Source organism: Haliotis asinina, chromosome 16 (assembly GCF_037392515.1).
Source record: "Haliotis asinina isolate JCU_RB_2024 chromosome 16, JCU_Hal_asi_v2, whole genome shotgun sequence".
Classification (NCBI taxonomy): Eukaryota; Metazoa; Mollusca; class Gastropoda; order Lepetellida; family Haliotidae; genus Haliotis; species Haliotis asinina.
The window spans coordinates 10,559,798-10,631,886 of NC_090295.1; the positions used below are offsets into that span (position 1 = coordinate 10,559,798).

Genomic DNA, 72,089 nt, shown 5'->3' on the forward strand with positions numbered 1-72,089 from the left:
CCACGTGGGTCTGGTTTGTGTTTAAGACGCAAAAAGCAAGTCGTTAATCGGATCACATTCAAAGAGGAGATTCCTGATCAGGATTATTTTGGTAAATGTCAAAAAGAACCCAATTTCTTCCACCTGCTAACTTTAAACGAGTGCGGCGTAAGCGGCCCCGACCTCCCAGAATAATTATATTGGAATGGATGGTCTAAAAAGTGGACACGGTTTTCAGAACATGCAGTTAAAATCAATCACCTATTACCTTTTCTGGAAAAGAAAGTCAACGTAATTTGAGAAAGACTGGCAGAAACAGTGGATATCTGTATAATTTCCTGTAAAATCTATGAAAATATACATATCTATCGCCTATCATAAAGAATATAGGAATTAACACTGTGTTAATTAACTCATAATTAAACTACAACCATATGACAGGAAACGTTTTGTCGGCGCATTCTTGTTATAAATAAATGAGGCATACTCATACAGTAATGGGATTCATTAATACATACGAGTAGTTATATTCATGTATGTACAACGACCTAAAAAATGGTCCTGTGGAAAAACGTATTTGAGCTATTAATAACACTGAAAAACACGTTCGTTGAAGCTGTTGCCAGTCCGGTGGAATACAGGTCACCTGGTGTTGATTAAATGAAATATTGTTACTGGTTTATTGATATTTTTAGTCTATTTCAAGCAATTATTCAACCATGCTCGTTGTATTGACAAGCCAGTTGGATGGTGTTTTTTAAATAATTGCTACAACTGTGGTCATTAGTTTGAGTTTATAATTCAGTTTGTTTACCTTCCCAAATAAACAATGTCAACCAAACTTTGCAATAAAGGGCGACTCAGAGACAAGGCTTCAGGTAGTCGATTTACATGATTATATCCGAAAAGCAATGGTTTCGTTTAAAATCTACACAATCACACTGACGAATGGCGCATTTTCTTTTTCCACAAATTCAGCAACATTTCCACAAAGCATAGGTGTATATCCTATTCGGATATACCACTGACTGACTGAGCTGAGAATCTGAAGCACTGTCAATATGAACGCAAGCAAACAAACAAAAACAATTACATTCTGAGCACAATAACCATATTATTCTAGCCACACGTTGATATTCAACATATTTTGCATTGCAGGTCATATTCCGTTTACACTAACATGAACATATTGTTACGATCTGTAAACAGATCCATCTGAAATCTCGACCAGGACGAGCAACCGGAAGAGAAGACAGTCAGTGACATTACACATCGGGACCATGTCTTAGTCCTCATGACATAGTTCATACAGACGAGCCGTAAAGGTTCAATGTACGTTTTCCGTGCATGAAAGTTCAGACTAGATACTAGAGTTATCGTGTATAGAATATGGTTGTCAGACCTAAGTCCGATTCGTTACCCTGAAAGTTCATCAATAAACACAAAATAGTCTGAGAGCGGTAGCTCCTGCTCAAGAGTACATCAAAGCAAAAACGAAAAAAGATTCGCTGATACACGTACACCTCGTTAACGTCAATTCTGTAGGGACAATAGGAATCTTCCGTCATCATCACGCCTCATCACGACACCCATAACTAATTTATCATATGAAAGGTTGTCGTTTTGACAGCCCTCGCGCGTGTACGTAGGTTCGGCTTTACACGTCCACATGGACTTTTCAACCCAGCCAAGCTGGGTCGCACTTTCACACAGTCACACTTGCACGCTAACTCGGCTTCACTTATACACTGTTTTTGGTTCAGGAAAGGTCAAGGAACCACTCATCCGCATGGGATGTTCCGGAGAAGGTCTTGACTTTCCCGAACTCCCTTTGAATATTGTTGATAAGTAGGGGTGTGTGTCCCCCGTATCTGTCTTCTCCATACCCTGTCTGAGAGTAAAGGCGGAGGACTTCAGGGTACTCGTGTTCCTCCAAGAAGTCAAAGAGGACCGACGTATGCACTAAATGGTTGTACGATACCTGCAGATACAAAATTCAATAGTTAGTGAATATTTCTAGTAAGGCTGCAAAAGGTTAGTTAGAGTGTCATTTAAACTCACCAATGTCCCACCTATATAGAGTATACATTAAACGACCGAGTCTGGACCAGACACTCCAGTGGGCGATATCATGAGCAACAATCTACCAAGTGAGCGAGCATGAGCACCGATACCGTTAGTCGCCTCTTACAAGCTGGAGGCCAATTTTAACCTTCAAAGTTTACAAGATAATTGTATCTCAGACATTAGCTTGATTCATGAATCCCGTGTATAATTATTCGGAAACATGATTTTTGTTTTTCAAATTTCCCGAGTTGGGGTAGCCCAGTGGTTGTCATGTCAAGACACGGGCACTGACCAATTAATATGCGTGAAATCCATCTCTGGTGTCCCCCACCGTGATATTGCACAAATACTGATGTATTGCTAAAACACGGCTAAACACTTACTCACTCCCGACCCCGGACTCCAACTGTCGACGGATACTATGGACCGTCATTTTTGTCAGTTTTAATTTCCTTCTGTTACTTGATTCCTATTCCATGACTGTTATAAAAATACTCACCAAAATTACTTTTTGAAGATTAACATTTGGCTTTATCCTAATTCTCCACGTGACCGGGTGATAATTGACTAGAGCCAGAACAGCTGGCTTGGATGAATTTCGGCTAACTTCCACTGTTGTCGAAAGGGAACGATGATTGCCGAAGATACTCAATACATGAAGATCGGCTCTTTCCGTGTTGACATCTGACTGACAGCTGAACACCTTTTGTTGTGTGCCTTTCAAAACAGCAACTGCTTTCGACTTCCCGTTCTTCCGAATATTGCAAGTATCGACAGCCGCTGAAAACGGATAATTGCTCGTTAATAACTGAATGAAAATCAGGAAGTCATATTGTGGGTGTTTACCGTTGTCATGAAATATTCAATATCTCACGCTTCAGTGGAACAGGTTGTAAGAAAGGCTCTTCAAATCTGCCATCGTCGTGAATAGACCAATTTGCAGTGATTGCTGTGATTATGATTGTGAATATGGTTGCATTATGCATCCTGTTTCAAATCATTTCCCATCTACATTATAATTACAACAATCAAAATCGGAACGCTGAATAAAGAAATCTACAAATAGCTTTTTTGTGGTTAACACAGAGTATAGTGGTAGACATAGAGGCAAGATCAGTTTGGGTAACCGTTTTCTAAACGTACGTGCAGTCAGTTTACAGTTTCAGTCTACTAAGCCATGTTTTGAGATGTTAATATAATCAGTATTGCTAAATATTGAGTAAAGGAATTGTTTTAACGCTGTCTTGAGCTGTGTCTAAGTAGGGAGGGAGGGAGGGCTCTCAGAAGCTCTGCACAGACTTGTTTGAGTGGCAAATTAAAACTGAACTGGAGAGTCAGATAAACATGAACTTTATGGGTGACCAAGTTCTTTATTCAGATGATGCTACGTTTTAATACAGATTCTTGTATCGTATCGCTTTTGTACCCGCTTGACAACGACACAGGAATCTGTATCGAAAACTTCTCTCAGAAAAAGAAGATGTTCATCCGTAAATGTTTACCAGGGGCCCCTTTCACGAAGCAGCCTTTACTAAGGTTATTTAGCCTTAACTTCCTTGCTTTAACATTGTCCTATGGTTACCTTGGAGACTTGCGATCACCTTAGTGCTTTGTGAAAGGAGGCCTTGATCACAACGGGAATTGTCCCATGCTGACTGGTTTCCGGGACAGCTACGCACCAACAACATCATCCATGTACGCAAACTTACGACCTGTCGCAACTCAACAGTTTATGACAGGTTTACGAATGTTGCAACTATACAGTTTGTTACTGGTTTACGAATGTCGCAACTAAAGAGTTTATTATAGGTTTACGAATGTCTCAACTCAACAGTTTATCGTAGGATTACGAATATCGCAGCTTCACGAAAGTTTTGTGGACTGACACCTAGTTGTCTAATCCTTCAGACGGAAACTAAGTGTTGTTGTCATTGTTGCCCGGCTACTCTAATATGTGATGTCTACCCAAACGCGTCTGACAAAACAAATGTTAACAAGTTAGTTGTGACAACAGACACAGATTCTATTTCTATTGTCGCAACGTTCACACATATAAACATAAGACATACTTATGGATGATTGAAGAAAAGTCTCTCTGGTGAAGACTCCTCAACAGACTTTGACCGATATAGCAACAATGTCCTTCACATAATACAGAATAGTCTTTGATCGGTGATAACTCCTGCTAAGTACGAACATTCATTGGTAGGTGATAATTCCTGCCAGACACTGAACATCTATTGGTAGATGATAATTCCTGCTAGACACTGAACATTCATTGGTGGGTGATAATTCCTGCTAGACACTGAACATTCATTGGTAGGTGATAATTCCTGCCAGACACTGAACATCTATTGGTAGATGATAATTCCTGCTAGACACTGAACATCTATTGGTAGATGATAATTCCTGCTAGACACTGAACATTCATTGGTAGGTGATAATTCCTGCTAGACACTGAACATTCATTGGTGGACGATAATTCCTGATGCATACTGAACATCCAAGATGAATGATAACCGGGTTTACTTACGGAGACAGGTGAGCGAGTCGTAGTTGTCGGCGTTACAGATGCAGTATCCGTCGTGGCAGGAGGCGCGAAACCGGAATGCCGAGTAAGCCCAGCATTTCTTAACGCACCGGGTACGGCTCTTGACTATATAAGCAGGAATATTGGCTGAAATTAAAGAGGGCATATGTTACTGAGGGATTCATATGACGTCGTTTCCATCGGCACATAAGTGCCTACACGAATTCCTTCGTTTTATTAGATTTAGGGATTCAATATTTGTTCTTCACATGAAAGACGTATGACAATTTGGCAACGCCAGTAACAATTGTACAAAATACAAGAATTGTTCAACACAATGCAGTCGTTTAAAGCTATACTTTTTCTACGAAGGAAACATGACATTTACGAATCACAGTAAGAATTTATCGAGTTATCAATGTACATAACTCTCATTTTCTAAGATAAATCTATCATACCTAGCATCCTACAGACATGTAATTAACATCTAAAAGCGTTATAAACAGAACATACCTCGGTTCATTTCTACGGGATCCTTACATTGTAATATTTGTGAGGCATAAAGAAAGTGTCTATAATATCAAGAAATTAATTAACGAGTTGTACAGTTACATTAAGAATTTGATAAACGTCATTTTATATTTCAGTATTTAACCCTGCCTGAGACCTATCGATATATATCACAACACCACTCATAATGGTGGTTTAGATGTGAAAGATTTTAAGTTCTAAATTCCAGCCTTGTCTATGTAGCGATGTTGATGTCGGATAGTGTATATTTTGTGGCCTAGTGGTTAAGGCGTTCGCTGGTCATGTCGAGGACCTGGGTTCGATTCCGCACATGTGTGAAGTCCATTTCTGGCGGCGCCCGCCGTGATATTGCTGGAACATTGTTAAAAGCAGGCGAAACACTAAACTCCCTCACTCACTGTACATCACTTGACGAGCAGTATAAGTGATAATAGTTTTACGCCGCTTTTAGCAATATTCCAGCAATATCGCGACGGGAATCAAACTCCGGTCTTTGGCGTGACGAGCGGATGCTTTATCCACTATGCTATCCACCGTATCATCATCACTTTAAGACGTCTGGATCAGCCTCGATTATGTACAGGGCACCTTGCCATTGCTTGAATAGGGCTTACCGTGGCGATAAGCAACAGACAATTCCGTCTGAAATATGGATTTTTACTGAAAGCGGCAATTTCTGTTTTACTTACCTACGACATAGGAAGGAGGTTTCGCTGCATGACTAGAATGATCCTGCGAGGAGTTGAGGCGAGTAATCACGGTCTGGAGTTTAGATGTCTCCCAAGTTAGCTTTGGCTGTGAAGGGGTCTGAAAGTGACCAGAAAAAGCAACAACATAATCATGTGAGCAGATATGTTTGGTCGCATTAAAATAGATTTAAACAGAGCCTTGATGTTATAATTCATCCTGTTTACATGTATTGTAAACTGCTTTATAGGTGATTTAAACATGTCAAGTTGGTTTAAATGACGTGTTTACATCGTACGTCTTAGTCGTGGTCAGACCTGATTATTCAACAAATAATACTAGTTGTTTTACACGCATGCACGGAAGTGATGGCTTCTTTTCCAGATTCTCCTACACAATGAAGTTCAAATCCAGTAAAGACGCGGATTCACACTCATAAGTTCACTCCATATTGGGCGGGCTGCGCAAAGCAACCTTAGCGCTACGACAGTCTTAAGTCTATCTTAAAGTATGGGCCCTACGACCACCTTAGCCCTTAGGTGAAAAACGTCTTCCGGGAGTAAAAATATGGGCGTCTCTTCACACCTGTGTAGGTACGTCGTCTTCTCTCCGCTGGAAGCCGAAGACGAGAGACACAGAGAGCAACGTTGCGCATATGGCGAAGACTGCGAGAGCAATGATGACGTTACGGAGACGACGTCGGGCACGTTCGAGTGCCATGTATTCCAACATGTGGTTTTCGGAAGCTGGGAGAAGCTTTCTTATGTGAGAAGGGAACGATACTGCGGAGATGGCGTACACGCCGTACTCGTCATCGTCGTCAGCAAACTGAAAGATAAAAACAAAACTGATGATGGCATCGATATCAAACAAAATATGAACTTACCGAAAGGGAATATAGAGCAATATTTCTTTGAGGCATTTACTACACTGTTTTGATGTTTTGGGGTTGGTGAGTTTGGGGTCAGAAGGTTATGTGATTCCAATCCCAGATTATTACAACTTTGTGCACAAAGCTCTCCCGGACATTTTTGAAGTTTTCGAGAAGATGCGAACCGTCTACATTTTTCACAAATTGTTTCACGTGCGCTAATTAACATGTAACATGTTATAATAGCTTCGGGATAGATTTATCTCAATTTGAATGCTTTCTCGCATATTATCATAATAACCAATAGGAGCCATGCTCATTTCCGTTTCTCTGAGATAGTTGCAACCATTTTTCGTGTCCCTCATCAATGCTTATGTCTACAAGGTGAGACCATTTGTACACTTTCCTGGCTTTCGTGATTCTAATTATCTATAATGATTTGTGGTCGGTCGTGTTTTTATTCCGCACTAAACTAGTATGTCTTAATTTAATGACAGATAACAGAGGCGAACCGCTAAGTGAATGTTGGGCTACGTTACAGGGATCTAATGACGGACCAACAGGATTGTCTATATATATAACTCGGATACAGCCAAATGATTGATTAAAATAGCTTTAGTTTGTATCATTTGCTTGTTATCCCGTCTGAAATCGATGTTTGAACAGACACAATTTGTTACCCTTAAAATATATCAGAGGACACTGAGGAGCATAGGCATCCTTCTACAGTGAGTGAGTTTAGTTTTACGCCGCACTCAGCAACATTCCAGCTATATTGCGGCAGTCTGTAAATAATCGAGTCTGAACCAGACAATCCAGTGATCAACAACATGAGCATCGATCTGCGCAATTGGGAACTGATGACGTGCCAACCAAGTCAGCGAGCCTGACCACCCGATCCCGTTAGTCGCCTTTTATGGCAAGTATGGGTTGCTGAAGGCCTATTCTACCCGGACCTTCATAAGTCCATCCTTTTCACACAATTTCAGCTCTTCAACAGACCACTTCACAAGAAGTTAAAGGACGCGAATCTGTCAATAACCCTCGCATACTTAGTATGACATGGGAAGGGAATGGTGCTGTAGTGTTAACTCTTCTCGCCGAAGACCTGGGTTCGATTCTCCACGTGTGTATAATGTGTGAAGCCCATTTCTGGTGTCCACCGTCGCTGGAATATTGCTAAAGGCGAGATAAAACCAAACTCACTCACTATGAACTGTAACGCATGATAACTTTACATAAAAGGTACCGTTACTTGAGCTTGTAAGCGTTCAAGGACTATTTCTGTATTAAATAGTATAAGATGAAATATTTCGGATTAAGGTTGAAATTTGCATTTATTAAATTGTTATCACGCCAGTTTCACAGACCTGTTAAAAAGTCTGTGTCATTCATACTGCTTACTGTTGGGTCTAGGTGTACCAAAAGAAGGTGTATATAACAGACATAAGGAACTTCATCGTACAGTGAAAAAGAGCACCGTCTTTGATCAAGTTAGAACAAAATCATTTTGGCTGTTTGTATCTTATGCGTTTAATATCCTATTTTCCTCGTGTTATTCTACACATCGTTTTGTTCACAACCTCCATAATATGTTCAGAAGCAGCTTTGCTCTTTGATGGCGTGTACTCTTCTACAAGGCGATGAAGTCAAGCAGTAACTATAAAGTACTGCACACACCCTTGGTTCCAAATCAGTTGCTATGATTTGGGAAAGCGGTTGTTCCGGTCTACAGACCCAAATCGCTACGTCTTACATTCTGACATCGCGTCAGTTTCAAATTGAAACGTTACATCGCTTTTGCACAGTAGTCCGACACGTGTCTCGCTAATACTCGACATGGAAACTTTTAATTATGCCAATCAATTAAAACTCCTTAATAATACACCAATCTGTCTGCGAATGTTAAAAGGGCATTATTACGACGGTGATCGCATGCCAATGAGCCACTCTGACGATAACAGCTCTTGCGCGAATAACACGCACGTGTCTGTTCTCGTCAACGTTTTCAGCAATGATGACGCTATTGTCTTTCCGTTTGGCTGAGCGAAATAATTGTCGGAGACAAGTGTTTAGTTTCCAAAAGAACAGTGATAGCATGATACCTTTCGTTAAGTTGTGAGCAACGTAAGCGAGCGTCATTACGTGACATGACGCAATACTGAATGGACGCTTGGTAGAACAGCTGGACAGAGCAGGAAGACAAGGCAGGACATGCGGCTGTTTCTAACCCATTCTAGAACCGTGTACATTTCATCTGACGCTGTAAGCACGCAATATGTTGCGAATAATCAATATTACTGACAAAAACCTTGGTTTGGTTACAGACTAATTACACAAGTATAATTGTGTCATCCATCATTTCCTTCCGGATGAATTCAACACATTTTACTTGCTGAGTGTGTCTAAGTAATCGTTTGAATATTACCTAATGTCCATTGCCAGTCTGATGTGTTCTCAATTTAGAGGCACCAGTATAGAGTACTGACGTCAGCACTGGCCTTTAATACTTTTCAACCACTGAAAGCAATACATGTGCTCTGCTCAAGTTAAAATGCAATTGATATTTATTTTTGTAAAATAAGATATAATGTGTGGTTTTAGAAAGCAAATTGGACACCGTGGCAACATTTAGATATTTGTTTTTATTGTATGGTTGACAAATTGAAAATACAGATTTAAACAGGCATACTGGCTTTGTCGACCAGGGCGCTGTGTATACGGAGTTACGTGACGTGGACGAGTCTGGAGACGATGATCATGGAATCCAAGCGACGCCGAGATTGTAATTTTTTTTATGCGTTGTGGTTTTCACAGAAATGATAAGGATGCATCCCTTTTCCTTCCGAATCACTCTGACACAACGTTACCGTTAGTATGTCCAAAGTAGCATTTAGCCAGACTCTCTAAATGCCGTGTTGGTTTAGGAAATATCAGATTACAGAAATATGTTTGTCGGTCTTATGAAAGAGTGAGTGAGTGAGTGAGTGAGTGAGTTTAGCTGTACGCCGCTTTTGGTACTATTCAAGCAATATCACAACGGGGGACACCAGAAATGGGCTTCACACATTGTACCCATATGGGAAATCGAACCCGGTCTCCAACGTAATGAGAAAAGGCTTCAACCACTAGGCCACTCCACCAACTCCCTTGTAAAATGAATTTCCTTGCTGAAATGTTTTCCATTTACTTTACCATCCAAATGCTTGGATCGTTGATCTTTCAATCCAATTTTTATGCGTGTTATCTACGTGGGGGAAATTCACGATTCTGAAAACCATACGTTGCTGATATGCTAGCTGTGATATAATAAATACCCCGTGGCTCCATCTCGACTTGATGATAATTAATCTACACACGAAACCACAAAGGTATCATTAACAATGAATTAACATGGAAACCTACATGACGTGAATGAACTAGTTTGTATCAACTTACATTTTTACCGGATCTAATCATGCAAGCAAAAGCATCTATTTTGGCATGAAAATAGAAGAAAATGAGAACAATACTGTTTCATTTCAAACTAATGCAGTTAATCACGTCATCTATAAGGCATGAAAGCCCATATTGTAACACGATGTACCTGCATGATATGTACCGATAAGAAACAGTAACGACATTAGTGACAGAGCGAGTTTAGTTTTACGCCACTTTTTGCAAAGTTCCAGCGATTTCACCGCAATGAACGCAGAAAATAAGCCTTACACGCTGTACTCATATCGGGAATCGAAGCCGTTTCTTCGGTGTGGAGCCAACGCAGTAACAGTTGGGCTACCCTATCGCCCCCAAAATCTCTAATTCACTAAGGGGAGAGGTTTGATAGGTATACTATCCTCAGCTGTGTTTGTGTATTTGTTTGCTTTATCTGAGAGTTTCTAAGGCTTCGAGCCCTTTGAAGGGGTATCCGGTAGAACGATATGTGGTAGAGTGTAGGTAAACCTCCTAGTGATCTCACAGATGGGGTCTGTTTTTATACTCCACGGGGAGAGGGAGATAATAACCTTCAATGTTTTAATAGATACCGGTTTTGTGGATGTATAGCACAATATTAATATGGTTATTACTCTATCCTATTACGTCAGAAACAACGTTCATGGTACACGGGTTTCCATTGTACACCTATCTTAAAAACAATCGTTACTCTATCATTCTTCATCTACTTAAAGCATGACGCATAAAGGGATATGTACAAAGAGTTCTGAATCTCTTTTCAAACCTGTGGGAATTAAAAAAAATATTTCTCATTAACATCTACAACAAATCCATAAATTCACATAAAAACACAAACGAACAAAAGTCAACAAATCGCGAAAATCTGGAACAAAATCAATTAGCTATGAGGGCTTTTATGAAAAACCGAAACAATCAAATAATATTTCTAAGAATGTCACCAACCTGACGTATTGGTTATCAATAAAAAAGACCTACCAGATGTGTGGTCTGGTTGGTGTGTTTCGTTGCCATGGCCTACGAGGTGAAAACGATGTCGTTGCACAAATATCACGCTGTGAGTTGTCACAGAACAATTTCTCGGAATCTGTAGGCACCTTTTTTCACACAAGTCAATGGCGCAAGAGTGTCTAAGGTATAGAAATATTCATCGCCATTACATACCATAGATATAATGGCTTGGTGAATAGGACAGGACAACGTTCAGTTGCTCTTAAGTATTTACGCGTTCCTCTTGTGTTTGCTTTTAAAGCATCAGATGCAAGCTGTTTGGTTGAATCACGTCGATCGTTTAGTCAAGACCTTCCACGGTTGTTAATTTAACAGAAGATGGACGCGCTGCTATCTTTCGTCTTTAAACATTCAGATTTCAAGGGAAGACTCTTTTCTAAGAGACACTTTCTTGATTAAATCTCCAAAACACTTGATCTCAGTATGGCAGGTGTATGGCGTACACTGTTTCATCAGGCATGATCAAAGCTATCGTTGCATTATCCACAACACCGTGAATAAACACGTCGACAATTGCTGAAGGATGAAGGAATACTCATGATAGAACGAGTAAGGATGTAGCTTCAGCGACTGGGTGTATGAAAGACGTTTCTAGTAACACAATCGTTGAATAACCACAAACCAATTTTTTGGCTTCAGTCGTGTGTCCTGTGCTATAAATGCCCATGCGGACTTTGATGAGGGTGGCAGTTTCCTTTACAATGGTCCGCTCAAGGTGATAAGGATTCACTATTAAAAGGCGGTAATCCCGTAATGACGGCGATCACAAATTCACTTTTTCTGTTCCATTGGTAAATATCCATTGAAATAAACCCGAGTCGACATTCCTTAATGGATAATGCCAACAAGATGCCGAGGTTTCATGTATTTTAGGTACATACGTGTAGTCTAGCCTGGAGTTTGTGGATCCAGTCTCACTCACATGTTCAGAAGGTGGTTGCTATAGCAGCAGAGTGTTCTTTACAACCTATTTACGAGTGTAAATCCGTAAAGAGCAGCTTGTAGTGGTCTGATAATCTTCATTACATTTCCATTATGGCGACCACAAAACAAATACATTGTGAAAAACACGCATATATTCTGACATTTCTCCAAGCACAGGTCCATTAAAGATCAGACATTCTCGGCGTCCAAAAGCACTGCAAATGACAAGGTCACTCTCGAAGGAATACTTGTATACGATGAAGACCACCTTTGTGGTAAAAGGTTGGCTTGTCTCTGCTGTGAGTCGTTGCGTGCAACACCCTTGAAATAAAACCAGTTTTACCCTGGGGTTAAGGGATAATAGACCCAATTATCTTGCTCTCTTGTCCATATATCGATCCGTCATATCAAAAAGGAAATTAGGAAATTCGCAAGAACACAGCACATGAAACAAGAAACACACTGGTTATGTAGATTCGGAGATCTAAGGATGGACAAAGCAGTTGACGAATTACCGATGCAGTCAGCCAATGCAGAATGCACAGAGAACCCAGTCCGTGGGAGGCCCAGTCGCGGTCTGAGGACAGAACGAGCAATTGAAATAAGACCCAGCGAAACCCCTGGAAAATTGGATTGGGAGGATTTAGGAGGACAATGGTTGAATGTAAATCTAAAACGATGGGACCGAAAATATCCAAAAGTACAGTCCTGCCAAACGCAACACGGGGATCCAATTTGTCTTTTAACAAAATGAGGGGGTGAATCCCAATTCGGCGTGGCAGTATATTGATTGTGGAGAATGTCTCCTGGTCATTAAATCTCCTATCTGGTTGCTCGGCCACGTCTAGCGGGAGCCTAAAACCGCTGAATAAAAATATAGTCAGTGCTTGTCTAAACAATGCACCCTCAGACAGTGAATAATTTAGAAAAGGTTCGTGGTCATGCTTACAAATGTTAGAAACTGCACTACTAGCATGTAAGTCAGGAAATAAAACATTTTATTTCCTATTCCCGGAAAACATATTTCGGTGTTTTGTTCTACATATCTTACACACTAACAGTGAGAGGATCGACTCATCATCCAAACTTCCGGTGGGGTAGCCAAGTGGTTAAAGCAAAATGCTCGTAAGGCTGAAGACGTTCGCCGCTCCGCATGGGCGCAGTACGTGAATCATATTTCTGGTGTCTACTGCAGTGATATTGCGGCGTAAAAACTTGGTATCGTTTCTTTTGCAAGTTAGTTTATTTGAAATAAATATAGCGCCATTGGGGTCAAACAATAAACACATACACGCATCAGTTACTGGGTTGGTTCTGTATTCATGGACAGATCATATTGACACTGTAATCTGATAATTTCAGATCGTTTCAAGTGTTGTTCGAGTAGATCTGAACCCCGGTGACTTATATCTTTGGTTTCAGTTACCATTGGATCGGATTAACGTCTCAACACAGCAACCGTAGGACATGATTCCAGAAGTAAAGCATACAGATCAATTCTTTCAGGTCGCCATACTTAGAATAGTCAGCTCCAAGAGATATCACTCGCACGGACAAAAATATTGGTGTGACAGCTGAGCCAGGGCTTCAGATCGAAGTAAATGTTTTATGCCGCAGTCATATTATTCTATTCCAGTGCATTCCATTGGTTAACAGCAAAAATCAGCGCAGAAATGACCTTCATACATTGTACCCTTGTAGGGAATCGAACCCGGGTCTTCAGCGTGAAGAGCGAACACTTTCACTCCTAGACCACCCCATGCCCCTTACACAGAGACAGACACACAGACATACACGCGTCTGGGCGCACTTCCCAGGTTAGAAATTGAACGTGTTGAGCATCTCCGCCACTATTCTGACATGCGCAAACGGAATTTCCACAACATTAAAACTCCTGACTCCCGACTCCCGACCTCCGAGGAGGTTTAGTCCAATACAATAGGGGTGAGGTGGAAGTGTATGGATGGGGGATTATAGAAACGGAGTTATATAATACCGCGAAACAAGTGGGAGTCGAGCTTTTGTTCCCACTCCTATGTTCGTCCGCTCTGACGGTTTGAGGGTGATTATGGAAGCCGGAAGGGTATCACCTTTTGTGTTTATATGCGATGGTGTCTGAGACCTCTCTTTATGAGCGATTATGTCTGAGACCACACACGGAGATGCCATCAAGGGTCTTTCTTCTCCCCGCATTCTCCTAATCTCACAGGTCTGTCAGAGTGAGTGCATGTTGTTTTATGACTCAGGACCCATCCACATCCTAGATGAGACGAACTGTGATTGGTTGAAAGAATCAGAACCAAACCACATCAAATGTGGATCAGATAAACCGGTGATTGGTTGAAAGAATCAGAACCAAACCACATCAAATGTGGATCAGATAAACCGGTGATTGGTTGAAAGAATCAGAACCAAACCAAATCAAATGTGGATCAGATAAACCGGTGATTGGTTGAAGGAATCAGAACCAAACCGCATCAAATGTGGATCAGATAAACCGGTGATTGGTTGAAAGAATCAGAACCAAACCAAATCAAATGTGGATCAGATAAACCGGTGATTGGTTGAAAGAATCAGAACCAAACCACATCAATTGTGGATCAGATAAACCGGTGATTGGTTGAAAGAATCAGAACCAAACCGCATCAAATGTGGATCAGATAAACCGGTGATTGGTTGAAAGAATCAGAACCAAACCACATCAAATGTGGATCAGATAAACCGGTGATTGGTTGAAAGAATCAGAACCAAACCACATCAAATGTGGATCAGATAAACCGGTGATTGGTTGAAAGAATCAGAACCAAACCACATCAAATGTGGATCAGATAAACCGGTGATTGGTTGAAAGAATCAGAACCAAACCACATCAAATGTGGATCAGATAAACCGGTGATTGGTTGAAAGAATCAGAACCAAACCACATCAAATGTGGATCAGATAAACCGGTGATTGGTTGAAAGAATCAGAACCAAACCACATCAAATGTGGATCAGATAAACCGGTGATTGGTTGAAAGAATCAGAACCAAACCACATCAAATGTGGATCAGATAAACCGGTGATTGGTTGAAAGAATCAGAACCAAACCACATCAAATGTGGATCAGATAAACCGGTGATTGGTTGAAAGAATCAGAACCAAACCACATCAATTGTGGATCAGATAAACCGGTGACTGGATGAGAGAATCAGAACCAAACCACATCAAATGTGGATCAGAAAAAACAGGTGATTTGATGAATGAATCTGAACCAAACCACACCGAATGTGGATCAGATAAACCGGTGATTGGATGATCAGATAACATGAAATCGACCAAACAATCCAACCTCCAACTCTACCCCATTGAAATGTAAACTGGATATTGGTCTAAAATTGCTGGTGGTAATTTGTCCACCGTCTGTACAACACTTATGCCGTTCATGCTGTTGAGGCAAATGGGTGGTTGAAGCAATATTCCAGGGACATCGAACCTGGAGCACACAAACCAGTGGCTGAAAGCATGACCAACACCACGCCATACAGTCTGAAAAGAAAACCACAAAGCAATAGATGACGTCGCACTGTGTATCTCACAGCAGTGAGCTATTTCATATATGATAGTTACACAAATATGTTGAACACGTTGGTAAAGATGAGATGTACCTGAATTCAATGATGAGCTTTAATAGTATATCGAGATACAAACGTTAGGTCGGTGCATTTAATCATTGCAGGCTAATTTTCAATTCTGTATAATTATCTACATGACAGAATACGATCCGTCCAACATGCACAGTCAGACGGTGTCACTGATTAAGTTGTGGTTCGCGGTCTGCCTTATGCTGATTGCGGGGGAATTGTATCCCTTTGATTGGGTTCCAGGTCCGTGTTTGTCCAAACAGTCGATTAAAGATGATGAAGCGGCTGTTGACTTGTCATGTTGACCAGGTGGTTGAGGGCCATCGAGTCACCGCGGTTCCTGGCCAAGAGTCGATCATTTACAGACTGCCGTGATACTGGTGACGTCTTCAAGAACATTCCTCTCTTTATCTGCACGTAGTTTATCTGGTGTGAGGGAGCTGAGTCTGAAGGTGATTGTAGAAGTGTTACGTCTTCAAGAACATTCCTCTCTTTATCTGCACGTAGTTTATCTGGAGTGAGGGAGCTGAGTCTGAAGGTGATTGTAGAAGTGTTACAGTTAGGCAAGATTAATGGATGTCCATTATTGTGAATAACACGGCGTGTCGGAGTGTATACTAGCTCCATCAAGCCCGAAGGACCAAGCACGCACACGCATTGTGATATTCACAATAAAGCATTCCTTAGATGTTTATAATTTCGGTAGCGTTCACAATCACGGGTATAGGTGCTGATAGATCCGGAATCAAAATCGGGACCAGGCGGACTTGGACCTTTCCACCATAGGGTTCTGCCCAAGGAACCTTTGAGTGCTCCGTGAGTTCAGTTTCACGCCGCAATATTCCAGCAATGTGACAGCGGTCACCAGAAACGGGCTTAACATATTGTAGAAATGTGAGGAATCGAACCACTAGACTATCCCACCACCCCACGGCGCTTGGACCACTGGAACATCCATTTTTTCAGTTTAAGTGCAGGGAGTGTGAGTAAATGAAACATATGTTATAAGATTATCGTTCCAGCGGTTTCCATAAATCTTGGGTGTCACATCCCTGTTCAACATTCATAGTAAGTAATGGTAGAACAGAGGGATGGTATTTCAAATACCGTCGAATACGCTATGCTTGCAGCATGTTTTAGTGTGAAATATGGGACAAAACCTTGTTTCCCGGTCAGAGATCCATGTTAATGTTTGTTAGAGTGGGTTTGGTACTGCACGCCGCAGGATTCTGTTACCACATGCCCCGACGTGAATCACTGGTCACGCAATGAACCAGAGAGTTTACTGGTTCAGGCTCGCTGATTCATACAGACAAATCGCAACCGAGATGACAAAACAGCATTGATTTACTAACTTATGCTGGGCAATGCGTTGATATCAGCAGATGTTTACAAAAGCGACACGTGCCTCCAGGAATAATTTATATGTTAATGGCACGCATACATGAATACACAATGCCATGGTACAAGACGTGTAATCCCAAACATATAATATATGTTGATAGGACGTCCGGCAGTGATGGACCGACTTAAGCTGACAAAGAAAGTATCTCACGATGTTACTTCTGGCTGTAATAATAACATCGCGATATGTCTGTAAGTGTAAATTTAAATGAATATATAAGAATCAGCTATACGACAACCAAGCTGATGACGCTAATAGACTATGTATACCGAAACCTATGAATTTCTCTTTAAAACGCAGTTGCCACGTCAGCTTTAAATCACTCATCAGGCGCGTATACGTGACAAGCCAGTTTCGTCCTTTTAGCAAAAGCTTTGTTTGGATAGTATTGAGGGCTTGTCCTACCATTTCAGCAAAAAACACGTGCTTCTTCTTATAACGGTAGCTACACTCCTGCTCGATAATAATAGCAATAAATGTAAAATGATATATATTCCCTTGCTAAATCATTGGTACAGGGTTAACACAACAACCACTATATAACATACCCGTCGAGAAGCCGCAATCAGTTTCCAGTAGATTGTTCTCTGTGCCATCATGGCGTCCTGGTCCCTTCCCAGCTGTGCACAGATCCCTAATTGATCCCAACCCCTATAAACTGACCCCTTCACCTCTGTGGTCGTCACAGGTGGACGGTTCCAGGGCTGGGTTGTTTGGTCAAGCGAGATGGTATATGTGGAGGGAGACAAGTGAGGCTATTACATAGATACAGCCATGACCCGGGGCCAGTTTCCAGCCTAGACGCAGACCAACTGGAAACATCAGCCTGTTTGTCCACGACAGCTTCTTTCAACACCCCTTAGATGCAATTTGTACAGATTTGGAAATAATGAACGTGATATACTGTTCGAGGTGTATTTTGTCTGAACCCTTTGAAGATCAGTTTTATGGCTTGCCGATAAGGCGATAGCATAAACGGAATTATTCAGGCACGGGAATGTTTGTAATATGGCTTGTTCCTCTACAATGTGTAACCAGAGAAAATGGCTGTGTGGCCGTGAAATCACAATATTGAAATGAAGAGACCTGGTATTTTCATTTAGAGATTGACCATGAACTGTAAAGGCCCATCCCGTAGCAACATTGCTTTGTATAGTAAATGCGTATTAAGACGAGATCCTCCATACAAAGCAACTGTATTTTTTGTCTCCAACGAATGTCCCTGTGGACATGCTAGGGGTAACGGATCAGGTCAGACTCGCATGGTTACAATGTGGGAGTGACCGTGACAGGCGTTTGTTACAACAGAGATCATATAATTATATGGTCTCTGGTTACAGTGATGTAACCGCTAAGCAAGAGCCCAAACACTTTCAGCATCCACAGGAAATATCTGCTAAAAGCATTCATTTATCAGTTGAACAATTCCGACGAAACAGTGAACATGTGTCTGTTTGTATATTAAACGTCACAATCATCAGCAATCAGCAATATTACAGCTGTTGAAAGATGGTCTGTAAACAATAGCGTCTGGACCAGACAAGTCGGTGATTGACATCATGATGTTCAATGACAAAACATCTGTTTATGAAGGAGTTATCAACCGGTGATGAAAGCAGGTGTTCGCGAAAAGGTGAGTGTCTCCTGAGCACAAGTGGCACCCGTCATAACGCCTTCACTCTGCTCATGACCGTACTCAAAATTTTCAAGCACCGTGTTCCTTGTCATCGCCACGTGCACGATATCTCATGGAAGAGATGTACCCGTTGACAGGATGCTCGAATCACGCCAGTGTTACCCGTATCAGATACATCACATACACTTTTCTTTAGAAGACACTTTATACTTCCTTATGCTTGACTACCATCTTATATCTTGAGGTATAGCTGACTGTTGAGCAACACAACATTTAATCGCTGTAAGTAGTGGCCCTCTAGGGAGCTCCACAGCAAAGAAGTGGCATCAACCCTCAAAGTAGGGGCGGTGGTGTAGTGGAGAAAACATTCTCACTCTCTGTAGTTACGCACCAATCCAGAATAGACTAGCATAATAAATCCGGCGTGAGTAGGACGGGTACAAGCACTAACATACCCACTCAACCACATACATTCACGTCGCTATTTAAGTACTCTAACCTTGTACATCTCGTTGTTCCCTTCACTTCACACGTAAGTGGGCGCAAGTTCTATGTGGGTGCCCCCATAAACCATGATGCATACACTGCTTATATCGTCATCAAATCATTATGACTTACTATTTGGCAACGGTGCTGGTGAAATTTCAAAGGTACACAAACGTCTCAGAAAATATAATTATAAATTAAGGTGATAGGAACAAAGAAGAACGTGCACATTTAAACTTAAAATATATCCCTTTTAAGAACCCTGCATTAAAATGTAATTTGTACCTTGGGCACTCTGCGCTAAAATATCACACATGCTTTGGTCACTGTGCACTAAAATATAACACATGGTTTGGGCACTCTGCACTAAAATATAACACATGGTTTGGGATCTCTGCACTGAAATATAACCTATGCTTTGGGAACTCTACACTAAAATGTCACACACGGGTTTGGAACTCTTCACTAAAATATGTCACGTGGCTTGGTAGCTCTGCACTAAAATAAAGCACGTGGTTTGGTAGCTCTGCACTAAGATATAGCACGTGGTTTGGGATCGCTGCACCAAAACTACATCAAACATAAGATCAAAACGTAGTCGATGTAAAAATACGATGTGCTGATTCAGCAAGTATCAGGTCATGCGCCTTTTAATCATACTTCTCTAAAAGTACTCTACGCATTCTAATTTTGGATCACTCCTGAGAAATATAATGGATATAGACCTATAGAACGAGCTCGCTCGGTTTTCCCTGATTGCTGTGTATCAGGTTTGCCGCCATTTGACACGGATATAGCTGAAAAGGACACAATCGGTACAGATGCTTTTATCGCATAACGGCGTATAGTTTGCACGAGATCACAAGGAGTAGTTTTCCAAAAATGTAATTGTTTCCATTGTTATGAATGTTTCTTTCTTATGTTGATTTTCAGATGTAACTTGCCATAAAATATCATGAAGTAAACCGTACCACGTTGCAATCAAAACTTGCCTCTAGAATTGCATTCAGTGAAAGGTTTCCTGTTATTTCTGCGACTGAAGAGGATGACGTTCCTCCGACCACCCCCGTCAATACATTTTCTGAGGGGGTGTGGTTGGTGGAGTAGCTAGCTTGGTGATTAAGCGTTCGATAGCTATGCCAAAGACCCGTCTCCCTTCCCCACACTGGTTCAATGCTTAATGCCAATTTCTTGTGTCCCCGACGAGAGCATTGCTGGAATATTGCTGAAAGCGGTGTAAAACCAAACTCACTTTGTTACTCGCTACAGGATGTCATAAGAGATGGTAATTTGTACTTCAACCGTCCAGGCCATCACTGGCAACTTGGGTTTTATATTCCCCTTGGGGATGGGAAAGAAATTTGATTGCACGCTGATCCATTAATATATGTAATACCACAGCGCTTCAAGCACTTCGCATCTAGTTCACTGCACATCAACATTATCACATTACAGACCGAAATCAACTCCACCACAGTATATATGTAACGCATATTAGTACATTTTGTATTGATCTCACTCTACACGTTGTCGTTAACACGATCACCATCACCAGCACCACCAGCAGCAGCCCCCTGCACCACCATCTTTCTAAACTGTGTCCAAATTATCATTCTCAACATTATCACTACCACCACCACCAACACATCATCATCATCATCATCATCATCATCATCATCATCATCATCATCATCACCATCACCATCATCATCATCATCATCATCACCATCATCATCATCATCGCCATCATCATCACCATCATCATCACCACCAACACATCATCATCATCATCATTATCACCATGATGATGATCATCATCATCATCACCATCATCATCATCATCACCATCATCATCACCATCATCATCACCACCAACACATCATCATCATCATCATCATCACCACCACCACCACCATCATCATCATCATCATCATCATCATCATCCCCAGAAGCTTTCAACACCACCATCAATCTCAACCTCCTCCTCGGGGCTGTGGGATAGCATAGTGGCTAAAGCGTGGGCTTGTCACGCGAAAAGCCCGGGTTTGATTCCCCATATGGGTACAATGTGTGAAACCCATTTCCAGTGTACCCCGTCGTGATATTGCTGGAATATTGTGAAAAACATGAGTGAATCATTCACTCAACTTTCTTCCCTCATTTTATCCTTTTCATCATCACCATCACAACCATGATTTCAAAAGGAAATTTGAAAACTGAAATTTGCCTTAATTTGGACAACATGAACGATCTTATACAACGCGTACGGTCATAACAGCGTTGAACAACTCATTACATGAACTATATACAGGACAATACTATTCGACAGAAAAATTCTCAACCTGTTAGTGGGTTTCCAACTAACCCATTAGCGCATACAAACACTCAACCAAGTTGTTGGTCGTGCTTCCAAGGGACCTTAAGGACTTACTCAAACATAACCCTAGAGCCAAGGCTTAAAACCGCATCGAAGTTAAACAAAGACCCACAAGGGAATGCATGAATGAAAGTTTGTCATTTCTCTACATGTTTGTTTTTCTCTTACAGTAAAACTGTCACCACGCCGACAACGGTGCTGACGTCTCAATGCCAAGGTGACATTATATCCGTGATCCACGTCTGCAAACTCAGCACGGCTCCAGCCATGACGTGAACAGGTCCTTCTGTTTACAAGACGTCATGTGAGGTGTGATCCTGAGGTCCACCATTCGCATGCTAATTGCAGAGCTAGCGTTATATTTGTTTTAAGAAAGTCTGCATTTAGCCGTAATGACTTGGACTATGTCCTGAATGAACGGTTACCATGGAGGAAAGAACGCTACACGGAACAGGACATGCACTGATGTATTTTTATACATGAACAATTTCAGATACTCTGTTGAAACAAAGCGTTAAACTTCAGTTGACACTTAACATTTCCATATAAACATACTTATTTGGGTTTATTTGTATAGCTTAAGGTAAGAAGGTGAAAAGAACAGTCAACGAAAACGGAAAGATATCGTGCCTTTCTTGACTATTTGGAATAGTTTTCAAAACAAGAAATATTTGTTCAGAAATTCGAAGGGTTGTGAGCTGAGGTGTGTTAAGGGCAGTTGTGAGGAGCGAGTGTCACAATGTGTTAAACACACGTATCATACGATTAAAAACCATACAGCTTTATGGATAACACCTTCTTGTTTATTGTACAGACTCACCCGTTGGAGATTCTTACAACGCTAAAGGTGTCGATTCGTATAGAGTTGTCAAGCTAACGGTGAAGATTCTTACACTGTTGTCAAGCTAACGGTGTCGATTCTTGCACTGTTGTCAGGATAACGGTGACGATTCTTGCACTGTTGTCAGAATAACGGTGGAGATTCTTACACTTGTCAAGCTAACGGTGAAGATTCTTACACTGTTGTCAAGCTAACGGTGACGATTCTTGCACTGTTGTCAGGATAACGGTGACGATTCTTGCACTGTTGTCAGAATAACGGTGGAGATTCTTACACTGTTGTCAAGCTAACGGTGAAGATTCTTACACTGTTGTCAAGCTAACGGTGACGATTCTTGCACTGTTGTCAGAATAACGGTGGAGATTCTTACACTGTTGTCAAGCTAACGGTGAAGATTCTTACACTGTTGTCAAGCTAACGGTGACGATTCTTGCACTGTTGTCAAGCTAACGGTGACGATTCTTGCACTGTTGTCAGAATAACGGTGAAGATTCTTACACTGTTGTCAAGCTAACGGTGACGATTCTTGCACTGTTGTCAGGATAACGGTGACGATTCTTGCACTGTTGTCAGGATAACGGTGGAGATTCTTACACTGTTGTCAAGTTAAACGGTTACCTTGAAAACGGTGAAAGTATCTACACCGAAACGTCGCTTTGTGCAATCAACAAGTTGTTATCCATAAAGTTGTATGATTTATTACTGACTCACTAACTTCTAGAATGATCATCAAGCAAAGTCATGTGATGATATAGCAATCTTTATAAACTACTCTGGTGGCAAAGTCAAAACACACCATATATCCTATTATTTATATATATAAGAATCACAATCAAAACCTGGCACTAATGTCGCAGAGAGTATACAATTTCGCTTGACGTAGTGTTAAATATACAGTTGTACAGGTACGTTTATATGGGTTCGCCTTGCACCTGTTCATATTAAATCCGTTAGCGTTAAACTATACCGCATATAGACTTACAGTTTCCCCATTTCCGCCACATTGTTGGAATATTTCAGCAAAAGCCACTGCACATGAGTATTATCTTGGCATGGGTACTGACATTAACCAAGCGCTTGGTTGTTAGATTTCTTATCTCCATACCTGGGCTTCCACGAATACCGAAGTAAATAATTAATGGCCAAACCGCTTATCTCAACGACACATTCCATAAATCTTGAAATTTGTTGTTAAGAAAAATGCCGGGTATTCAGACACATAAATAAGTAAAAAGAATCAATGTGAAAAATAGTTATCTATATTCTATATGTATTAAGAGCCATACAGCAATGAGACTTACCGGGTTTTGTGAAAAGGAAATATACCTCGTGTAAATATACCTCAGTTAAATTGTAAACCCTATTGCGAAACTTTCAATGTCAAACGGTATTTTCGTGCATGTACGAAAATGTTCTGAAGAGAACACGTGCAGCGCAGTGGTTAAATTGTTAACTTTGCACGCCGAATACCCAAGTCGTATTCAAGCATGGCTTCACAGCTGAAATCCCAATTTTGGTGTCTCAAACGTTCCGGAATATTGTTGAAAGACTCCTTGACCCCAACTCAACTGCCCCGTTTTCCTCTAAAACATACATTCATTGAATAAGAAATTATTCTACAACCGTAAATTGTTTGGAAAATGTCACAGTGTGCAATGCTGAGTGAGTGAGTGAGTGAGTTTAGTATTGCGCCGCCTTCAGCAATAATCCAGCAATATCATGGCGGGACACCAGACATGGGATTCACACAATGTGCCTATGTGAGGAGGAATCGAGTCCATATCTTCGGCGTGAAAAGTGAACGCCTTATCATTAAGCTACCCTGTCTCCGCTCTAGCGCTGAAGACAGCGCGAGGACGTAAGCCCTGGGGAAAACATACAGACAGACGAGACTATTAGGAACAGGCCTTTATACTGCTGAATGACACATAGGACCATAGGATAACAATCCAAGATATAAAAGAAATATAAAGGAAACCTTTACTTTGAGCAGACTGAGTGCAGAGACTGCATGGTGCCGATTTACGTCAGCTAACGTTGATCCCATGGTTATCTACCGATGACAAATATAAATATAAATGAATTATCAATTATTTCGCCCAAACTACTGTTTTCACAAATTCACAGTCCTCCTCATCACTTCGCAGTGGCGGTGGGGTAGCCTAGTGGTTGAAGCGTTCGCTCGTCACGCCGAAGGCCTCGGTTCGATTTTCCACATGGGTACAATATGTGATACTCATTTCTGGTGTCTCCGCCGCGATATTACTGGAATAATGTTCAAGGCCGCGTAAAATTCAATCCTCTCACTCATCACTACATATGTTCATATCTTTGATCAGTCTCATTCCCTACTCTCAAAGTGTTGTCACATTTAACACTCACATAAAGAGGCGACGAGTCGACAAATGGCTGTTTGTTGCAGACCTCGTTATATGGTACGTGCGCTCTTTATAACAGAAATTGCAAAGCAAGTGTCTGTTGCTTTGCGCCACAGCCAGGAATTTTCTGTGTTCCCTATGGCTTGTCCGATGATGATGTTCTGACCAGGCAAACTAGGCGTTCATTTTTGAGTAGCCTCGCGACTGAGATGAAACTAGACACAGACGTTCTTGATATATTCATGTACATACATGCATACACACACACACACACACACACACACACACACACACACACACACACACACACACACACACACACACACACACACATATATATATATATATATATATATATATATATATATATATACACACATACAAACACACACATATACATACATTTTGAATTCCATGTCTTTTTTAAAAAAGTGTTGACGAGAATGTTTCGGTTTTGTGAAATGGATAATTGAAAGAGGCAATTACAAAACGAGATTCTATATATCACGGTATCAAAAACGTGTTTCACATATCGAATATCAAATGCTATCTCCATATATTTGTGGTATTTGGCATTTGTCTCATTGCTTCACTCCAGAAGAAAAATGCAGTAAGGAAACAGGTTACACCTTATGCGAATGTTAGATAAAAAGTATTTTCAAAGCCATATTTTCATATAATAATACTACACATGTACCCGACCATGACTAATAAACGCTTCTACATATTTCAACACACTTAAATGTACTCAACCATGTCATGTTCTTGAGTGCATCCCGCGACAAAAACTACAAACCCATTTCAATAGCATTTGGTGGAAGTATTTCAAAGTAAGTATGTACATTTATAGGCGGAGATGACATGATCATATTTGTCATGAAGAGAAAACGTATATCAAAAGGTCTGGAGGAGGCGTGTGCAGTTTAGCGCCTAGCATCTTTGAAGATCAAGTTCCTTCAAACAAGATTCATCTACAAGTCGAACTGATGGTGTTTTTTATCGACAGCGTTTATTGACCTGAAGATGAAACATAATGAAACATAGTCATTAGAGTAAATGTAGTATATGTTTGAAATTGCCTATCAACTCCCAGAAGAGATTCAGTATTATGAACTATTTTAAGGCAGAATAGATTCTACCCTTTATCATGTATGATTATATACGTGTAGAGCATCAGTAAACATTATATGAGGAGCAGGCTGTTGATCATATACGAGCTTGTCGTCCCTAAGCATGCCATCATAATGAAATCACACTTCACTCTTGAAGCTTCACAACAATAATGTACGATTTAACACCTGCCAGCTATTACTGCTGGGGTGACTACATTAGACTACACTGAAACAGAATGTGTTTCTTATCAAAGGATCACATTTAATGTATTCATAATAACATTATAACCAGACTGATTGTAAAATCCCCACATTAGAAACGACCTAATGAGTTCAGTTTTTTGTTGGGAACAGTTGCCTATAATTCTGTAACGGAATGAATGTGCTGTTAATAAATTAAATATTCATGGGGTTTTCGCCTTCACCCGTCACCCGTGTGATCTAGATTTACCCCAAGGGAACATGCCACAGATAACAATCGACACCCTTCAAGAAAAAAACACAATGTGAGACACGAATCAAATGAGCACCTACAAAGCTACGCTTAAAAACACAGATGTGAGGTCATCTTTCCATTACACATGAGGTCATATTATTTTCATCACTCACAAATAAAGTTAAAATATTGCATTTGAGAAAATACAATCCCAACATAATAAATGTTATATGAAATGTGATAATCTTGCCTGCTAAGTAGAAAGTTTCAAATGCCAAACGTTGGCTAATATGTTTCGTGCTATCCATGTACTATCGTTAGCCACTGTTCTAAACACGCTGAAGAGTCATCTCACACACATCTCAACCACGTTTGTTGAAGACTGCGCGTATTGACAATTACACGTAATTTGTTTGGGTTTTTTTTAGTGAAATCGGTCAATATTAATTCAACATATCTTACCTTTAATGGCAGGTATGACTTTCGTTTGTTGTTCTGCTTTGTTATTGACAATGTCATCGTTGTTAAACGTTTCCAAAATATCTTGCAATCAGTTTCTTTGATGATTTATCTAATAGGTAATTGATAAATCACACCCCAGGAGTCAATTATTATCCAACGCACATATTTTCAAAGATGAAAATCAATACGTTTCACTGTAATATGTCCGGAGTGTTAATAAACATCCAGTTCAAGTTCTCCACACACGGTATATTTAAGCCAGCAAACAAAGCAGTGTCAAAAATCTCGAATCCTTCGAGAGAGAAAGACGAACACTCTTCCCTGGCATGAACGAAGCCGAAGTGGCGATTCGGTGAGATCGTGGCCTGTAAAAACATTTGCTGTCTCTAGCCGATGTCGTCTGCTGTCAACAAGCAGTCCACCAGGTGGCACTCGAACAGACGACTTGTATCGTCTGCTGAAACAGCTGGCACGCGCGCTTGCACCTGTTGTGGGTTTTCAGACCGAGGCAACAAGAGACAGGCGAATGGATGGGCGAGGTTGGACTTGCAAAGTGGTTACAGGTTAGTGAACAAGAGTTAGAAATAGAACATAGGGAATTCGATGAAAGGGATTTAACCAGCGCGGTAGTCTTCTGCGCGAGGCAATCATTCATAATACTACCACATTAAAGAGCTATAACTTGTGTGGAGTAGAGAGTCTTTCATGACCGTCAAATAATCGCTGAGGTGTGACCAAGAATGAGTGAAGATTAAGTGTATATTTTAAAGTATTTTTGCTGAGGGCATTGATTCACCAAACACCACGACTTATGTACAAAGTCGACTTATGTAAAGTCAAAGACGGAATACCATGAGAAGGGGCGATCCGAGATTTGAACCTACGATGAGGTTCCGTGGTGTCAGAGGGAGCTAACTCTACACTGCCTACTGGTTCTTCTCAAAACACCACCACCACGCGGGGTGTTATTTGGCACATTGCACTGATGTGGGTAATCGGACGCGGGTCTTATATGGCCGTTTATTCAAACTGAATATCATTATTGTACGCTTGCCTAGTTTCCGAGAATACCACTCAAGATTCAGTTGCTGTTTTTGAGTAACCAGAGAACATTGGAAATAATCACAAAATATTCATGACTCCTTCACACTGTTGATTTTTTCCCCCATTTCAAGAATGTCTTGCCCCATTAAGTCCATTGTCAGTTAATCCCGGTTTTTCCAACATCATCATTGTTCCATTGTTTTTCGGAATCGGACATGGCGTGCAGCCACTATTGTCGATCTTTTCCTCTACATACATGCAAAAGAATGGGATAGAATGCATAAAGTCGTATATACGGGTTGGAAATTTTAACTGAAATGTACAACGGCTAACGGGAACGGGTGGTGAGGCTCGCTGACTTGGTTGACCTACACATGTCATCGCATCCTTGATGTACAGATCGATGCTCATGCTGTTGATCAGAACTCTTACTCGATTATTTACAGATCGCCGCCATATAGCGGGATTTTTGCTGAGTGCGACGTTAAACAACCTAATAACGAACTCACAAAATGTATATGAGATCAAAGGATAAAGCTCTCATGGGATACACTACACAAAAAGAGTATTCCACTGCAATTGGTTTTGGGAATGTTTTCATTGACATACGGTATTTCCTGTTCGTGACGGTTAAACAAAACGTTTCAGTGTAACATCCCTCAAGCCATCAAATCACATAAATTATATTAGCAATAATAATGCTCTTGTTGAACCAGTTCGTCTACAGAACTAATATAATTTGTTTCTAATTTGTTTTGATGTTCTCTGATAATGGTTAAACCCCTGTTAGTTGCATGGGTAATACTAGTAATAATTAGGAAAAAAATAATATATCACGACAAACTGCTTTACACCCGATGAACTCTAATGAAATGTTTGAAAATATTTTATTACAGGAACCGCAGTGTCGCCAGGATGAATAGACCCAAATTGCTTTATTTGAAAAGAATCAAGATTTTATGTTTGGAAAATGTTATTGTTTTGCTGTGTAATACGTGCTTGTGAAAACGTACAAAGGCAGATCGGATGGAAAGTAAGACTCGATGTGCTTGTTAAAGGACAGGGAGGACAGTGGTAAGACTCGATGTGCTTGTTAAAGGACAGGGTGGACAGTGGTAAGGCTCGATGTGCTTGTCAAAGGACCGGGTGGAGAGTGGTAAGACACGATGTGCTTGTTAATGGACCGGGTGGAGAGTGGTAAGACACGATGTGTTTGTTAAAGGACCGGATGGACAGTGGTAAGACTCGATGTGCTTGTTAAAGGACCGGATGGACAGTGGTAAGACACGATGTGCTTGTTATTGGACCGGGTGGAGAGTGGTAAGACACGATGTGTTTGTTAAAGGACCGGATGGACAGTGGTAAGACTCGATGTGCTTGTTAAAAGACCGGATGGACAGTGGTAAGACTCGATGTGCTTGTTAATGGACCGGATGGACAGTGGTAAGACACGATGTGTTTGTTAAAGGACCGGATGGACAGTGGTCAGACTCGATGTGCTTGTTAAAGGACCGGATGGACAGTGGTCAGACTCGATGTGCTTGTTAAAGGACCGGGTGGACAGTGGTAAGACTCGATGTGCTTGTTAAAAGACCGGATGGACAGTGGTGAGACTCGATGTACTTGTTAAAAGACCGGATGGACAGTGGTCAGACTCGCTGTGCTTGTTAAAAGACCGGGTGGAGAGTGGTCAGACTCGATGTGCTTGTTAAAGGACCGGATGGACAGTGGTAAGACTCGATGTGCTTGTTAAAGGACCGGATGGACAGTGGTAAGACTCGATGTGCTTGTTAATGGACCGGATGGACAGTGGTAAGACACGATGTGCTTGTTAAAAGACCGGATGGACAGTGGTGAGACTCGATGTGCTTGTTAAAAGACCGGATGGACAGTGGTCAGACTCGATGTGCTTGTTAAAGGACCGGGTGGACAGTGGTAAGACTCGATGTGCTTGTTAAAAGACCGGATGGACAGTGGTGAGACTCGATGTGCTTGTTAAAAGACCGGATGGACAGTGGTCAGACTCGATGTGCTTGTTAAAAGACCGGGTGGACAGTGGTCAGACTCGCTGTGCTTGTTAAAAGACCGGGTGGACAGTGGTCAGACTCGATGTGCTTGTTAAAGGACCGGATGGACAGTGGTAAGACTCGATGTGCTTGTTAAAGGACCGGGTGGACAGTGGTAAGACTCGATGTGCTTGTTAAAAGACCGGATGTACAGTGGTGAGACTCGATGTGCTTGTTAAAAGACCGGATGGACAGTGGTCAGACTCGCTGTGCTTGTTAAAAGACCGGGTGGAGAGTGGTCAGACTCGATGTGCTTGTTAAAGGACCGGATGGACAGTGGTAAGACTCGATGTGCTTGTTAAAGGACCGGATGGACAGTGGTAAGACTCGATGTGCTTGTTAAAAGACCGGATGGACAGTGGTCAGACTCGCTGTGCTTGTTAAAAGACCGGGTGGACAGTGGTCAGACTCGTTGTGCTTGTTGAAGGGTACAAAGACGTACGGTTAGCAGTCTGCGTCCAGCACGCACCTGTCTCACCCTGTCTATGCCCATTTCAGTCGACTCCTGACTTCTTCCAAGGGACTGTGGTACAACATTCACGCAGCCGATGCTAAAATACCCAAAGCCACAAAACAGACTTCCCCGACAATGAATTACTTTCTGTTTGAAGACACGAGATCAATGGTGTCTAATAATATTCAACGTCATGTCAGAAGAAGGTTATATTTGACTGAAGACTTATATTCTGAAACAGTAGTGCTGCTTCTCTTTGTTCCTCGAATGTAAAACTGTCAACATCAGCCAACACTGACTAGATTGGGAGTCGAACGCCCCAAGTTGTAGCCGTCACGTTTTCTCGAATTCTGGATGTGTCGAATTAATTTAGTTCCCTTTCACAAATGCGAGTCTCATTTTGCGCCGCTTTCCAGAAATAGTAATTTTTTAACGAATGCCGTGTCAGGGGATAATAGCACACGAGGAAGCTAATGACAACTGGCGCTAATGCTGAAATGCGCATCCGCGTGAGTGTATATTCAGTCTAGAAATCTCGCTTTTCGAAACGTGTTGCGAACGTATTTACACGTATTTCACGTCATGAAGCATAACCAAAGCGAAACATACGCATTTCTATACACAGATTGCTGCTGATTGCAGCGTGCCAGGCACACATCCAGACGTTTGATCGTTAACGTCAGCAATGTATTATTTGACGTTTGAAGAACAGTTTGACCTCAGTGACTGCTTGGGTCTTGTGGAGAAAACAACTGCACAACTGTTGAAGCATTCGTATTCGATATATGGATTTCTAAAATAGATTTTTCTTCAGCTTAGATATCAAGTCAACTCCAGACGTATTCATTAGCGCCACCTGTCTCGGTTTAATTACAAGTATTTGTTTGGATGTCTGTGATCCTGGCGTTCAAACTGCAAGACACACACGCATAAAAAACAACACACCAACAGTCTGTGTTCCTGGAGGAAAACTTTAATAAAGAGTCGAAATCAAGATTAGAATGATCGAGCAAGTTAAAAAAAAACTTCAATGAAGAATAGGTCTAGACTGCTTCTGGAATTATTTTCTATTTGTCCTTTTCGTATCCATGTACATCAGATGATGATGGTTACCACAACGATGACGACGACGACGACGATGACGATGAAATTGTCAGTGGTTCTATTAACAAACTAAAAATCACATCAGTTTGCTGGTCACACATAATACAAAACTTGGCGTAGTATATTAACACAGAAATTAAAAGAAGCCAGTCACTTTTTATCTTGAACTATATTATCACAAAATGTCAGGGTACAGTTCATACTGTTCTCTCTAGTCATGTATAAACCAGGAACAACAAAGTATGGCTATATAAGTCTAATATCCGTTCGCTATAAGCGAGTTCGTTACGTACGTAGTATACTTTGTCCTTACTGGTTAGAGTTTTTCGTGGTAGCCTAGTGGTATATATGGGGACCACTCTGACAGTTTAATCTTGCAAATGGTATGTTCCCCTTACGAAAGCTACTGCATCAGATAGCTTTACAACTACAAGACATTATTTCCACATTGATAATGATCAATGACGATGGTCGGGGCAACCTGACTTTCTGAAACACATAATTCCCAGCCTATATCTTACCTCAAACATCTTGCTTAAAAATTCCCTTTGTTAAACTTAGACGTAAAGTTGAGTCCTAGAAAAGAGCACACTTCGAATGCTTTGAAAGAGCCGTTTCATGTATCCACCACGTAATCCGATATCCATGTCTATGTACGTTTGACACCTGCAGTCTTTTGTTCTCTGAAAAGAGCAAGGATTTGATTTTCAGGGTTGTGTTGGGTCTGAGATCAAAGTTGATTTAATAGTAAGGAGTTCCCAATCAAAACGTTCGTAGCGCCATGACATCAATGAGCCTGAGATAAACTATAGATGAACTAGAGAGTCGTTACGGGTCGTTCTGTTACGAACGCTTCAGTGTATGAAACTTGACAACATACAAGGATCTGCAAAGAGGTGAGTTTAGTTTTACGGCGGCGGTCTGTCAATAGGCAATCCAGTGGTCAACAGCATGACCATCGATCTTCGTAGTTGGGAACCGATGACATGTACCAACCAAGTCAGCGAGCCTGACAACCCGATCCCGTTAATCGTCTCTTACGACAAGCAGAGTCTCCTTTTAAGGCAAGCATGGGTTGCTGAAGGCCTATCCTACCCCGGGGCCTTCACGGGTCTGCAAAGAGGTGAGATGAAATAGGGTTTAATGTGGGGCTCATATGACAACATACATGCGTGTGCATGTGTGCAGACTTCAGCTGATTTAATAGTGCCAGTTCACAGTGCTACGAAGCCGCAGTTAACCATGGACACCCTACTTAGACACGTTATAGTAACTCCGAGCCGACCAGACCTTCTTGTACCCATTAATGCCGAGTGGCAGACCAACAAGTGCCCTCTTTTGATATGACGCGGCCGGGAATTGAACCTGCGCCTTTCCGCTATTCGGACTATTGCTCTCACCACTACACCACAGGGCGGTTGCAACTGCAAAGAATTGTCGCAATAATCGCACATCAAGTACGTCGTTCCATACATTGGGCCTTCCTCATCCGTCAGCTTGTAAGAAACGGCATCCAATACTACTGCGTGTCTGGTGTTCCATACATTGGGCCTTCCTCATCCGTCAGCTTGTAAGAAACGGCATCCAATACTACTGCGTGTCTGGTGTTCCATACATTGGGCCTTCCTCATCCGTCAGCTTGTAAGAAACGGCATCCAATACTACTGCGTGTCTGGTGTTCCATACATTGGGCCTTCCACATCCGTCAGCTTGTAAGAGACGGCATCCAATACTACTGCGTGTCTGGTGTGACATAAGCAGATTAAGATCAATAATAGTGTGTGTCACATGACATTTTGCATCATTCAGTCTAACACACTAGCTATTTCTGAACCAAGACCCATCAAGGACAATAGTGACGTTTCGCCATGAGAAATTGCAGACAGTGATTTGGCGCATTCCAGCTATAGACAATATTTCCTGCACAAATTGCTTTATTCATATCGTTTGCAAAACCTACTAAATTATATATCACTGTTCACCTTTTTTAATATAGAACCTCGATTATACGTTCAGTTTCCCGTAGACCGAGACAAAACGGATATCAAATCCAGAAAGGTATCCGCCTTAGAGATACATCAAGCTATTGACTTTTCAACTGTAACATCAAGGATGAAAAAGAAGAAATGGGGTATCCGGGTAAAAATATGAGTGCTTAGCAACCCATGCTTGTCGTTGGATATCACCTCTGGGATTGAGAGGCTGACTGCATGTCATGATATTCCAAATTCGCGAATCGGTGCTCACGTTGTCAATCACAGGATTATTTGGTCCATGCATAATTACTTAAAGACCACCGCCATGTTTTTTCTAATATTTCATAGCGCGGCACTAAACAACAAATAAATAAATTGCCCGATCCTAATAAACGATGTATTGTGCTATTCGACAGATACATGCAGTCACCACCGAGTACGCCCGTCACAAACAATTACTGCTTTGGTAACACGAAATGGGATGAAACATTCTTAAAACAGTTTTTCTTCCAGTTAATAGCTTACAGCTCGAGAAACGTACTCCATGTCATCTAACACATCAGCAAGTATGTTACACTTCTTGTTTCAGTGTATTCCATTAAAGATCATGACATATATAAATATAAGTCAAGGCTTTTCACAAACTTAACAAAAAGTTCCCATACTCGTCAGTATATTTTAATTTAAATGTCTTTAAGGCCTGTAACGCATAAATACTAAATGCCGTCGGATATTCCTAATGTGCTGACTGTGATGCCGTTCTCGCCCTACTCTGTATTGACCCGTGATATTTCCATTACGCTGTCGTACTGCTGACGTAGGTCTTCTCAACGTCAAAGATGATGTGGTTACAAGCAGAATCTTCCTCTCAGGTCGCTGTATCTCGCTACATCTCCCTTCAGAATGTAGGGCTGTGACGACTATTATCTATTCCTGTAAGGATGAGACAATTATCCTGTCAGGGCGTTATTATGTTCATGTCGGAATTGTTGACGTCAGGAAACCAACTAGCGCTATCGAGATGAATCATGTACTGTGCACCGCACACGACATTGTTTTCAATGGCAGTGTGGAAAGTTGTGTGAGTGAGCTAAGTTTTACTAGCTATGCAATATTCCAGCCATATGGCGGCGGTTTGTAACTAACCGAGTCTGGTCCAGACAATCCAGTGATCAGCAACACGAGCATAGATCTGCGCAATTGGGAACCGATGACATGTGTCAACCAAGTCAGCGAGCCTGACCACCCGATCCCATATGCATAACATAAATACCTCTATCATTTTCATAACACTAATTTGATACAGACAACGATAAAACATCAGAATTGAAACATTAGCAGCCTCAGCAACGCCCGACAGCCTCATCAGCAGGAGAAATGTCATCAACGGCAGCACAACAACGTGACCGACGTCAGTTCCATCCAACAACATGAACAGCAGTTTCTATAAACAGAATAAGTCTCGAACCAGAAGCACAAAGGGATACAGTTTCTTCCGTTCCCCCTCTCTTCCTTACTCTAACAGAGATAACACTAAGTGGTTCAACCCTATATATTGTACTTAATTTTGGAACTTCTAGTTGTTTTTGTGAGTTCCCTAGTAAGTGTTGTGTTAATGGTAGTGGTTTTGCTAATAATTCTAGTATATCTCAATTAATAACTAAAATTATTATTTGAGATGGGGGACAGGAGGAACTCTTACCCAACTGAAATGATAATTACTCTGTACTAATAAGTAATTAAGCAGTTGCACATGCAGATTCCTGTGGAGAAGCCCTGTAAGTAAGGAACAACACCATCTGCATCAACATAAGCAACATCATCATCATCAAGCTCTAAATATATGTAGCATTCATTAACGTTCCGAGTCTCGTGCTGGGATTCGAACCACGGATCTTCTGATCCGAAGTCGGGCGCCTTGTCGACGTGACCAAAGAGGTACAGGATGTCATCTTTGGGATGACTCCACGCAAATGCAAACAATGCCCGAATAAACCCAGTCACAATTGTCCACCAATACAAGCAAAACAGCGGTGAAAATTCATATAAATGGATAACAAAACTCAGCCACGGCTCCAGCTGTTCCCCAAAGGGTAAGCAAGATTTTCCAGTAACTCTTCAAATCTCAAAAGCACACTAAACGTTAAAAAGCAACAAGAACTGACCACAAACAAAAGCGATCCAACCTGTAATTACAATTTATGACCCGTAACGAGTTCAACCAGTATTATCATTTACTGTGAACAAAACAAAAACATTGTGAACCTAAATGTTTAAAGTCACCCAAATGGTTATTGCATTTTAAATTACTCTGCAACCAAATCGCATTTTATCAGACACTTGAACCTTGCCCTCAGTTAAGCTCACATGACACGCTATGTGGTCGAACTCGTATCAAGTTTTTAGAATATACACAGCATTTCAAGATTGTAATCGCTTACACATGTGTGTTAGTACCTACTAAATCAAACGCAGGGGAAGTAAAGAAATAGTATTAATCAGCGGCCTTTGTGTGAAATCTGGTGAAACCAGCGTCTCTAGCTAATTAACGTTGCACTTTGTTAACTTTTTGACCTTGTCCGATGAATACAAACACCAAAACCTGATTGAAAGATAGACTTTTTTCGTTTGAAACAGTGGTTGTACATTTCAACAATGAGGACATGGGAAAGAATGTTAACCCGTTTCGTATTCGCACTCATGTGACCTAGTTTGATCGACGAAAACATCATGTGTATTTAACCGTTGATTTCCGCACCACAAAGACATCTTGTAGATAATTATAGAAAAGTATCTTTGCATTGACACATTTTGCATACATATAAGCATAAATAAGAACCCAGTTTTGACACTCCAAGGTTATACTGTTCACAAATGTAAACTTGTCTAGTGAACAAACCTCAAAGACGTCTTTTTTCTGTGTGTATTTAACATTTGCGGATTTATCGCTTCAGCGACTGCTGGCAGGCCAAGTTGTCCTGATGTGAGGTTGCAGTTTTCAACAAAAGTCTAGAGAAAGTAAGATTTTTGGAGTGAGTGAGTTTAGTTTTACGCCGCACTCAGCAATATTCCAGCTATATGGCGGCGGTCTGTAAACAATCGAGTCTGGACCAGACAATCCAGTGATCAGCAACATGAGCATCGATCTGCGCAATTGGGAACCGATGACATGTGCCAACCAAGTCAGCGAGCCTGACCACCCGATCCCGTTAGTCGCCTCTTACGACAAGCTGAGTCGCCTTCTATGGCAAGCATGGGTTGCTGAAGGCCTATTCTACCCCGGGTAGACCTTCACGGGGCAAGATTTTTGGAAGCACGTGATAATCGTGTATACAAGTCACGAGCTGTGTGAGACCGCATTGAACAGTTAACTTATTCGTGCACGGAGTGAGATCAAATCTCGCGCTAGGAAGGCACGTGCTCTTCCGAAATGTTCATGCCTAAGATGATCCTGAAAACTCGCCATATACATATTGTAATTTTTGTCATATTTTCAAATTTCAGTTTGTTAGAATTATTTTACAGCGGTATAGTCTGTATTTATAGTGAAATTTATCTGTATGTTTTCAAGGCAAACAGACTACAGTCTGAATATTATAGGCAAGATATACAGTATTATGAATGGTATGTTAAGTTTAAGCGTTCATCGTGACGTCAGTGATTCCACTTAGACTTAGAGATTAAACCTGACGGATGCCGCAAGAAGGTCGGTGAGTGAGTCAGTGAGAGAGTTTGGTTTTACGCCACTTGTAGCAACACTCCAGCAAAATCACGGCGAGGTGCAACACAAATGAACTTCACACACTGCAGCCTACACATGAGGGAAATCGAACCCGGACCTTCGGTGTGACAAGCGTAAGCTTTAACTTCTAGGCTACCCCACCGCCCTCACTAAAGCCTAACTAGATATAGTTCAAGGGGCATTTTCTAAGTCACAGTATATAGAGCGCGACAATGCGGCAACGCGACATTTCATGAAAGTATCGCGTTGTAACGTGTCGCGTTTTAGTCACTTTTTGGGCTTATTTCACGCATCTTTGGGTGTCTCTCCTTTAAGGGTTAGAAAATTATTATTTAAAACAAACGCTACACGCGACATCGCGACCATGCGACCAATGGGCGAAATGTAGCGTTGTCGCATTGTCGTGCTTTGGCTATTTTTGCCTCATTTCTCTAGCTTTTGAGAGGACGACAACGCGAGAATGTCCTTCGCCGATTCCATAAAAATGGGCTTCACACATTGTACCCAACCATTGAATCAGGATCTTCGGCGTGACGTTCGAACGCTTGATCCACTATGCCGAAACATATCTTTACTCGATATAGAATCCGGCCACCCCAACCAGTACCCTACCACACTCTGCTCCCCAAACCAACACCCCACCTTGTTACAAATGGTCGCTCTCTCATGTATCGATTCAATGAATAAAATACATCGACCATAGAAACCCTGCTGATATAATGACACCCTTCAATGCACTACACTGCCTGTGGGAGACACTAACGAAAATAAGGAACATTTTCCCGCCCGTAAGCCATATTGACACAGACACATCATGTCTTCTTGAATTAATAGTTATAAATCTAATGGTATGCTCCAGGCGAATTAGCGAATGGGGGGGGGGGGGGGGGACGTGTTGTACTTCCTTGGATGTAAGAATAAATCCATTAGGGAAATGTTATTGATCTTCTATGAAACCCAAGAGAATTTCAACGATGCTTAAGGAAAGCATGAAAAATACGTCGGTCTAGAAGAAATAGAATTATATGCTCCCCCAAAACCATTATCTGATTATTTGGAATTAGGCCGCAAACCCTTCTTAGCGGTAACTTAGTTTGTGGAGAAACTGGATTTTCAGTCTCAAGATTTCATGGAGTTAGCTTGTGTTAAGGTATTTTTATACTGTGTCTATTACGCAGGGTTTCAAGTGTACTTAAGACGTGCGCTATATCACACCACACTTCTCTAAATATAAAATGATGCATTTCAGTCAATGGTAGTATCATCCCTCAGGGAAGCTACGATATAATTTATTGCAAAAAATACGTATTCAGATTCCAGTATTAAAGGTCACATGCAACGTAAAACCCCACTTTGCAGATTCTGATACCTTTCGGTCTTTTTTGTCATCAAATATACCAATTCAACCTATAAAGTTGAAAAAAAAAACGCGATGAAAGAAGCCTGCGAAATCGGAGTTCAAACAATTCACTAATTTTCATCCAGCGCTGGGTGAAAAAGTGGTTTCAACAGCTATGTTGCGCTGCGCTCATAACGCACTAAAATCTACTCGTTACATATAAATGACAATATGCAATGCACATCTTCAATTACTGACCATTTGCGATTTTTAAACACTTATCTGAATTATCAGCCATAAACAAAGAGACAGCTAAGCGTATCGGCAAATGAACTACTGGCCAATGACAAGGCGTCGTTACACATGAGTGCACAACCACCGGCCCTGACTAGGTTCGGTATCGCGGCTGCTTCTTTTCGAGGTAGGTAAACCCAAGTATAAAATATTGCACTTTTGATTTGCGATTATACGTTTATAATTTTGTTTATTTGTTTTTGCACAATCACCAATGTATTTTATATATCATGAACAAAGTAATAACTGTGGTTTAATTATGTTTGATTTTTTTGTTACATGTGACCTTTACAATAAAAGTTAATTAACAAATTAATACAACGACTCTCGCGCACTCCACCGACTGAAAATTATTTCAAGCAAACCACGTGGACTTACGTCTATTGGAGCGTTTTGTTCCCATATCCTTCGCAACTTTTGATTGAAACCACTTCGACAAACACCACGTGCGACAACTTTCGATGTACGGAGCAGTTGTTTACATTCCATACAGACAGACACACAGTAAGACTTGAGGCGTTTATGGACTGACGTAGTGATTGAGGATTATCTTACAAAACAAAAGTCACAAACATATGGGAAAAGCATCACTGATGTACAGAGTTGCAACGTAGTTCTTTCTTCAAAAGATTACATGGACGGATCCGAGGGCGGGGACAGGTTGTTAAATGACTACTACTACTACTACTACTACTACTACTACTACTACTACTACTACTACTACTACTACTACTACTACTACTACTACTGTTACTGCTACTACTGCTACTGCTACTGCTACTGCTGCTACTACTACTACTACTACTACTACTGCGATGACGACGACGACTATTAATTATTTTGATGCTACTTTGTCTATTGTTTAACGCTGCAGTCAACAATTCCTGTTTCATGGGGCCAGTCTGAAAGCTATCGAGCCATACAATCCAGTGATTGACGTAGTGAGCATTGATGTAGGCAGCTGGGAAACGATGACATGCTTTAGCCAAGTCAGCGAACATGAACTTCCTACCTAGATAGTCGCTTCTTACGTATAAGGTAATGTCCGAGTAACTCTTAATTCATGAAAAAATAATGGAGCTGATACCATGAGGATGAGGACATTACCCTACTTAATCTTAATTTACATTCGAAGTATCGGTAAAGTCACATGTAAGGCAAAGAGTACGAGATATCCAGGTCTTGCTACTGAAACTGGTACCCACTGCTCCAAGTCTCAAAAATAATGGTTTGAGCTGACAATGGAACGACGTCACAAATGTAATTTAAGACAAACGTGGATTGCAGCTTCTTTACTTGGGGCCCGTTTAGCACAGCGATCTTAGCACTTAGACTGTCGTAAGTCTGTGTTATAGTATCAGACTTACAATCACATTAGCGCTATCATCGCTCTGAGAAAAGGGGCCGTGGGCCTAAATTTTCGAAGCCCTCGTAGCGCTAGTTGTAATTGCCATACATTAACATTAAGTTACGACTACCTTAGCGCTGAGAGAGCTTTGAAAATCTAGGCCCAGGATTACTACGGATCGCAAGCACATCAATGATAATTTGCACAATTAGATAGTCACACCGCCCCCTCTACACAGATACACACACGCACACGCACACGCACACGCACACACGCACGCACACACACACACATGTGCGCGTACGGCAGACAGCTCTTTCAATTTGAACGTTAATTTACAGACTCATGTCTTCTATCCCAGGCAGCGGTTTGTACTGACTCAGTCTACATAGGAATATTTGAGTAATTGCTCGATCTTATTAAATTCCTGTCTGTGTTACCGAGACAGGCTTGTTGTTATCGTCTTTACCCTGTCGTATGTTGAAACTGACATTTTAAGGTAATATTCACTATTCGCGCGAAATTATATCGCAGTAGTCACCGAGGGCATGTATCCGATGATTTATCTACTGCTGAATAAAAGTAAAATTTGCGATTAATTTCAGAATACACTACTTAAGATTGAAATATAACCTTTTTGGTATGTGTCTTTATTCCCGTACTTAAAAGGCCACAGGCCAACATTATGTAATAGTACACAATGCATATAACCATATACAACCATACATTCATATGTAAATATAAACACACGCACGCACGCACGCACACACACACACACACACACACACACACGTACACATCTTTTCAACATATATTATGATAACATGCCAATGAAATCGGTTGTTGTATCTTGTAAATTGTCCACTGGTCGCGAGGGTGCCATGGACTCGAGGAACACAAACAAACCACGAGGGTGCATGAGCCCATGGACCCCGAGGGACCAGTGAACAACGTATTTATCTCACCGAACACCTGAATGTTAATTTTAGACTGTTTGGAGCACTTCTGTTGAATGCGAGGCGAATCGCCATTTTGCAGACGAGGCAAGGTAAATAGATATAGAGTTATCTCCCTTGCCATCGATTTTTGAATCGCAAAACATCGGTAATTTCCGTGCTTCATGCGTGATTCAATGTTATTCGAGACAAAGAAGTACTACCATGAAGCACCAGAAGAATTCGGAATTCCCAGCGGTGTACACTGAAAGTAATACATTGCCTGTAAGTGGGGTACATTGAAAATAATAGAATATCGCTTAGCCAATCAGAAAGCGACATTCATGTGTGAGGTAAGATAAAGATACATATACACACGCACGTATCTAGATAGCTATTCTATATAACTGTACCTAGTTAGCTTATACTGAAAATCTTCCTGAATTGTTTGTGATTTATACATTTTGTAATAAAAACACTTACTTGACTAAGCTAACGACAAACACAAAATTTGATTTTAAATATACATTCTGGCCATGCCAAACCTGCCCATAACCACTTTTAAAGAATAGTTCGCTTACATCCGTGACCCAATTTCTTTTCCCTTTATTGTCTTAGAGCAACATCATATTATAACATTTTGGGGAAATCTGTATGAAGGCATGTCAAGAAACCTTAATCAGTATTTAATGACCTTAACATTTGAATATACAAAAAGCGGAGATCGGCCACACTTCTCTTTGTAGACTTGAAGCAGTTTGTTGCCGGAAGCCTTAAAAGCATGATTGCCGATAGTTGAATGAATGTGGTTTTACGCCGTTTTTAGCAATATTCCAGTAATACCAAGGCGGGGGTCACCACAAATCGGCTTCACTCATTGTGCCCATGTGGGGAATCGAACATGGATCTCCGGCGTGACAAGAGAACTCTTTAACAACCAAGTTTCCCCACCGCCCTGTCGACGGTTGTGCGGTCAGGACAGGATCCTATTGTGTTCCTTGATGGCAAAATAGGTATAATGATTTAATGTCTAATAATATAAAATATCCCTACAAACTTAACAATGCTGGTGACATGTACGTCCGGTCGACACTCTTTGTGGCGGAAGACCCCAAGCAGAGAAGTGACTTCAGAACTAGTCACACGTCAACATGAAGGATGTCAGTTTTAGTGATGGGTTTAAAAAGGAGGTAGGGAGGGGGTTGACAAATAGTGTAGTTAGTGCCTTGGTGAACATGCCAAGTAAGAGTGAAGTGATGGTAATGATTTGTTGAAGTTGTATATCACAACGTTAACGTTAAACCCGGAAGCGTTACGTTTGACACTTTTGTGCGAGGCAGCTTATTAAGGACAAGGCAATGGTGAATAAATAATTAATAAGAAACTTGGCTAACGTTAGATTTCGCAATCCGAAAATGCAACAACAGACCTAGGCCTGTGGACAGATTTTAAAGAGAACCCCAACAAATACATAAAAGTGTTAATAGGATACTTATCATTTGTATATTTTCAGGCCCTGAATGTTTTTTCTTGAAATTTCAAGGTATGAATTTGAAATTTCAAAAAAGCAAAATAACGAATGAACTTAGGAGGCCTACGCGCATTTGTGTATACCTTGCTAAACAATATTAGGGGTTTTGTGTCAGAAAATTATTTTACATCAATTTACCTATAATGTCGAGGAACCATTTTCAAAACACTTCTGCGTCAACACTTTTATGAAAGAGAGAGACGAAGGTGAAGCCGACCGTTCACACATGCAACTGGTACATGAAAAATATGTGACACCTATTCACCCATACCTGGGGTCCAAAGCGTTGGCATTGCTGTAAACTGACAAAAGCGACATTCACACATATTGACTCAACTAAGAGGAAGGCGTGACCTTTTTTACCAGTTCAGATGAGATCTGACGCAAAAATATAGCACCTTGCCGCACCCTGTGCTTGATGTCGTTTTTCACTTTACGAAAAACCTATTATACACCTTGATTGCTGGATAAATAAAACTGCACTACAACATACATGCGTCCCATGAACACAATGCGCTCTGAGTGCACACGTGTTGCCGCGGTGTCGCAGCTGCAGTGAGCTGTTGTCCCCTTTGTTGTTACAGTTAGTTATAAAAGGCTGAGGTTGAATCGACACACTAGCTGCAAATGTAGAACAAATAACATTGATGTATAACGGTGTTTAATTAGCTTGCAATATTCACCGTACATGATGTAACTGTCAATGGCACGCGCGGGATGTATAATTTTAAGTAGTTCAAGATTATTTTATGATATTTTCATTGTTGTTATCATAACTGGTTAAGTGTTTTCACTTGCAGCACCGTTAAAAAGCAGCAGCTTGTTTCGAAATAATATGATTTTTATCGCACGTGTGTTATAGAAGGGTTCAGATATTACACGTTCTCAAAACAGCTTAATAACATTTGTTACATTGCTCTTAAAACGTGTCCCTAATGAATGGTAACAGAAAATCTTAAGATTTGTGTCATAATGTGATCTTTGACAAGTCTGAAAGACTGAGCGTAATAATGAGCAAATAGTTTTCATCTATAGCAGTAAAATGACAACATTCGCGTGACTGAATATTTGGGGCACTATCCCTCTGGGGAAGAGTATTTGAATATATGTGTAATAACAACAGACATTGTTTCCATCCAACCAGTTGCATGATATCTATGGCAGACATTTAAAAGATGTGAAAGTCAGTTGTTTTAATTACTCTGCTAAACAAAGTGTTAATGACTGAGATTAGTTTTACGCCGCAATATTCCAGCAAATTCATTGTGAGCCACATCAGAAATGTGTAGTTTACCAATGTGGGGAATCGAACCCAGGCCTTCGGCATGACTAGAGAACTTTTTACTCATGACGCTATCCTACTGTTCCCTTAAACAAAGAGACAATCAACGACACGGCATATAAGTGATTATAATTACTTTATGATCAAATGTTTTCTTCAAACCTATAGACTTAAGCATCATTACGACGTGATCTTGCAGTATCAAACTGTCAGAGTAAATGAGTCCATCGAAAACAAGAGGTCGTCAATATTTGATGGGCAAGCCAAAGATGGCCAAATATGGTGTCGCAGGATTATGATACAGCTCACCAGCACGGCCACAGATTTGAACATCTGAGAAGATGCATAAGATTTGTCTTCAGCGATCCATAGATGTGAGAGGCGACTAACCGCCCCAGGCTGTCAGACTCGCTGACTTGGTTGACACATTGTGTCCCATTTGCGAAGATCGATGCTCATGATGTTGATCACTGGATTGTCTGACTCGATTATTTACAGACCGCCGCCATTTAACTGGATTAGTACTGAGTGCGACGTTCTGACACAGAATTAAATCATGTCACTCATATAGTTTACTCACAGGACGTGCGAAGGTCATAAGGAACTGTGTGGCCATCTTCCATATTACCAGTAATTATAATGCTTAAAAGGGGCTGTTGGTATGTTGTTTAAAGCAGGCACGTAGTCCCGAGTATCGTATACAGAAACTCAGGGGTTATTTCGAAAGTGCGGACAATATTAAATGTTGTAGCGTTTGTGTGTGAATATATGAGTGAGTTCGGTTTCACGCTGTTTTTGGCAATATTACAGCAATATCAAGCATATGACACCAGAGATGGGTTACATATTTTTCCCACGTGGGGTGTCGAACCTGGTTTTCGGTATGACGAGCTAACGCTTAAAACACAAGGCTACCCCACCACCTCGTGAATATACGAACTTTACCTCAGTCGTATGCCGAAATGATGCTAGACGCCTCTGCAGATAGCTGTCTCAGCAGTCAGGAGATTCGAACTCCTATAAACACATGTCTACTAAGTCATAACGCTAAGATCAGCGGGTCCCAAGACTCAAACGTATTGACTCAAACGTTTGTGATGACCACGAACAACCAAGAAGCAAAGCTGGAATTCAAACTTATATAGGGTCATGGGTTCCAAATACGTCAAAGGGACAAAACTCTGTAGAGCGAAACGGAGGGCGTTGATTTTGTAATAAATATCCTATCAGAAGTAAGGTCTTTTAGCCCCCAATACGTTAACTGAAGTTAAACGATCACAAAATGAAGTAGGCATATACATATAACTATATCGTCAACATCACCACAACGGAGCGCCTTTACAGAACAATGCCCGTCACATGTTCTTTAATTCGCTTAACAAAGGAGTGAGTGAGTGAATGAGTTATAGTCTAAATGTTACATCGGCAATATTTCAGCCCTGCAAAGCTTAACAAAGGAACAAGTAGTTTTTACCATCAGTGTAAGAATTACGTTTCAAATTGGGATAAATCATTCACTGTGGAATATTTATCTTAAGAGGGGAACACATAAGGCACTCCCATCCACCTTCCCCCACCTCCCACCTCCCACCCCACCCCACCCCTTCCAAAAGAAGACACATTTGATATCCAAGTATGTCGCTGTGTCACAACTGCCTCCAATCTGTGCTTTTTTCACGAGCGGCTGCGTGAGTTTAGTTTCTTTGTAATGACTTAAACACCCCTTCGGTGTTTGTTTCGTTTACCATATCCGGGGTACGCGTGCCATCTGTTACATATCAGCGTACACCTGTAACTATATTTAAAGCTGGTGGCATACCTCATTTTGATTGGATGGACTTTCATCCGCTCTGATTTCTTAATATTGCTCACCAAAGCATAACTTTTCGTAAAATCTTTCGAGACATATAGGTACAAAAGACCCACGCATGTCTGCCTCACCACCCATCAAAGTCCGCCCTATATGTCTATCACACTGAGAATCAAATATCAGCTGAGGTGCACCAGTCACCTTGCCCTAATACCCACCTGTGCCCACCTTGTTCATCATGTATTATTGTATTTATCGGTATGCACAATTCTGCCCCATTTGTCCATCTGTGTTGTTGGTAAAATGACGTTAAAGGACATAATGTTACTCTATGAACATGTCTACGTTTGCGCCTATTACCCATAGGACTACTATCGTACAAATCCTTCTTTGCCGTCTCTCTTTAAGGATCTTCTTACCACGAAACCTTCTGCGCGAGACGTTCCGAACCTTTCATTCACGATACTCACCACTGAAACGGCCGAAGAAGAATTTGTATCATCGAAGGTGGTCTGTAATGGGAGTTCTGAAGGAATTTGCCCAAGCCTGAAAAAATATCAGTGAAAGACGCGGAACAAAAGCACCTAGAGTGCTCCATGCAGGCATGAGCATCGATAATGTATCTTAATCTGAGTCGTTTCGAGACCAGCCAGTCGAAACGGAGGACGGGTTTTAATAGCTGCCTCCGTCCTGAAACGATGGAAAAGATTCCTCTCCTGTAGATGTCTTATTGGGCGTAGCATCGAGCCGCGTGTTGTCGCGTGCCGTAACAGTCGTTGTCTTTGTTTGCCACGTGGGCACGAGGTGCTACGCACAACTGTTCTTTACTACTTCTGTTGGAAGATGACATAGAGGCGTACTTGTCCTGCATACTTTGAGGCTGGTGGTAGGATCACACGCCTGTGTTGCGTAATTATATGTACAAGTCAGTTGGTCTTAAAACAACCTCTCATTGTAGACTTGCTAGGCCTAGGGTTGAAGAAATTCCCGAAGACACCGTACGATAATAATCTTAGTATATACTGTCCATATAGTTAACAGGATGCATTGTACAGATTTGTACCGAAGACAGGTTATGCACTAGACTGAGGACACATGCATTGTAGAAATTTTAGGCACTACACGGAGGACACATATGTATTGAAGACATGTTAGTCACAACACGGAGGACACATATGTATTGAAGACATGTTAGTCACATCACGTAGGGCACACATGCACTGAAGAGATGATTTTGACAATACTGAATTTACTGAATTACTGACACACATGATTGAATATTATTATTAGTATCGTCTTTGTGTTTTACTGATTAAAAGTCTGCAGATGCGTTAAAGAGGGCGAACCTGGCAGTTAGGCTTTTTAATATACTCATGGACACAAATAAAGGAACACGTGAAGGTACAAGTGATCCCATATTTATTTCCAGAATTTCACCCACAGTGCAATAGATACCTTGTGAAGAAACCTGGAAAAGAATAAAGGAACACTTGTACTTTCCTGTGTTCCTTATTTGTTTCCATGAGTATATATACAACAGGCATTAGAAATGTCTTCTCCACAGTTCTGACCGTCATGAGTATATATACAACAGGCATTAGAAATCTCTTCTCCACCGTTCTGACTGCCATGAGTATATGTTTGAGGAGTATCACTACTGTCTAGTAACGGGGTCTAGTAACTGTTTACTCGTTTTTTAGGCCATCGGCCCATGTACATCTGTGAACATTAACATTGTGATATAGCATTAGTGACAATGATTATGCACTGCGGAGAGACAATGTTTAACATATTTTGCTACATTGAGTATGGTTTGATGATCTTTACTATATACTAGTTGCTTATATGAGTAAGCAGTGGGGTTATCGGAAAATAGAGATGGTATATATCTAGCCCTTACCAAATTATACACTGGGCACACAAATAAGAAGTGCATAACATCTTCAACTATCTTATCATTACAATACTTACAGAAACACAATCGTTTATCGATACCATACCTTCGTCCAATGGTTGCTTGAATAGGCAACTCATCTAATCGAAGCAAACAAAAGCATCTCCTCAACTCCCAGTTTCTAATATTCATGACATAATATTCTGTATCAAAGCATGATTTTAACTGCAGATAATGTTTTAACCTATAAGATGTACTTATGTTATCAAATGTTACTTGCACATTACACTCACATGTGCGTTGCTTAAACAGCATTAAAAACCTATCCATATCGCCAATATCCTGAAACCACCACACATCACCAAATCCAAAGCTGGAAAGTAGCTGCCTTAGACCACTCGCCCATGTTGTCCTGCCAGATTCACCGAGTTGTTTCATTAAAAGATAACACTGCCTGGGATATCTGCTGTTATCCATCCTCAAAAGTTTGCACCAATACTTAACACATTTGACATGGTAATCTATATACAATCGCTGCCAAAACAGCATTACTAGAATTATATTTGCTAACGCCCAGCACAAACTTACAGAAATTAGAAATGGAATGATTCTAACACTGGATATCTCTGAAATCCCCAGACTTCAGCACCATATAGCAACACAGGCTTAATTTTAATGTCGAATAGTTTAAATGCAATTATATTAGCTGGCAATCCCGGGAGCATAAAAAGTAACTTTTTGATGAGAAACAGCGCCTTGTTGCCTTTGACAGCTAACGTGTCTACACACTGTGACCAAGACAATCTATATGAAAACAAAATGCCCAAATAATTATAATACGTAGTAACCTTTATCTGAGAGCCACTAAAGAACCATTTTTCATAATGCCTTAATATACCACCATTTCTGAAAACCATGACTTCCGTTTTATCTAAATTAACTTGAAGACCCCACTTATTGCATAAACTATCAAGAATATCTATCTTCCGCTGCAGTCCAATGACACTGTCATCAACTAAACATAAATCATCCGCATATAGTAATAATAATATTTCCATAAACTCTTGGCCAACCGATATACCTCTTAGAGTGGACGATTCTATCATAATCTGAAGTTCTAACATAAACATGGAAAATAACACTGGGCTAATAATACATCCTTGACGAACACCACTTAATGAATCAAAGAACTCCGACACTGTAGTGTTAGAGAAGTTGACGGCACACTGAATTTTAGAATACATGTTCTTTAACAAAACAAGTATACGACCATGAACACCATTCTTCATTATGGAGTACCAAAGAAGTGTCCTGTTAATAGAGTCAAAGGCCTTTTTGAAATCTACAAAAATGCAATAAAATCTCATGCCCTTCTTAGATAGATATTTTTGAACCAAACATTGTAGAGTAAACATATTATCTACAGTAGAGTAACCGCGTCTAAATCCAGCTTGTGCTTCTGGGATCTTCTCATACAAATCGGCAAACTGGGCTAATCTGTCATTCATAACTGCAGTCAAACATTTTCCTAGTGTGTCTATCAAGGATATACCTCTATAATTATTAACATCTTTCACACTTCCCTTCTTATGTAAAGGTATAATAATACTTTTAGCCCACGTAGAAGGAAACACTCCCGTACGCATGATACAATTAAATAATACTGTCAAATATGGAACTAAAGTACAACATGTCATAATTATTTCCGGCGGTAGACCATCTTGTCCAGGTGCAGTCCCGCATTTTAGCCTGTTTATGGCACTATATACTTCACTCTCTGATATATCTGAGTTCAAAATGCCATTTAAGGTTACATCTTGACAGAAGTTACAGTTCACCTCAGTGTGGTTGCATTATCCATATTATCAGGGTCCACTTGAATATCCGTCAGATTAAGAACTCGTTTAAAGTACTAAGTCAACTCCTCCGGGGGGATATTATCTCTATTTGTCTTATCCTTTGTCTGAGTTAATGCGAACACTCGAGTCTGGACCAGACAGCCCAGTGATGTGCTCATCATCAGTCAAGGGCCCTTGCAACCTTGTACATGCAGCCCAGACAGTCAGTGGGACTTTTTCCTTGAAGCTTTGCCTGGTCGAACCTTCCAAGAAGATTTCGGAGAAAGTGGTGAGTTTGGGAACTGCAGCCTTCTGCATTATCCAAAGTGCCAGTAGGGCTGTGTTGCATAAATATTCATTTATTTAAAATATTAATTTCATCCTTATTGTTTCCTGCCTTTCACAAATGTTTTCTTTTGGAAGTTTTCACAAATGTTAATACTATTCGCATCATCTTATTTAGTTCTCAGTTTAATACCCTTTAATTTCTGACAAGGATATGTTTGCTCAAAGTGGCTAAATAATCCATTAACTCAAAAGTCAGCGTTTTCCTTTTAAAATTTTCATCAACATAAGAGGTATTTATAAAACCCCACTTCTGAGTTTAGAGGTTTTTTTGTCCATTCCATCATTAGACAACTTGTAGGGGTCCCTTTTATGTCCTCGTGGGCGAACAAAACTACCGGCCGTTCGTCATCCCCGACTGCACAAGCCTCAACTTCCAACGAACAAGCTTTCTATCAGAAGGGCCTATGATTTTTTCCCGGGCAGGTGATCCGATTCCGTATTGTCTTGAAGTCCATCTTTTCCATTTACCTATTGGTTGCTATCCACGCGTTCACTGTGCGATTTCTTACAATGGAGACATCTGTGTGCATCGTAATGCTCAGCTGGGTCCAGTGTTGGAGCTAAGAAAACATAATGATTTTCTTTTGTAGGGCAGCTGGTAGCGTGCGTTCATTTCTGTTTTAGAAGTTTTTTTCAAGATTTTACCACACTGGTTAAGAATTATAAAGACAGGAAGCACGCGTCCGTTCCCTTGTAAGTATACGCGGGCGTTATCTCCAACTCTGATATGTGACTAGGTAAATAGCGATACACTGGATAAACTCGGCAACAAAGCAGCGGAGCAACATCCAACAACTGTCACCTTCATTGTCGTAGTGCATGGTGAACTACTATAACCGCTGCTGCCACTACTACTACTACTACTACTACTACTACTACTACTACTACTATTACTACTACTACTACTACTACTACTACTACTACTACTACTACTACTACTGCTGCTGCTGCTGCTACTGCTGCTGCTGCTACTACTACTGCTGTTGCTACTACTACTGCTGTTACTACTATTACTACTACTACTGCTGCTCCTACTACTACTACTGCTGCTTCTGCTACTACAACAACTACTACTACAACTGCTGCTACTACTACTACTACTACTACTACTACTACTGCTACTACTACTACCACGGCTCCTGCTACTACTGCTACTGCTACCGCTACTGCTGCTGCTACTACTACTACCACGACTCCTGCTACTACTGCTACTGCTACTACTACTGCTGCTACTACTACTACCACGACTCCTGCTACTACTACTACTACCACGACGACGACGACGAAACAATGTACTACAAGCACTACCCATACTTCAAATAGTACTGCGTTTCTCTACGTACTGAAACAATACACGTCATAGTTTGTTGGATCACAAATGCAGTACAGTCATTGTCTCGTTAATCACCGACACAATACATGTCACTGTTTCATTGATCAGAAATAAAATACATGTCAGTGTTTCTCGAGTCGTTAAATCAATAAACCTCATTGTTTCTCGAATCACTAATACAATAATAATCCCTATTTATCGAGTTACATATAGAATTTAAAGCACTATTTCTCGAGTCATCTATACAATACATGTCACTGTTTCTCGAGTCTTCTATACAATACATGTCACTGTCTCTCGAGTCATCTATACAATACATGTCACTGTTTCTCGAGTCATCTATACAATACATGTCACTGTTTCTCGAGTCACAAATACAGTACATGTCACTGTTTCTCGAGTCATCTATGCAATACATGTCACAGTTTCTCGAGTCTTCTATACAATACATGTTACTGTCTCTCGAGTCATCTATACAATACATCTCACTGTTTCTCGAGTCATCTATGCAATACATGTCACTGTTTCTCGAGTCACTAATACAATACATGTCACTGTTTCTCGAGTCATCTATACAATACATGTCACTGTTTCTCGAGTCACTAATACAGTACATGTCACTGTTTCTCGAGTCATCTATACAATACATGTCACTGTTTCTCGAGTCACTAATACAATACATGTCACTGTTCCTCGAGTCAATAATACCATGCACCTCACTGTTTCTCGAGTCACTAATATAATACACGTCACTCTTTCTCGAGTCACTAATACAATATATGTCACTGTCTTTCGAGTCATCTATACAATACATGTCACTGTTTCTCGAATCTTCTATACAATACATGTTACTGTCTCTCGAGTCATCTATACAATACACGTCACTGTTTCTCGAGTCATCTATACAATACATGTCACTGTTTCTCCAGTCACTAATACAATACACATCACTGTTTCTTGAGTCATCTATACAATACATGTCGCTGTTTCTCGAGTCACTAATCGAATACATGTCACTGTTTCTCGAGACACTAATTCAATACACACCACTGTTTCTCGAGTCATCTACACACTACATGTCATTGTTCCTCGAGTCACTAATACAATACACGTCACTGTCTCTCGAGTCATCTATACAATACATGTCACTGTTTCTCAAGTCACTAATACAATACACATTACTGTTTCTCGAGTCATCTATACAATACATGTCACTGTTTCTCGAGTCGCAAATGGATATACATGTCACTGTTTCTCGAGACACTAATTCAATACACACCAATGTTTCTCGAGTCATCTATACAATACATGTCACTGTTTCTCCAGTCATCTACACAATGCACGTCACTGTTTCTCGAGTCATCTATACAATACATGTCACTGTTTCTCGAGTCGCAAATTGATATACATGTCACTGTTTCTCGAGACACTAATTCAATACACACCACTGTTTCTTGAGTCATCTATACAATACACGTTACTGTTTCTCGAGTCTTCTATACAATACATGTCACTGTTTCTCGAGTCATCTATACAATACATGTCACTGTTTCTCGAGTCATCTATACAATGCATGCCACTGTTTCTCGAGTCACTAATACAATACATGTCGCTGTTTCTCGAGTCATCTATACAATACATGTCACTGTTTCTCGAATCACTAATACAATACATGTCACTGTTTCTCGACTCGTCTATACAATACACGTCACTGTTTCTCGAGTCTTCTATACAATACATGTCACTGTTTCTCGAGTCATCTATACAATACATGTCACTGTTTCTCGAGTCATCTATACAATACATGTCACTGTTTCTCGAGTCATCTATACAATACATGTCACTGTTTCTCGAGTCATCTATACAATACATGTCACTGTTTCTCGAGTCACTAATACAATACATGTCACTGTTTCTCGAGTCATCTATACAATACATGTCACTGTTTCTCGAATCACTAATACAATACACGTCACTGTTTCTCGAGTCATCTATACAATACATGTCATTGTTACTCGAGTCTTCTATACAATACACGTCACTGTTTCTCGAGTCATCTATACAATACATGTCACTGTTTCTCGAGTCGCAAATGGATATACATGTCACTGTTTCTCGAGACACTAATTCAATACACACCAATGTTTCTCGAGTCATCTATAGAATACATGTCACTGTTTCTCCAGTCATCTATACAATGCACGTCACTGTTTCTCGAGTCATCTATACAATACATGTCACTGTTTCTCGAGTCGCAAATTGATGTACATGTCACTGTTTCTCGAGACACTAATTCAATACACACCACTGTTTCTTGAGTCATCTATACAATACACGTTACTGTTTCTCGAGTCTTCTATACAATACATGTCACTGTTTCTCGAGTCATCTATACAATACATGTCACTGTTTCTCGAGTCGCAAATTGATATACATGTCACTGTTTCTCGAGACACTAATTCAATACACACCACTGTTTCTGGAGTCATCTATACAATGCATGCCACTGTTTCTCGAGTCACTAATACAATACATGTCGCTGTTTCTCGAGTCATCTATACAATACATGTCACTGTTTCTCGAATCACTAATACAATACATGTCACTGTTTCTCGAGTCATCTATACAATACACGTCACTGTTTCTCGAGTCTTCTGTACAATACATGTCACTGTTTCTCGAGTCATCTATACAATACATGTCACTGTTTCTCGAGTCATCTATACAATACATGTCACTGTTTCTCGAGTCATCTATACAATACCTGTCACTGTTTCTCGAGTCACTAATACAATACATGTCACTGTTTCTCGAGTCATCTATACAATACATGTCACTGTTTCTCGAGTCATCTATACAATACTTGTCACTGTTTCTCGAGTCACTAATACAATACATGTCACTGTTTCTCGAGTCATCTATACAATACATGTCACTGTTTCTCGAGTCATCTATACAATACACGTCACTGTTTCTCGAGTCATCTATACAATACATGTCACTGTTTCCCGAGTCACTAATACAATACATGTCACTGTTTCTCGAGTCATCTATACAATACATGTCACTGTTTCTCGAATCACTAATACAATACACGTCACTGTTTCTCGAGTCATCTATACAATACATGTCGCTGTTTCTCGAGTCTTCTATACAATACACGTCACTGTTTCTCGAGTCATCTATACAATACATGTCACTGTTTCTCGAGTCGCAAATTGATATACATGTCACTGTTTCTCGAGACACTAATTCAATACACACCACTGTTTCTTGAGTCATCTATACAATACATGTCACTGTTTCTCGAGTCATCTATACAATACATGTCACTGTTTCTCGAGTCGCAAATTGATATACATGTCACTCTTTCTCGAGACACTAATTCAATACACACCACTGTTTCTCGAGTCATCTATACAATGCATGTCACTGTTTCTCGAGTCACTAATACAATACATGTCGCTATTTCTCGAGTCATCTATACAATACATGTCACTGTTTCTCGAATCACTAATACAATACATGTCACTGTTTCTCGAGTCATCTATACAATACATGTCACTGTTTCTCGAGTCTTCTATACAATACATGTCACTGTTTCTCGAGTCATCTATACAATACATGTCACTGTTTCTTGAGTCATCTATACAATGCACGTCACTGTTTCTCGAGTCATCTATACAATACATGTCACTGTTTCTCGAGTCATCTATACAATACATGTCACTGTTTCTCGAGTCATCTATACAATACATGTCACTGTTTCTCGAATCAGTAATACAATTCACGTCACTGTTTCTCGAGTCATCTATACAATACATGTCACTGTTTCTCGAGTCATCTATACAATACACGTCACTGTTTCTCGAGTCATCTATACAATACATGTCACTGTTTCTCGAGTCATCTATACAATACATGTCACTGTTTCTCGAGTAATCTATACAATACACGTCACTGTTTCTCGAATCACTAATACAATACACGTCACTGTTTCTCGAGTCATCTATACAATACATGTCACTGTTTCTCGAGTCATCTATACAATACACGTCACTGTTTCTCGAGTCACTAATACAGAACATGTCACTGTTTTTTGAGTCAATAATACAATACATGTCACTGTTTCTCGAGTCATCTATACAATACACATCACTGTTTCTCGAGTCATCTATACAATACATGTCGCTGTTTCTCGAGTCACTAATACAATACACGTCACTGTTTCTCGAGTCATCTATACAATACATGTCACTGTTTCTCGAGTCATCTATACAATACATGTCACTGTTTCTCGAGTCACTAAAACAATACACGTCACTGTTTCTCGAATCACTAATACAATACATGTCACTGTTTCTCGAGTCATCTATACAATGCACGTCACTGTTTCTCGAGTCACTAATCGAATACATGTCACCATTTCTCGAGACACTTATTCAATATACACCACTGTTTCTCGAGTCATCTATACAGTGCATGTCACTGTTTCTCGAGTCATCTATGCAATACATGTCACTGTTTCTCACGTCACTGTTTCTCGAGTCACCTATAAAAATACACGTCACTGTGTTGCCTACTGAATTGAAACAACTATGGTCATAGCGATAATCTACTGCGACATTCTATTGCGAAAGCGATAGTCTTTGACAACATACTATTGCAACACTATTGCAATAAGTTTCTCTCCTTGAATTGCCTCATTTGAAATCATTTCCCAAATGAATGTATAGTTTATATGATATAGAAACAAAGGGAAGTAGTTTTAATCTCTTGAATATTTGACAACTTGAAACCCATAACAAATTAGTTTAAGATGTATTAGGGGCGAGAACTCTAAATCAAAGGGAATGAATCTCATGCTTCCTACTTTTTGCGCTGCGCATTTATCAATAGAAGTCAATTACTGAACTGTCGATAGTCATACATACCATCGATGCATCGATAGTTTTTTTGTTTTACCACCGGTTAATAGCACTGTTATGAGTGTCAATAATTGCTACAGTTCGATCCATCGTTACTACTTTTACTAATAAAATACACCTCACTCTTTTTTTAATCAGCCGAAAGTACGTCAGTAAACTGTCAGTTTCTGTCAGGTAATCGACTTCTGTATTTGCATGCCAGTTTAATCTCTCCACCAAGGTTACACACACCAGGCGGTGATTTGATTAACCGTTCGAAACGAGAGACATGCTGGGCGTGAAGTATTGAGAAAACAATTGCATTAAGAAAAATGTTTTGCGTTCACTTGCACAGTTTGACGTCGAGAGGAAGACAAACTGACAGAAGGTCGCCGCGGATATCGTGAACTCTCGAGCCCAGATGATGTCAGTTAATTCCATTAGGCGTGGTGGGCAGATTTCACAAGAGTGAATTAAGCTGGATCTGACAGTAGATCCAGGACTATTTGTCATTACTGGTTAGGATCCACGGCACTCATTCATGTTGAGTCGTAAAGGAGTGTTTTGAAATCAATTCTAGGTCACTTTCTCTCACTGGTTCTATATAGATCAAGAGTAAGTTGATACACAATGACTCACGCACATAGCTATGGAACTATGTTCATAAAAAATATAAAAAAGACATCAAAGTAAATATGATCCGAATATCTTGGATGAGAACAACATACGTTTTTCATCATGTGTGACGTTGAATCAAGACAGCTCTGCCTTCATCAGTATTGATGAACGACGTCAGTCTACTGAAGGGGCAGTTTTACCCCAAATGCAATATCCTAGAAATGACGGCGTTGGACACCATCAGTGGGCTGCAGTCGTTATATCCAAGGAGAGTGGAACCCGGGCCTTTGGCGTGACGAGCGAACTCTTAAACTACTTGGCTATCCCATCGGGCCTGGGACACTTTTACCATCGTAAGCAATACATTTAGACATATCACAGTTTGTGTGTTGTTTAACGCGGCTATTTGGAAATATTTGAGTATGGACCAGCAATCCAGTGATTGACATCAAGAGTGTCGCTATACACTGTTGGGACACGATGACATGTGTGAAGACATACAGCGCGTCTGACCTCAGGATCCCATTTGTCGGCTCTTACGACAAGCATAGTAGCTGAAGACCCTTTCAGTTGGACGTGTACTGAAACTTAGCATCTTTTTCATTTCCAAGACTGTTATTTCGATCAAATTACACCACATTAACTCCGACACTCCCCCCACCCCCCTGGATTGCCATGGATGTGATTCGAGGGTTGGTTCAGGTTGGTGACCCCTTTTGATACAGATGCTGGATACTTTGTTGAACATTGTTAAAATAGTACTTAAAGGGTAAACGATGATATGACGCGTACGCTTTGTGATACGCTCACTCAAAGCATTCTGACCAGAAAATTGGTGTGTGTCACGGAGAACCTTTGATGGGTGACCGTGTTTGGCATCTTGACTCCTGATAGTTTCTAAGACTTAACTTGTCACACATTAGTGAGTGAGTTTTCTTCTTTTCATCCTGCAGAATATGGGTACCCGATGGGATAACTCACGTGACTATTAACCTCCTAGCGGCTCAAGGCACCTTGGGTTTTCCGAGCAACAGTGTTCATCATGGTGTATGAGTTCAGAGCATGTCCCGGCGGCGTGGAGTTTTTGAGCATGTTCCGGCGGCGCGGAGTACAGCTCTGTATAAGTGGCCAGTGGTTATTATTGTAAGTCGTTCAAGTGGTTTAAGACAGAGACCAGTGTGTATACCTATTTTTTATAATATAGTCCTACCACAAAAGTATGCGAACGCATAGACTGTCTTCCATATGCACTAGGCTGTTGGGTTTGAGCGTTCGAATCAAACTTGTTGCTGATGTGTTTCAGCCTCCTTGTTGTTCGCTGTTCTTGACAGCATTTCATTTCACTCTGACTCAAAAAAATATTGAAAACAAAAATAAAATAAATTGACGATCAAGAAAAAGTTGTCACGTTGAAACTGCAAATAGCCCCAAAACGGATGTTTGTGACTTATGGAAACTCTGCATGCGAACACAATCCACCCATTTGCAAATCCAGCTCATGCACCTGTCAAAGCACGTGTTGCGACCCTAAAACCAAAAATACGTTTTTGTTTTTCCATGGAATCTCCATGCAGATACCACTGTATATTTCAAACCAAATGGTCACACACTGTCACATCAACCCAAAACACATCAAAGCGATGCCACGTTTAAGTGCAGAAGAGAGGGAGAAAGCCATTGGCATGGCCATGACAGGGACGCCAAAGACACGTATTGCAAGAACCTTTGGATGCTCACGTCAGACCATCACTAAGTTGTTCCAGCGGTACAACTAGACTGGCAGAACCTGTGACAGACCTCGGAGTGGCAAACCACGCGTCACAACACCCAGAGAAGATAGATATCTACGCACATTACATCTACGCAATCGGTTTTTGACAGTGACGGAATCTGCAGCAATGGCATTTGGTCACCGTGTACGTTGACACACAGTGAGGAGACGACTTCGTCATGTGGGTATCAGGGCCTACCGACTCTTCCGCGGGATGGCGCTGACCGCCCAATATCTCCTCGCCAGGCTACAGCGGGCTCGACGTGTACGGCGTTGGCAGCGGCGAGAATGGCAACATGTTCTGTTCACTGATGAGAGCAGATTACATGTTCCATGCAGACGGGAGAGTCCGGGTGTACCGCCGTAGAAATGAAAGACTGGCTCCAAATTAAGTGGAAAACGTCCATCCCCAAAGAGGTGGTCGTCTCGTGGTGTCGGGTGGGATTTTGATGACCAGAAGACGCGATTGGTTGTTATCCGTGGCAACCTGAATGCACAGCAGTATACTGAAGAAGTCCCGAGACCGGTGGCAGTGCCATTCTTGCAGCAACAACCAAGGGGGCCATTCTGCAACAAGATAATGCATGTCCCAACGCAGCAAGGATTACTCAAAACTTTCTGGACAACGTCAGTGTAGCCGTCTTGCCATGGTCGTCACGTTCCCCCGACATGGAACATCCGTGGGATCATCTTGGTAGAGATTTGAGGAGGCGTCCCAAGCAGCCAACTAATCTTCAGGACTTGGAGAATGTCTTAAACGATACGTGGCAACGCATACCAGCTTACGTCATCCGACGGTTGACATCATCCATAAGAAGGCGTTGTGAAGCATGCATTCTTGCCAGAGGAGGTCACAAGAGGTATTGATGACGTCTCTCAACTCCCGAGCCACAAGGTTCACCGTTATTGGCCACAGTTGCTATTCTAGGTTGTGTGAAAAATCGACATTTTCTTCCCCCAGTGTTTTAAAGCAGCTGCCACTAATGATTTGCTAAGTACATCACCTCGATTTTGCGCACGATTGATAACATATGAATGACATATTATAAATATTTGTTTACATCAACATTACTTGGGTGTTCGTTTCTATATAATAAAGCACAAAAGCATGTGACAACTTTCTTTTGATCGTCAGTTTACATCACTGCTGATTCTAACATGTCGTTCAAAGTGCCCATTACGCACACAACAAGTTGCATTTACCTGAGAGTAGGAATGGCCTCACCACGTCTCAGTGTATATGTGACTATCATCTGTTAGGGTGTTCCCATACTTTTTGTGTCTAACATACATAAACAATTTCCCGATGCAGTGACGAATCTAACATTTAGTTCTTTAAGCAGCATCAAGAAGCTGGTATGATGAGGAGGAACATATTAAATATAATGATAGATCACTTGCTTAATAGTGTTAGCATCTACGTCGAAACGTCAAACTGATTTGCTATAAAGTAGTTGCCCGTTCATAAACAAGTTTGCCGATGTGACGTTAAATATTAACCACTCACTCACTCATAAACAAGTGTTCTGACTTCCTTACAATGCTCGCTGAACTGAACCCAGAATATGTTTGGGACTGATAGTGTAACTAGGAGTGAGCTTTCCTTCTCGGGTATCCCTTTGTTAAATTTAGTCCTGTATGATGCAAACTGGGCATTCATTTTAAAATATTTCGGGACTTTTCAGTACAGTGGGTGAGCAATACATTTAAGACCTCTTAATTATACATATGATGTCGCGGCGGTTCGCCTAACTACAAGACGTCAAGAGTTTCTTCCCTTGATAGTCTCAGCGCCAGCCTGTGTATGTATTTTACTGTCGCTTCAATTTATTTTCTTCGAGTTTTAACATGGTTATCAAATGCCGATATGCAGAATGACCTTCATATTACGACAGGACTTCTCACGACATTACAGAGAACATGTTAAAAGTTTGTTGCCTAATTTTATGTTTCTTACAAAGAAATGTCCATGAACAGTCCGTGATATGCAGACATACATGTGCATTAGCTACGATCACAGCTTCCGGGTTCTGAAGATGTTGCGGGAATGCCACGGAGTTTTAGAAGTGTATAGAAGCTTTATAACCACCACTAACACTTACCCACCCCAAAGATAAACACTGACACAGGTGGATCAAGGGGAAGGGTGCGCACGACCCTCTTGTCCTGAAAGTTGACCAAATGAAGCTTGCGTGAAAATGACGTGTGCAGCCCTCTTCTCAACAATGTGCACTCATCACCGTCCCCCTCTTTCCCTCCCCTCTCTCCTCCTTCTTTAAATTCATACTTACACTACTGCCCAAAATACATTATCCCCATACCAGTATTCTGGGCCATTTAAGATTTAGTGAGCATTTGTTCCTTGCCTTGAAGTCATAACTGTGTAACCCGTGTTGACTTTCGTTGAACTTTATGATAATGCTTACTTTCCAATACAAGTTAAACATACAACATCTTCATCATGTATCGGACGGGCGTGTTTATCATTAACTACACTAGGTAATGATTTTTCAAGTGACATATGCATTTACTGCTTGAACTTGGGCACATGTAAATAAGTCCGCAGTTCGCTGTGCAGATATACGCCGATAGGCACCGCTGGCGCCCAAATGGAATCACAGATTAACACTGATTAGATTCCGGAGTTTTTCAACAGCTGGGCTCGTCACTTTCACCAAAGTGAAATATCGTTTTTTGAATACCGCATGCCGTTTCCACTTTCATTAAGAAGTCAGATATATCTTTAACTGAATTGAAGATATCTTGGATTGAAATGAAGATATCTTGAACTGAACTGACGATATCTCGAACCGAACTGGAGGTTTCCCGAATTGAGTTAAATATAGATATCTCCAATAAAATTCATGATATCGCGAATTTGATTTAGGAGATGTTGAATTATATTAATGATATCTTAAATTGCCTTTATTTATTGGATTGGATTTAGGAGATGTTGAATTATATTAATGATATCTTAAATTGAATTGATTTGAATATCTTGAAATGAATTAAAGATATCTTTAATAGAATATCTTGAAATGAATTAAAGATATCTTTAACAGAAACAATTTCAAAATATCTTCAAATACTTCCAGCTACATATCCGTAAATACTTCCGGTTCGGAGAATGCAGGGTACGGCCATGCATGTACACCTCGTACATGTCGAGAGCCGCGATGCAGTCATATACAGTCAAAATAAGACCCAACATCGCGGCCGAGAACAACGCCTGTATAAATCTAACTCATATTCGCCGCTACATGTCAGAAATAATGCCGATGCGAGGTAACAATCCACACAACCTTACTCAGATTCTCGTGAGATTCTCTCGAAATTTACTGCATTTCAACGTATATAACAACATTTCAAACATCATTTAACAGGTCTACTTTTCAAGCCCCCTATGTATATGGGAAAGAAAATTTAATACAGTAACTATGTGCGTTGTAGCTCTATCTAGATGCAGTGCCGTGCTCAGGCGTTCACAGTACAGATCTTATGAAAATGTGCATCAGAAAAAGACACTCGGTATCCAGGGAGTTAAGTGTCCTTTAGATTATGTTGAAAATTAATAAATCTGCTTGTGTTTTTCAGTGTCATGCGCCTTAATAGTATAAGAAGCGAGACTGGAGGTTCCAATAAGCACTGCTGCCGCCAGAGGTCACGTCTGTTTTATGGTCTCTTGAGTCGCCAATCCAGTACACCTTCAGAGTATAGAAATTTGGCGCAATGCCACGTGTGACATACCAGCACGCTACCGTTGATACAAGAATTGAAAATAGAAAATAGAAAGGGTGGTAATGGACCACGGAAATCTGTGTAGTATTTATGAAAGTTGTGATCTCGGCCGCGATGCACGATCGTATCTTGACTGTATTGGGTCGTGTCTCTCGACTAGTACGAGCTGTACACGCATTGTCACCCGCCATTTTCCGAACAGGAAGTATTTAAGGAGCAAGAAGCATTTGAAGATGTCTTGAAAACGTTCCCATTCACGATATCTTTAATTCATTGCATGATATCTCTAAACCGGTTCGAGATACCTTTAATTCAATTCAAGATATGTAAAACAATTTTAGATATCAGCAATAGCAAAAATTGAAAATATCTACAGTCAGTTTAAAGATATCTCTTATTAAATTGAAAATATATGTGATATAATTGTGGACATGCACCGATCATTTCAAGATATGTAGAACTGAATTCAAGATATCTTGAATTAATTTCTTGTACAAATGTGTACACAAAGTTGTAATTGTTTTATAGATATCTTTAACACATTTGGCGATATGACGAAATTGTTCTTTATATCTCTAAACATTTTGATATTGTTTTGCTATTGTTGATATATGAAATTAATCAAATGTATCTTCAATTATTTACATATAGAGAATTATTGATTTGTTTCAATATAATACAAATACCTGTAAAACACTTGAAGATATCTATAATTGACATAGACCCGGGTAGAACTGTTCTTTAGTGAATGAGTGAGTGAGTTTGGTTTTACGCCGCTTTTAGCAATATTCCAGCAATATCACGTCGGGGGACACCAGAAAATGGACCTCACACATTGTACCCATGTGGGGAATCGAACCCGGGTCTTCGGCGTGACGAGCGAACGCTTTAACCACTAAGTTACCCCACCGCCCCTCTGTTCTTTAGTAACCCATGCTTGTCGTAAGGATCGGATGGCCTGACCTACTGACTTGGTTGACACGTGTCATTGTGTCATGTTGGCCATTGGATTGTGATCATTTGAAGACCACCTCCCTATAGCTGGAATATTGCTCAGTGCGGCGTTAAAGTACAACCAGTCAGCCAACCAAACAGCCAGCAAACCAACCTACCACTGACACAACCTGGTGTAGAGACTTTACAAAGCCATACTAACCTTCATATTGTCTTGCAGTGAGGCTTTAAAATCAAAAGGAATCTTGGTTGGTCGCTGTGATGTTTCAGCTCATGAAATTGACATTTGGAGATCTTTGAGTAGAAAGTAATAGAAATTATCCTTCAGAGATTTGACAGAACATCCCCATGTCCCCGCCACGTGTCGGTTCTTTTACCACCAAGTTCATACTGACTTGTACGCATCAATCTTCAATCTCCCTAAGCACAATCTGCCTCCTCTTTCCTTCGCGAGAGGGACATCGACACTTCGACTATAAGACTTAGGGTTTTAATACCATGAAATGATTTTTATTTAAAAATCCCCGCTAGCGTAATAAAGTAAGAGGCAAACAGAATTGATGTGATTGTAAGGTCAAGATGACATCGTGTGTTTGAGCATGTTGATACTGAGTACAATGTAATAATATTGCGGGATGATTTAAGACGTCAATTTACGGATCGCTGTACATTTGTCGTACTTTGACATAACTCTCCAACAAGATCTGTTTAAAATCTTTGACTGAAAATTTTAGATTATCAACCTCGTTTTTTCTCACAAGCGATGTTTCAGTACAGATGCTGACAAGGATCAACAGCAGAGAAGGAAATTTAACTATTGGTGCTGCTGCTACTACTCCTGCCACCACCACCACTACCACTACCACTACAACTACCACCACCACCACCACCACCACCACTACCACTACCACTACCGCTACCACTACCACTACCACCACCACTACCACCACCACTACCACCACCACTACCACCACCACTACCACTACCACTACCAATACCACTACCACTACCACTACCAATACCACTACCAATACCACTACCACCACCAACACTACCACCATCACTACCACTACCACCATCACTACCACCATCACCACCACCACCACCACCACTACCACTACCACTACCACCACCGCCACCATTACCACCACTACCACCACTACCACCACTACCACTACCACTACCACCACCACCACCACCACCACCGCCACCACTACCACTACTACCACTACCACTACCACCACTACCACTACCACCATCACTACCACTACCACTACCACTACCACCACCACCACTACCACTACCACTACCACTACCACTACCACCACCACCACCACCACCACTACTACTACTACTATTGGTGCTGCTGCTACTACTAACTTCATTTCATTTTAACTTGTTTCTTGTTTTTGCCCGGTGTCCTGAAGTCTCGAGAAGAAACTGTCTTGTTCTATTTTGAATTGCAAGATTTTGCTTTGTCTTGTTATCGGGATATGTCAAACCCAAACGTCAAATGTCAAACATAAACCCGTAAATTGTTTTGATGAATATAATTCACAAGAAAGAAATACCAACAAGTACCAGGTAACACAACACGCCGATTTTCTTTCTACAGTCGATATCGACGTTGTATTCACTGACATATTGCAAATACAAAAGAAAATGGGAATGTTATATGTTCTCAAATATACTTATTCAATTTACTCAATTTAAAAGAAAACAAACAAGTAAATTTCAAACGAATAAAACTCTCGTCTGAATGCTTTCGTTCAACAACTAAAATGACAATGTTAAAAATATTTATTATTGGTGCAATCTTCACAAATGCAGTAATACGAAAGGTGTTGGCCTTACGTGATCTTTACTCACTTCCTTTCATATATCCCAAACAGCCAAATAAGGAAGTTGTTATGAATTTACATATGTACACACATATACATACAAACATTGTCTACCGCCGATATCCAGTAAAACTGATCAAGGGCGCTTTGTTTTCCCTCGATCACTGGATGTCCATCACAACGGCGGATCGTATTTTCATCTCAACTCCCTGGGAATTGTACAAATCTTGCAGCCCACTAGGCGCACAGAGTTCATGATCCTTTCGCATTCTTACAAGGTACCCATTCACAGCCAGGTGGACTGGGACACATAGTCACAGTACTATGTCCATGTTTACAGCACGTTGGTGTACCCGCAACTAGGTGTTTGCATGTATTCATGTGGCCACCATCTGGTCATCGGATACTTTAGCCTGCTGAATTAATTTCAGCATAAGGCGCTGATAAGAGGGTGGGTGACTTCAAACAGTCGGTGTGTCACTAAATAAGGAACAACTGGAAAATATTTAGCTCATTAATTCTAGATAGAAAAATAAACATTATTATCAAAACAATATCCAGATAATTTCAAGCGTACAGATATTAATTACAAGACAAACATAAAGAAAGTAAATTTTCCTGAATTTACCTGAATTACTCGATAGAAAGCCGGAAGCGTTTTATGTTAGGAACCGTATAAATTGTCCAATTATCGCAAACCGATTTCAATATTCTTACTACTGATATTTCATAAGTATGTGACTTTAATTTCGTAAATTTGTAAATTTGTATCGGCAAATATCCGCGCGACGACAAATTAAGAATTAATTCTAAAAAAAATAATCGAAAACGTTCGTCGTAAACAAATCATATTTTCGATGTCATGACAGGTCTTACTGAAATGGCACTATTACGTTAATTTAAACGTGTCGTGTCATGAAAATAGCAGAATAAAATACATGATTTATAAACATTCATGAGTGCAAATTTCAAGTGTTATGGTTCATTAATTTTTGCACAAACCAGCCAAAAGCCGGTGTTAGAACGTGTTACAAGTACGAAAAACAAACATGGCGCGCTTCTTTCAACTGCTACATAAGATATAGTGTTTTTTGGTCAGAAGAAAGATTACAGAACTCTTCTGTGTAAGACCTGGCGAAAGAGAGAGAATTTCTTATTCTACAAGTGTTCCGTGTATCATTTTCCGTTTAGTATGACGAGAGACAGACGAAGATCGTGAAATCTAACTTGTTTTCTAGTAAGTGCACAGGTCACCGGATGTGATGTCACAGACAGGGATTGCCTGATGAAATTCATTCGCTATTGAATGTTAACAGAAAAGTTGGAGATATTTCGTCTGACAAACCCAAATTTACCACCAATAACTGCTAATATGATTAATCAGAGCTCATAGAAATTTCTTGGTGTATTTTTGACTATATACTTCGCACATAGCCGAACAGTTTGACCTTGTATGCTCCCGCTCCCGAAACAGTAGTCAATCAACACTGCAGATGCAAGTTTTTCAGTATCTTTTATTTGAATTGTTATTCATATTAGGCACATTTCTTTATTGTCCACTGAATTTAAAGATAGCAAAGATATAATTGTGATGCATGTTGATCCCAGCTTATTCCTTTTTTCACATGGTCGGACACAAAAACGTTTACAAACATCATTCTCAACAACAGGTGCGCGGATATGGGCGTGGCATTTGTGTTTCAAAATAACATTCATGCTTTTCTTTTTGTGACGATTTAGTGTAGTAGCAACTGCAGTATACATGTTTTATAAACTGAAATATATTTTCAGTTATAGTTTCACAGGAAATCGGAGATGATTTGATAAATATTGCGTTCATATAACATGATTGGAAAAATTATATGTCTCACTTCAGAACAAGTTGAATTACATTCAAAATTTTATGCAATAAATTAACGTTCTTGTTGAATAATTATGACAGATTTGTCAACGCTTTATGTTTCATAACTGGTTACAACTTTAAATCTTTTCATATATTTTCATATGTTAATTGATATTAATAATATGACACTTATTTTTCTCTCCCAAATAGACATGGGCAAAGACACTCAGGATCTGTCAATGCATTAGCAACGTGTAAATAACCAAATTTTAATTAATGTCTTTCAGTAATGTGGAAAACTGACAATTATACACAATTCTTTAATACAACTACATGTATGCCATGAAATATATGGATAGATGTTACATATTATTTTGTGTATTTAATTTCTTTATAATATCGTGCCAAAATGTACATCAAATACAAATAGGTGATGAGCTATTTTTGTTTTCAACAGTACCACTTTGTTTGCTGAATTATTTTGAATCACACATGACTAATGTCATTTATGTTATTGCAGTAACAGTATATTTATCAGAAAATGTTATCATTTGATAAAAAAAAGAAACCATATACATATAATAAGTTATATTGTCTCTGGTGAAAGTAAACAGGGTTCCTATTTTGTAAAAATAAATTATTCTACCTTATTGTCTTTTCCTGGGTTTAGGAGCAATGTTGCAATATGAAATGTGTTTATTGAACTTTTAAGGATTGTTTCTGTTTGCTGAAGTGTCTGATGATGATAAACTCCAATTATTTAGTGTTCAATAGCCTAAACCATCATGAAACAGGAAACATCAAGAACAGTCTTCTTTGAATAACAAAATGCCAAGGACTGAGCAGTCTTTCGTTTAAGATCTGGAAGCATTTGATATACATGTCTTTGCCATATACATATGGCAATGAAAAAAATCCAGATTGAAATCTTAATGAAATAGCTCCAAACTGGACAACAAAAACCACTCACTGCAGAGCTCAGTATTAGGAAAAAGAAATCTGCTTGTCCCTGGTGCCACAGACTAACACAGGTTGCACCTCCTGCTCAACACGTAATTATCTGTCACTTGTAGTTTTGATATTCCATATTCAAAACATCACTACAACAAAATTATTCTAGGTCTGGTATGATAATTTCATATTACTTCATGAAATTTCATCACAAGAAAAAATGAGTCTGTCTTTCAATCACTGTCAGTGATTGCTCCAAGAGTTTGGATCATCAGCCTGTTTCCCAGATGAAGTCTGTTTTAACAGTGAAATATGAACATAGACAGTGTGCAAGTAAGTAAAAATATGGCCATAAACATCAGGTACATACATTTTGCAGTTCAGGTTGCACTAGTGCAATATCTAAAAGCTGTATGGAGCCACGGACTGAGCCACATGACACGATGTTTTAATACAAATATGCACACACGTCAAACAATTTGATCTCAAACATTACCTGCATTATACTGGGTAGAATTAACTCCGAAAGCTCTGCTGTTTGGAGTAACAAAATAATTTCAATTTTGCTCCAAATTCGTGAACAAAAGGTGTGATGTTTAGCTGTTTTAATGTCTAAAATAAATACTGATTCACAAAGACGATGACAGTTTTTTTCTAAGCAGTCATTAATGTTTATGAAATACATTTACTGTACGTTACATTCTCACACTAGCTCTGGTTTCGTACGTTTCTACGAAAGGAAAAATGATTTTATTCATGACATCTTCAATCATCAAAATTGTACTTCTTGTGACGATATACACAGAACAATATAATGTTATTGTTACGACACACTGACAATTTATAAGTTTCCCCGTGTCAGAACATTCTTTGAAAAACATAGACCGCGAAAATCATCGACTTCGGATTTGCTAAACTCACCTACGGCTGTCAACATTGTGAATGTTGGAAGGTTTATCAAACAAAATCAAAATAAACTCGCTAAATATGGTAATTTCTGTGCAGAGACAATAACATTTACCTATTCACACCATGTAATTAATTCCAGATAAAATATTTGGATATATCAAAAGGATGGCACATTTTCTTCGGCATCACGATGCATGTGGACTTGTTTGTTTACCGCCGTTGCCATGATCGTTCCTGTTCGTCCAATCGATGATGTAACATTGAGATTGGGTTTGTTTGTAATTTCTTAAGCCGAAAGTTACCAATTTTTAGAAAATGGGAAACTTGTGAGCGTTCTCTTCGCCAGAGAACAAAAATATTGATTAAACTATCAAAAAATATTTCATAATGAAGAAAATATTTCATAATGAAGAAAATGTTAGACTGGGTACCACTCGACGTGGTGTGCTTGAAAGTCAACAATGGCCGATATTTTCGACTGCGTACCGAAACATTTTGCGATCACATTTTTAATTCACAGGCATTTCGTTTTAAGGTACATATACATATTGAAGACTATATATATATATAGCTGAGAATTAGTGCATTCCACACATAATTCATATGACACGTAAATCCGACTCGTTGAATAATTATTGCAAGTTTTATTTGGAGATGTCATTATCCTGCACTCCTATCGAATGGGTTCGACGGCAGCATTGAGAGGATTAAAGTGCACAAATAATTCCTTGGAGGGAGCTTATGTGGTCCCGCCTAATAAAATGGTTAACGATGATGGTAAGAAGTCTTTGCGAACCAGTTTCGCGACCATCTTCCTCCAAGATTAGAATGGGATATTAGGTAGCACTAGAATTGCCCCGGCATGTGTGTGGTCTCGACGCCGCTTTCTATTACTGAGTTACACAAACTCTCATCCCGTCTTCATCGATCAAATTACTTCCTCGTTGCTCTCGCGAGAATGACCTTGATATCCCAAGAGAGTTCCTTGACAGGGTTTCTGTCACAGTTAGAAGAAATGTCTTCATCGAAACACAACCCTCGAGTTCCAGAGACCATGGCCATGTATGCTTGAACAGCCATTGTCTTGTAAGTGGCATTGGCAAATGGGGTTTCGTTCATTTGGATTTTATGAAAACTAGATTTCAGATTCATACTGAAAATTTGACCTTCAGAATGTAGACTATTTCAACGCTAATATTTAAAATCTTTTTTAAATCGATACCCCACAGTATCATAGCAAAATAAGTTATGCGATTGTATTTGTTATTAACATCCTTCCTGGTTGTTGGCCTAAAGGGGAAATACAACAGTTGACCGGTCGGCAGTCAGACGTGTCTGAGTGTATTTGTATGTCTGGCCTCGTACATACACATACACACGCACACGCACACGCACACGCACACGCACACGCACACGCATCGTCAGATACGACTCACGCACGAACAAACACTCACTTAAACGGACACACGCAGATACTACGTACGAACAAACTGATGAACACCCAGAGATGCGACGCTCGTATACCCCTCCCTCTCTCACACTCACATGCACGCACACACGCTTACAAACGCGCACAAGCACATATTTTTTGCCAGGGTGAAACATTGTCATCAGGTGGACACTGCTTCAAGGACAAGTTGTTGGCATGACCTCGCGCGAAACACGAGCGAAGAATGACTTCATGGCTGTAATGTGAGACTGATGACTGGTTTGTAAGATTCAGACACATGAAGGGGGCTGAGGGTCAACGGGTTTTCAAGCCGGAAGTCTATGAATAATCAGGCCTTGACCAAGTGATTCAAATTTGAAGGCATTTGAAGGCATCCCAAATGTAAACAAACTCCCACTCGCCCACTCGCGAAACAATTGCAGCGATATCGTAGTTTAGCGGTATAACAGAAACACAACGCCCCTATCGGAAACAATGTCGGTAATACTTGAAACAAGCTCGGCAATCTTCGGAGATTTCTCGGCTCCGTTCCGTGATTTGTCGGTCACGTCCTGAAACTCACACATCAAAACATGCATTGAATGCGTTTAGGTGTGAAGTGTTGTCGGAGCTATAGATTATGTTTTTAGGAAAATATCGTCACTGCAAAACAGCGTCATAAGTCATGCCCAAGGTGGTTGTTTAAGTCTGAAATTAGGAACCCTCCGGGGACATGACAATGACGTGTTTCAATCAAGTCAGTGAAGGTGACCACCCGATCCTACTGGTCACCTCGTTTTAGGTTAATGGGGACCAATCCTAACCCGGATTTTCAGGTGTCGTGTTTGTTTGTCCGCCAGAGTTGTGTCTCATATATTGTCATACCGATGGTCGTGGGTTCGAATCCCAGATTTGACCAAATACTGTTTCTGTGGATGTCAGTGTGCGCATGCTTGTCGCCACTGGTTCCGCCTGATTGGTGAATGGCTTACGCCTGCCTCATCATGTGTTAAAGCTGCAATTTAACAGCCATAGTACAATATTAATACGCAATTAGCAGATGGTCTACTAAATTCAGAAAATCGTGGTATAATAATGTTCTGTCACTACTTAGTTCTTTACAGCTGCCAAACTCTGACGTACACAGTGTTACGGTTAGAAATTTGCCGTAACAAAAGGTATAAGATATCCCCACAGAAGCAGAAATACATCACACTGACAAGTCTAAAATAGTCAGTAATATGTATTGAACACACAAACGCAAGATTCAGAGATTCACAATAGAGGTTACAATGCACCTGAGTCAAATCTAAAGTAATGACTCACAAATATAATATCAAAGTCTTGGTCTGAGAGTGAGAAACAGTACATTGAATGTAACACAGCGAGCTGTCAGGCAGCGGTCATTTAGGTCAAGCGTTTACAAAGACAGGCAGATTGATGTTGGCCGAATGATGTATTCCATTTATCCGTGTGTGTCCGGGTGGTCAACACGATAACCAGGCTTACTTCGTGCGTTGCTTTCACATCGCCACTAACTTAGAACTTTCTCGCAGTCTCCCGGAAGTAAACGCAACTGACCCAATAATAATTATCACTTAATCAATAATACAATTTACAGAAAATACACTCTCGTAACAACACCATGCCCCGGTCTGATCTCAAGTCTATGCAAAAATTGGCTCTTTGACTGTAGAGAATGGCTCTTTACCCAATGCTTCCCTGTTGACCAGGTCACTTTCATTATGCAAGACAGCCAGTTTATTCAACAAATAGCCGCTTTACTCCCACGCATGTATAATCCTCTTCACTTCACAAATTACCCTACCTCTTCTCTATTTAACTTCACCATGTTGTCCTTCTTCAAAACGTCGGGTACAAATTTCACAATCCTACTAATATTACACTACTTTAATGCTACACTATCACACCGACTATAGTAGTTCATTATGAAATTTTAACTTCTCTTTATAAATGCAATA

At 40.4% G+C, this 72,089-nt stretch overlaps 2 protein-coding genes across 2 annotated transcripts in view; both read right to left on the minus strand.

The window, feature by feature from the left end:
* Positions 1-762: 762 nt before the first annotated feature.
* On the minus strand, positions 763-27,250 carry LOC137268367 (uncharacterized). The gene is made up of 6 exons (XM_067802926.1): positions 26,809-27,250; positions 6,380-6,622; positions 5,797-5,914; positions 4,580-4,723; positions 2,546-2,826; positions 763-1,960 (listed from the first exon to the last, which is right to left on the minus strand). Exons 1-6 carry the CDS (start codon positions 26,863-26,865, stop codon positions 1,739-1,741), a joined length of 1,065 nt encoding a protein of 354 aa, XP_067659027.1. The 5' UTR covers positions 26,866-27,250; the 3' UTR covers positions 763-1,738.
* A 43,312-nt stretch (positions 27,251-70,562) lies between these two features.
* LOC137268825 (high mobility group nucleosome-binding domain-containing protein 5-like) overlaps positions 70,563-72,089 on the minus strand; it is a 7,607-nt gene continuing 6,080 nt past the window's right edge. The window contains exon 5 of the mRNA XM_067803387.1: positions 70,563-70,679. Coding sequence (XP_067659488.1) covers positions 70,563-70,679 — 117 coding nt within the window. The remainder of the gene's footprint in view (positions 70,680-72,089) is intronic.

What these genes read in the sequence shown, in the direction of transcription:
- LOC137268367 (XM_067802926.1), bottom strand. Translation starts at nt 26,865, where the DNA reads ATGACATTGTCAATAACAAAGCAGAACAACAAACGAAAGTCATACCTG. An exon ending in CGACTCGCTCACCTGTCTCC is followed by an intron (nt 2,827 to 4,579) that starts GTAAGTAAACCC and finishes ATCCGTTTTCAG; the next exon opens with CGGCTGTCGATACTTGCAAT. An exon ending in ATCTTCAAAAAGTAATTTTG is followed by an intron (nt 1,961 to 2,545) that starts GTGAGTATTTTT and finishes TTGTATCTGCAG; the next exon opens with GTATCGTACAACCATTTAGT.